Here is a 72,089-nt window from a genome sequence, read left to right as displayed (position 1 = left end):
TGCATGAGCCAGAGGAACTCGTCTCTGTTGGAACCGCCGTACCCAATCCAGCTGCGCCGCCGTCCTTGCGCCATCGCAGAGCAGATTTGAGGCGAAGGAGAGAGCCGCGATGGGGGAAAGGGTCGCGCCGCCTAGTAGCCGGTCTGCTCGTCGCCGGCTGTTGCCGCGAGCTTGCCGCCGCCGTTGTGAAGGATCTGCCATTCCCTTGTTGCCGCTGGAGAGGGAGATCGGAACGAGTAAGGAGGAGGGTTGTGTCCGCCACCATCTGAGCTCGCCGCTGCGGGCGATGGCAAGCTGAACTGCAGCTAGAAGAGTGTTCAAGCCGTCGCAGGTGCCGCTGCCGGACAAGGGAGCTGCGTCTCTGTGATACTGACCGCCGGGAGTGGTTCTGTGACTTCCAGGACCGCCGCCGGAGCCTCTGGCTACTTCTGCTGTCGCCGGAAAACTCTACCGGTAAGGGCTTTGAATTTGGTTTTCATTCGTTTAAGATTCTGGAAGCTTTATCACCTCTGTATGTGGGTTTCAGTTACCAACGCCGGAGTCCGGTCGCTGCTGTCGCTTGAGGTGGCTGCCGGGCTGCCGCCGAACCGGTTCAGAGACCGCCGCTGTTCGGTTCAGCCGTTCCTTCTTCGTTTCGATAAGTATGTTTCGGAAAGCCTCGCGTTAGTATTTCGTTTTGTTTGGTTAATGAATATGAATTTTGGTAACGTGGGATAGAGTCCTGATTATTGTATTCTGCGATTAGTGTTGCTATGGTTATTGTGAACGTGGCTGTGAGCTGAGGTTTTGGTTGCCGTCAGTTCGGGTTGAGGCGGAAAGGACTTGATGAGGCGTTTGGATTATGGAATTGCGTTTTGAGGTAGGGGCGCTTTCCAAAAAATATAGTTTATTATTGGAATTATTACATATGGGTACTGATGTGAGATATTGTGTATTTGGTGATTGTATCTGCCTTATGTATTATTTGATTGACTCGAATGACTATGGATATTGGTTTGGCCGAATTGTTGTGTGGCTTGTGAAATGTAATGTTTGAAGTTGATTCTTTAAAGATTTGAAATGAGTTTAATCCGTTGAGGATTGGTTTGAATTGAGTCAATTATTTTGATGATGTGAAAGATAGAATACTCTTGAAATTCAGCCTGGGTTGCTTTAATTGATTTGGTTTTGATAAATGATTTATTGCTGAACCGATTCTTTAAAGCTTTAGAAATGAGTTAAATCGGTTGATATTGAGTTGATTTTTGAAATGGCTTCCTTGAGATATGCCACTGAGGCGACTGTTGGATTTAGCTTGCTTTTGAATTGATTTCTGGTTTTGAGCTGTTGAAAAGGAATGAGAAACGGTTTAGTTGGGACCCGAACCGGGTGGCAAAAGTCCAAGTTTTAGGGGAGGTGCTGCCGAAATTTCTATAGAATCCGAGTCCTTATTTGAAATGTTAATTGGGGAATTTTGAGTTTAATGCCTTTCCTATCTATTTTGAGGATTGTGAAATTATGGCTTCTTTTATTACCTTTACTTAGAACAATTAAGAAAGCAATGAAGTTATGCTTTGAAAGAATTATTGAAAAGAGAATCATGATTTCTCCTTATTTTCCAAGAAGAACAGTATGTCTTTGGGTACAAGTCATTCGAAAGAGAATTTTGCTTTGAGGCTGTTTTAAAAGGTAAAACGGGTTTATGTTTTTCTCTATTAAACACAAAGATTGTCCCTTGGGAGAGTTTTCGTGATTTTAAAAGGAATTGGATTTCGATTGATGAGCCTCATTATTTTGACGTTTTAAATAAGATTCAAAGTATCTTTTGAACTCTAGTTTAACACAACAAAAATGATTCTCTTATCAGTTTGAAACGCTTCAGATTTAATTATGGAATTGAAGCCGGTTTTGTTTAAGTAAAGGAAATGGTTTTGAAAGAAGTAAAGATTACGTGACTCGGTTTGGCTTAGATCCTATTTTCTTACTCAAATCAGAAAGCCAATGTTTTAATGATTTTAAATGAATTTGGCGAAATGAGATATGTTATTCTCCCCTAAAGACTTGGGACTCTGCCGAGAAACTTTGTTATAAAATCCCATTGTTGAATGGATGATTTTGAATGTTTCAAAATAAATCTTTAACTTGCCATGGTTTTGGAAGTTTGGAAAGAGGATGCCAAGAGTGGCATTGTTTTCAAAAGGGAATTTACCTTGAGTAAAAGTGGCTTATGAGCCTGAGATGATTTGAGAAATGAGATCTTTAAAGCCAAGGCTGAAAAGAGTTAAAACTCGATTTCAAAGTGAAATGAATTGAGAAAATGATTTATGGCTTAAATGCCGATTTTATGAATTTAATGATGTTGAATGGTGGAAGTGCTGTTTTGTTGTGAGCCGGAATGGCTGTGTATGATTATACATATTGGTTGGTTTTGGATTGAACCGTGAGCCGGAATGGCTGTGTATGATATGAATATTCGCTGGTTCTGGACTGAACCGTGAGCCGGATGGCTGAGATGGATGTTGATCCATGGATGAGATTGAATGCATGTCTATGCTGAATCATTGATAAATGTGAATATTGCACTTCCACTATCTGAGATACGAGTTTCCCTGGATAGTAGCAGTGGCTAGCCACCACGTGCTCCAGGTCGAGACTTGATACTCTGTTGACCCTATGTCGTAAGTGTGGCCGGGCACTGTGAAAGGCCCGGATGAGCTCGCCCCCGTAAATATTCACCAGTGAGGGTGATGGATATGGATCATGATTATGATCAAGTTTATGATGAGTATAACTCGAGTTGGGGATGCACGACAGAGGGACAGTCCAATGGTTAGCTACCAGGACTTATCGGGTTGGCTCTATAACCGACAGATGATATCATCAGCCACTAGGGACAGGCATGCATCATATGCATTTGTGCGACATTGGTTGGGTGTGCATATTATACTTGGTTTGCCTATGTGATTAATTGCTAACTGTTCTACTTGTAATAACTGTTTGTTTGTGCTTGAACTTCCTATCTGTGTTTGCATCTGGGACTCTGTTGGATTGTGGTGATTGGTTGTTGGTTGGATTGTTTGGGCCTAGGGCCATGGTTGGAAAGAGATGAACTGATGGTTGATTTCGGTTTTGTGTTTCTGGTTTGGAATAAAATTATGAAAGGCTATTTTGGTTCCGCATAGATAAACCGTTTTGAAAGGCTTTTGAGTTTTTGAGAATTGAACGGTTCTTCTTTCCGAAAAGATTTCCGACTTTACTTTCATTGTAAACTGTTGTTTTTGAAAATAGGCATAAGACGGTTATGAATCACTGGTGCGGTTATCTTCACGTATCCTATTACAGTAATTCCCAAAAACCCTCTACTGAGAACCCTTTCGAGGATGATGTTCTCACCCTCCTACATTTTTCCCCTTTCAGGATATGGGCGCAGAAGTTATGAAGAGCTTATTTAATTGTTGTTGTGATGCTCTGTATTGTTTTAGTTATGATTTACTGCACCCTCGTCTTTATCTTGATATAATCTGTAAGAGGGATAGGAATTGTATTGGATTATGTTTGTAATATTATTTATATATATTTATGTATATATGTGGATGTACTCTTTATGAGTTGTTGTAAGTTGAATGGTATTTATGGATGTACGTTATCGAACGAAAATATCTTGGAAGCGGTATTGCGGTTTAAAGTTTCAAATAGGCTCATATTTTAGTATTAAATAATATAAGTGTCGTCGTAATGTCCGAGCTATCAGCGTCATGCAGCCGAAAGCGTGAGCTTTGGTAGTTAGGGTGTTACATTATGGTATCAGAGCCAGAACCCGGATCGATGTGCCAGCGAGGGCGCTGGACTCCCTTAGGGGGGTGGATTGTAAGGCCCACATCGGTTGGAGAGGGGAACAAAGCATGCCTTATAAGGGTGTTGGAGAGGGGAACAAAGCATGCCTTATAAGGGTATGGATACCTCTCCCTAGCATGACGCGTTTTAACGAGTGAGTGTGGGGGGTTTCGGCTAGCATCCCTATCGTCAAAGGCAAAACCGTGAGGCCTTGTGTGCCAAAGCGGACAATATCGTGCTAGCGGGTGGTCTGGGCTGTTACAGATGGTATCAGAGCCGGAACCCGGATCGATGTGCCAGCGAGGGCGCTGGACTCCCTTAGGGGGGTGGATTGTAAGGCCCACATCGGTTGGGGAGGGGAACGAAGCATGCCTTATAAGGATGTGGATACCTCTCCCTAGCATGACGCGTTTTGACGATTGAGTGTAGGGGGCTTTGGCCATCATCCCTATCGTCAAAGGCAAAACCGTGAGGCCTTGTGTGCCAAAGCGGACAATATCGTGCTAGCGGGTGGTCTGGGCTGTTACAGTTACCATGAAGTTACCTACCTATATATATTATTCATATGCATGCATTATGAAATTAATGGTAGCAATTGATTAATTAAGATGAGTAGTGATACGAATAAAAAAGCAGCAGATTCACCTGAAAGCGGTGATTCCAACAACCAATACTTAGAACAGTTGTTAACCCTTTTCAACTTATTGTAATAAATATCATGAATTGTAAACCATTATTGTTAGTTATACAATAGCTTAATAATACTTATGTATGTACTATTGGACATTGTGCAGACACACTATGAGAATCCTCTTTCTGTTGAACTTGATATTACGTCTCGGGAGGAATTCATTATTATAGAGAGAAAGCTTGCACGACTTTGGAATCGTAAGCCAAACAATAAACTGACATTGTTGCTTAACCATGGCCTATTTTTTTTTACTATTGGTAACACAATTATATTACTTGGCTCTGATGTAACTTTCAGGTTTATCTCAAGAGAATGTTCGAGAGACTCCAGAAGAAACAGGAGAGGTAGTTCAAGACTCGATGGAGGAGGACGACGTTGTGAAAGATGATAGTTCTGAGGAGGTTGTTTCTACTATAAACAGTGCTCCAAAACTTACTTTTGACCTCAATAAAATACCAAAAGAGAAGGGGTCTTTTGAGTCATGTTGTATGGACTTGTTAATTTGAACTTGTTAGATACATCTGATTTTTTACAGTCTCTGAGTTTATCTGGTTATTGAAAAATTGGCATGTAATTGGTATATTCTGACTTGGATGATTTGTCTTTTTAATTGGTGTGAGCTTAGTGAGGTAGCAAAGAACACGTTCGAGTTTAAAATTATGTTGACTTCATATATCATACTTAGTCTTTTGTGACTTAAAATTGTTTTGAGACAAGATTCAATTGACAGCCAAGATTATTCTTTCATTAATTTTTTATTAGATAGTGCAGCTGAATGCATGTTGCTAACTATTAAGCTTATGTCATTTTAGCAAAGTAATGAGCACATATTTATCAAAATTCATATAAGCAAAACGTCATATCATTAGGAGCCAGCAATGGAAATAAAAGTCTCTCTCAATATATTTTTTAATTAGTAACAAAAAATAAATTAAATGAATAATTAATGAAGGAATACACTTTAATGCACACGAAGTCATATATTTTCATTTATGATAAAAGTTAAAAATTAAAGTTAAATGATATTAGTATTTTTTTGTTTAACAAAATTAAAATAAAGCACAAAAATAAAGATAAAAACTAAAAAAATAAATAGTTCTAAAAATGGATAATGTCACATTTTATATCATTATGTATGAGAACAAGGATTTATTTTATTATATTTATTTTTATACCAAATAACAAGAAAGTTAATTTTTATGTTCATTTTGTGTTACTTATTTTACTTATCTCTAGTTGTTTAATATTAGACTTTATACTTGTTGAGTCATGTTTTTCCCTAACAAACAAATAGTTATGAAGTCATTTTTATGTTTTTATAGGAGTACATTCATTATATCATAAATTTAATATTTAATATAAATTTTAAAAAATTGAATAAATTTATATTTATTTTGATTACATTCATCAGGGAATTATATGTATTCCTATAGTTAAGAAATAGACTTAACTTTTTTTATAATAAGTAAATTTTTTAATAATTTAATTTATAAAATAGGTCTCATCATTTTATTTATCCTAAAAATTAAAAATTGAAATTAATATTCATAGTTTTGATTAATAGAATTAAGATAAATTATAAAAATAAACATTGAATAAAAAAATTACCTTATTTAAACTATTTTGCAAATGGAGCCATTTTTATAATCTTACGATTGAGAGTGAATAATTTTATTAAATTTCTTTGAGTACGTGACTGAGTATGTAGTTTTAGATTATAAAAATAGGGGTAAAATAGGAAAAAAAGAATTGGAGATATTTGAGATATTGTTATATCTTGTTATAAATACATAATTAAAATTCAAGTACTATAATAAGTAAATTCAAGTACTATAATAAACGTTAGTGTTTCTTTTTCTTTTTGGTAGTATTCTTAACATACGTAATTTTAATATCATTTCTTTTATATAGGTGTTAAGTTTTGTTTTATCTTAGATAAAATGATTCAATTTTAAATTCTATCACGAGGTAAAGCCAATTTTTTAATTAAAAATAAAAGAAATTTTATTTTAACTATTTTTTTATTATTATTCTTATTACAAAATTATTATTATTATTATTATTATTATTATTATTATTATTTTAACTATTTTTTTATTATTATTCTTATTACAAAATTATTATTATTATTATTATTATTATTATTATTATTATTATTATTATTATTATTATTATTATTCACATTCTTTTAACCCCCAATTAAATTTATGATTTTTTGAATAATTCTATTAATATTGTTAGCAATAAAATATATCATAATTTTTTATTAAGCTGATGCATATAAATATGATAAATTGTTTATTATTATTCTTTGTGGCTTATTTACACTGCTGAGTGAAGCCTGTTATTGTTACCACCATCAGGAGAGAAAGGAACTCGGTCTTTTAATGTTCAAAACACATAAACCCCGCCACTAACCTAATCCTAATTTCGTTCACCACTAAAGCCTCCCACGTGATGCACTTCCGCCTGTTGCTGTTGGACCGAATCTCTACCTCCAAGCAATCTTCGGATTTCATCAAGTTGGAGTAGCCGTCGACGTCGCAGAGCCAGAATCCATCAGCGTCGTCCTGCCGTGTTCACCCATCAAGCAGCTGCGTCGTGAGAAGCATCAGCATCGATAACCTTCCTCCCGCTACCGGTAAGCACTAATAGTTGACTTTGTGTGGTTGCTAATTTGCCCATTGAGAATCGCATGTTACTTAACCCTTATTTATGGAATTATTTTTGTGTCTCCATGATCAAGTTCTTCCCTTTGTTACTGTGATTTTATTTTGAAAACACTAATTAAAAAAATCAACTTCAAGAAAGTATTATTGTTATACTGCACTTATTTAACATATCTGGTATTCCAATATTTTGGTTTAACTTTGCTTTGCCGCACTTAGTGGTGTTTTTTGTTCCTTGCATTTTACTAGCTATTTGATTATCATTAGCAAGAAGGTTATCTTATTATAATATCCACAATTATTGTGTGCTGATGGAAATTGTATTTACTGTAATTTAGCCGTATATTTATGTAATATTTTCTACTGGAAATTGTTGTTTCTCGTTGTCCTGTTTTCCCCTAACTCTTTAGTCAATTCATAGCTTTAACTGTGATGGCTGTAACTGTGCTAGAAAATTTGTCTATGGCTTTCTTTTTTCCAGAATTTTGAATTTACAAATCTTTACCCTCTTTATTTTAGTTGGTTTTGTGATAGCTTTAACTATGAGAAGGGAAAAAAAAGTAAACACCATTTTTTTCTCAAAATATTTACAAAGTCAATCCATGTCTAAATTTCCTCTTTAATGTAGGTAGAAAAAAGAAAATTATAAACTGATATGATATGTGAATATAGGTCAAGGAGAGGAGTTTATTTATAATTCTTATCTCAAGTTATCAAATAACGCACGAGTTTAAGAAATTAATACTGAGTAGTTTAAATAATTGAAAGAATAAGCACGCATTTTTTTAGTTGATTTCAGATTAAGATTTCATGGTGAATTAAAGAATTCAATGTTCATGATTTCTTCAATGTACCTAAATTTGTTTATTTCCATAGCTAGTAATTGACTTGTTGACTAAATATAGATATTATTATATGAAGGGTTAGAGACTTAACATATATTGATCATTCTCAAATGTAAACAAGGTATGTGCTTAATTTGAGGACTGTATTACTCCTACTATGTATAGAGTTATTTACGAGAAAGTGATGAAGTAAGGGGGAGTATATTGATCATAATCGTTATTGTTTGCTTGATTTAGGTTTCAAAAGATAATTAATACTCTGGCAAAACATGAAAGTTTGGATTTATTAACTTGCATATATATTTTTTTTATATCATGTCTTGGGTTTTGATTTGAATTTTGGTAATGCCTGTATAGTGCTTATGAAACAAAGTTGTAACTCATGCCTTTACATGTACTCTCGAATGTGAAAGGAATATATAGTTGCTTATGGTAATTTTATCATGTTCTATATGTTTTATATATGTCCTAGCATATATAGTTGCTTATTTGAACTCCAATTTATTATTAATTTATATTGAACCTATTTGTTCAAAAAATTATACGCATGACAAAGCTATTAAAAAGGCATGTTGCTTCCAATTAAAAATTTTAAGCCTATTGCTATTTCTTTTATGAGCTATAATTTGAGATATTTTTGCTATACGTGTCTAAATATTTGCTTATATTTAATGCTCTTGAATTTGTGTTTATTTTTTACATTTTGATAATAGTATTAAGTAATACTATTGGTGGTACCAAGTTTATTAAGATGCCCAGGATAGGTCGTTTCACAAAGAAATCAAAGTTAGACTCAGTATGTTAGCAAACTCAAACAGGATCTGCTGCAGCTTCATCCGTGTCCCAAGTGGATGGCTGGTGCATGAAATTGTGATCCCTGGGCGAAATTGTCACTCGAACAATCCCCGGCAATGGCTCCAAAAACTTGGTGCTCTAATCTTAATTCATAATTTTTCACAACTTCGATACAACTAACCAGCAAGTGCACTGGGTCGTCCAAGTAATAAAACCTTACGTGAGTAAGGGTCGATCCCACGGAGATTGTTGATATGAAGCAAGCTATGGTCATCTTGTAAATCTCAGTCAGGCGGATATCAAATAGTTATGGAGTTTTCGAAAATAAATAATAAATAAATAGAAAATAAAGATAGAAATACTTATGTAATTCATTGGTGAGAATTTCAGATAAGCGTATAGAGATGCTTTTGTTCTTCTGAACTTCTGCTTTCCTGCTGTCTTCATCTAATCAGTCCTACTCCTTTCCATGGCAAGCTTTATGTAAGGGCATCACCGTTGTCAATGGCTACATCCCATCCTCTTGTGAAAAAGGTCCAAATGCTCTGTCACAGCACCGTGCTAATCATGTGAGGTTCTCGATCATACTGGAATAGGATTCACCCTCCTTTTGCGTCTGTCACTACGCCCAGCACTCGCGAGTTTGAAGTTCGTCACAGTCATTCAAACCTTGAATCCTACTCGGAATACCACAGACAAGGTTTAGACTTTCTGGACTCTCATGAATGCCGCCATCAATCTAGCTTATACTACGAAGATTCTGATTAAGAGATCCAAGAGATATTCATTCAATCTAAGGTGGAACGGAAGTGGTTGTCAGGCACGCGTTCGTAAGGGAATGATGATGATTGTCACGTTCATCACATTCATATTGAAGTGCGAATGAATATCTTAGAAGCGGAATAAGTTGAATTGAATAAAGAAACAGTAGTACTTTGCATTAATTCATGAGGAACAGCAGAGCTCCACACCTTAATCTATGGAGTGTAGAAACTCTACCGTTGAAAATACATAAGAGATGAAGGTTCAGGCATGGCCAAATGGCCAGCCCCCAAACGTGATCAGTATGATCCAAAGTTGAACTAAAAATCATAAGATGTCTAAAAGACTAGTAAAAAGTTCTATTTATACTAAACTAGCTACTAGGGTTTACAGAAGTAAGTAATTGATGCATAAATCCACTTCCGGGGCCCACTTGGTGTGTGCTTGGGCTGAGCTTGAAGCTTACACGTGCAGAGGCTTCTTTTGGAGTTGAACGCCAAGTTGTAACGTGTTTTTGGCATTCAACTCTGGTTCGTGACGTGTTTCCGGCGTTTAACTCCAGACTGCAGCGTAGAACTGGCATTCAACGCCCTTTTACATCGTCTAAACTCGACCAAAGTATGGACTATTATATATTGATGGAAAGCCCTGGATGTCTACTTTCCAAAGAAATTGGAAGCGCGCCAGTTTGAGTTCTGTAGCTCCAGAAAATCTACTTTGAGTGCAGGGAGGTCAGAATCCAACAGCATCAGCAGTCCTTCTTCAACCTCTGAATTTGATTTTTGCTCAAGTCCCTCAATTTCAGCCAGAAAATACCTGAAATCATAGAAAAACACACAAACTCATAGTAAAGTCCAGAAATGTGAATTTAACATAAAAACTAATAAAAACATCCCTAAAAGTAACTAGATCCTACTAAAAACATACTAAAAATAATGCCAAAAAGCGTATAAATTATCCGCTCATCACAACACCAAACTTAAATTGTTGCTTGTCCCCAAGAAACTGAAAATCAAATAGGATAAAAAGAAGAGAATATACTATAAATTCCAAACTATCAATGAAACATAGCTCCAATCAGATGAGCGGGACTTGTAGCTTTTTGCCTCTTGAATAGTTTTGGCATCTCAATTTATCCATTGAAGTTCAGAATGATTGGCATCTATAGGAACTCAGAGTTCAGATAGTGTTAGTGATTCTCCTAGTTCAGTATGTTGATTCTTGAACACAGCTACTTTATGAGTCTTGGCCGTGGCCCTAAGCACTTTGTTTTCCAGTATTACCACCGGATACATAAATGCCACAGACACATAATTGGGTGAACCTTTTCAGATTGTGACTCAGCTTTGCTAAAGTCCCCAATCAGAGGTGTCCAAGGTTCTTAAGCACACTCTGTTTTTGCTTTGGACCTTGACTTTAACCGCTCAGTCTCAAGTTTTCACTTGACACCTTCACGCCACAAGCACATGGTTAGGGACAGCTTGGTTTAGCCGCTTAGGCCAGGATTTTATTCCTTTAGGCCCTCCTATCCACTGATGCTCAAAGCCTTGGGATCCTTTTTATTACCCTTGCCTTTTGGTTTTAAGGGTTACTGGCTTTTTGCTCTTGCCTCTTGGTTTTAAGAGCTTTTGGCTTTTTTTGCTCGCTTTGTCTTTTTCTATATATTTTTTTTTTCTTTTTCATTATTTTTTTTTGCAAGCTTTGTATTCACTGTTTTTTCTTGCTTCAAGAATCATTTTTATGATTTTTCAGATTATCAAATAACATGTCTTCTTGTCATCATTCTTTCAAGAGCCAACATATTTAACATTCTTAAACAACAACTTCAAAAGACATATGCACTGTTCAAGCATTCATTCAGAAAATAAGAAGCATTGTCACCACATCAATATAATTAAACTAAGTTCAAGGATAAATTCGAAACTCATGTACTTCTTGTTCTTTTGAATTAAAACATTTTTCATTTAAGAGAGGTGATGGATTCATAGGACATTCATAACTTTAAGACAAAGTTACTAAATACTAATGATCATGTAATAAGACACAAACATGGATAAGCACTTAACATAAAGAAAACAAAAAACAGAGAATTTAAGAACAAGGAATGAGTCCACCTTAGTGATGGTGGCATTTCCTTCTTGAGGAACCAATGATGTCCTTGAGCTCTTCTATGTCTCTTCCTTGTCTTTGTTGCTCCTCCCTCATTGCTTTTTGATCTTCTCTAATTTCATGAAGGATGATGGAGTGCTCTTGATGTTCCACCCTTAATTGTCCCATGTTGGAACTTAATTCTCCTAGGGAGGTGTTGATTTGCTCCCAAAAATTCTGTGGAGGAAAGTGCATCCCTTGAGGTATCTCAGGGATTTCTTGATGATGAGCTTCCTCACGTGTTTCTTGAGCTCCATGAGTGGGATCTCTTGTTTGCTCCATCCTTTTCTTAGTGATGGGCTTCTCTTCCTCAATGGGAATGTCTCCTTCTATGAAAGCTCCAGCTGAGTAACATAGATGGCAAATAAGATGAGGGAAAGCTAGCCTTGCCAAGGGGGAGGGCTTTTCGGCTATTTTGTAGAGTTCAAGGGAGATGACTTCATGAATTTCTACTTCCTCACCAATCATGATGTTATGAATCATGATGGCCCAATCCACAGTAACTTCAGATCAGTTGCTAGTGGGGATGATGGAGCGTTGGATAAACTCCAACCATCCTCTAGCCACAGGCTTGAGGTCCAGTCTTCTAAGTTGAACCGGTTTGCCTTTTGAGTCAATCTTCCATTGAGCTCCTTCCACACATATGTCCGTGAGGACTTGGTCCAACCTTTGATCAAGATTGACCCTTCTAGTGTAGGGGCGTGCATCTCCTTGCATCATAGGCAAGTCAAACGCCAACCTCACATTTTCCGGACTAAAATCTAAGTATTTCCCCCGAACCATGGTGAGATAATTCTTTGGGTTCGGGTTCTTACTTTGATCATGGTTCTTAGTGATCCATGCATTGGCATAGAACTCTTGAACCATTAGGATGCCGACTTGTTGGATGGGGTTTGTTAGAACTTCCCAACCTCTTCTTTGGATTTCATGTCGGATCTCCGGATACTCATTTCTCTTCAGCTTGAAAGGGACCTCGGGGATCACCTTCTTCTTGGCAACAACATCATAGAAGTGGTCTTGATGAGCTTTGGAGATGAATCTTTCCATCTCCCATGACTCGGAAGTGAAAGCTTTTGTCTTCCTTTTCCCTTTTCTAGAGGATTCTCCGGTCTTAGGTGCCATCAATGGTAATGGAAAAACAAAAAGCTTATGGTTTTACCACACCAAACTTAGAATATTGCTCGCCCTCGAGCAAGAGAAGAAAGAATAGATGAAGAAGAAGAAGAAAATATGGAGGAGAGGAGGGAGAGGTGTATTCGGCCAAGAAGGGGAAAAGAGGGTTGTGTTGTGTGAAAATGAGGAAGAATGGAGGGCTTTATATAGGGAGGGGAGGGGGGTTAGTTTTGGCCATATAGGGTGGGTTTGGGTGGGAAATTGATTTTGAATTTTGAAGGTAGGTGGAGTTTATGAGGTAGGTTTATGGGAAAGAGTGGATGGATGTGAGTGGTGAATTGGTGATAGGGAAGAGAGATTGAGGTAATTGGTGAAGAGTTTTGGGGAAGAGTGTTTATTGAGAAGAAAGGATGAACATTGAGAAGAGAGAAGAGAGTGAGTGGTGGTAGGTGGGGATCCTGTGGGGTCCACAGATGCTGAGTTGATCCTGTGGGGTCCACAGATCCTGAGGTGTCAAGGATTTGCATCCCTGCACCAATTAGGCTTGTAAAATGCCTTTGCATGCAATTCTGGCGTTTAAACGCCGAATTGATGCTTGTTCTGGGCGTTCAGCGCCCAGATGCAGCATATTTCTGGCGTTGAACGCCAGTTCTATGCTTGTTTCTGGCGTTCAACGCCAGCTCTTCCTCAGGGTGCATTTCTGGCGTCTGAACGCCAGGATGCTGCTTGTTTCTGGCATTCAACGCCAGATCCATGCTCTGTTATGGCGTTGAACGCCAACCAGATGCTCCTTACTGGTGTTTAAATGCCAGTAAGATCCTCCTCCAGGGTGTGATTTTTCTTCTGCTATTTTTGATTCTGTTTTTAATTTTTTGATTTATTTTGTGACTCCACATGATCATGAACCTAATAAAACATGAAATAACAATAAAAATAAATTAAAATTAGATAAATAAAAATTGGGTTGCCTCCCAACAAGCGCTTCTTTAATGTCAATAGCTTGACAGTGGGCTCTCATGGAGCCTCACAGATGTTCAGAGCATTGTTGAGACTTCCCAACACCAAACTTAGAGTTTGACTGTGGGGGCTCTGGTTGACTCTGTAGTGGGAGAAGCTTACTGTGCCTCTTTTTCATGGTTACAGAAGGATGTCCTTGAGTTTTAAACTCAAGGGAGTCCTCATTCAATTGAAGGACTAGTTCACCTCTGTTAACATCAATCACAGCTCTTGCTGTGGCTAGGAAGGGTCTTCCAAGGATGATGGATTCATCCTCATCCTTCCCAGTATCTAGGATTATGAAATCAGCAGGGATGTAAAGGCCTTCAACCTTTACTAACATGTCCTCTACTTATCCATAAGCCTGTTTTCTGGAATTGTCTGCCATCTCTAATGAGATTTTAGCAGCTTGCACCTCAAAGATTCCCCGTTTCTCCATTACAGAGAGTGGAATGAGGTTTATTCCTGACCCAAGGTCACATAGAGCCTTCTCAAGGGTCATGGTGCCTATAGTACAAGGTATTAGGAACTTTCCAGGATCCTGTTTCTTCTGAGGCAATCTCAGTTGATCTAATGCATTTAGTTCATTGGTGAACAGGGGAGGTTCATCTCCCCAAGTCTCTTTACCAAATAAATTGGCATTCAGCTTCATGATTGCACCAAGGAACTTGGCAACTTGCTCTTCAGTAACATCCTCATTCTCTTCAGAAGAGGAATACTCATCAGAGCTCATGAATGGCATAAGGAGGGTCAATGGAATCTCTATGGTCTCTAAGTGAGCCTCAGATTCCTTTGGTTCCTCAGAGGGACACTCCTTGTTGAACACTGGATGTCCCAGGAGGTCTTCCTCCTTGGGATTCACGTCCTCCCCTTCCTCTCTAGGTTCGGCCATGTTGACTATGTCAATGGCCTTGCACTCTCCTTTTGGATTTTCTTCTGTATTGCTTGGGAGAGCACTAGGAGGGGTTTCAGTGATTTTCTTACTCAGCTGTCCCACTTGTGCCTCCAAGTTTCTAATGGAGGATCTTGTTTCATTCATGAAACTCACAGTGGCCTTAGATAGATCAGAGACTAAGTTTGCTAAATTAGAGGTACTTTGTTCAGAGTTCTCTGTCTGTTGCTAAGTGGATGATGGAAAAGGTTTGCTATTGCTAAACCTGTTTCTTCCACCATTATTAAAGCCTTGTTGAGGCTTTTGTTGATCCTTCCATAAGAAATTTGGGTGATTTCTCCATCAGGGGTTATAGGTGTTTCCATAAGGTTCACCCATATAATTTACCTCTGCTATTGCAGGGTTCTCAGGATCATAAACTTCTTCTTCAGAAGATGCCTCTTGAGTACTGTTGGTTGCAGCTTGCATTCCATTCAGACTCTGAGAAATCATATTAACTTGCTGAGTCAATATTTTATTCTGAGACAATATGGCATTCAGAGTATCAATTTCAAGAACTCCCTTCTTCTGAGGCGTCCCATTACTTACAGGATTCCTCTCAGAAGTGTACATAAACTGTTTGTTAGCAACCATGTCAATAAGTTCTTGAGCTTCTGCAGGCATTTTCTTTAGGTGAATGGATCCACCTACAGAAGTATCCAATGACATCTTAGCTAATTCAGACAGACCATCATAGAATATATCCAGGATGGTCCATTCTGAAAGCATGTCAGAAGGACACTTTTTGGTCAGTTCCTTGTATCTTTTCCAAGCTTTATAGAGGGATTCACCTTCTTTCTGTCTGAAGGTTTGAACATCCACTCTAAGCTTACTCAGCTTTTGAGGAGGAAAGAACTTGAAAAAGAAAGCCTTGACCAGCTTATCCCAAGAGTTCAGGCTATCTTTAGGTTGAGAATCCAACCATATTCTAGCTCTGTCTCTCACAGCAAAAGGGAAAAGCATGAGCCTGTAGACTTCAGGATCTACTCCATTAGTCTTAACAGTATCACATATCTGCAAGAATTCAGTTAAGAACTGAAAAGGATCTTCAGATGGAAGTCCATGAAACTTGCAGTTTTGTTGCATCAGAGAAACTAATTGAGGTTTCAGCTCAAAATTGTTTGCTCCAATGGTAGGGATGGAGATGCTTCTTCCATGTAAATTGGAATTAGGTGCAGTAAAGTCACCAAGCATCCTCCTTGTATTATTATTATTTTTGGCTGCCATCTCCTTTTCTTGTTCGAAAATTTCTATAAGGTTATCTCTGGATTGTTGTATTTTAGCTTTTCTTAGTTTCCTCTTCAGAGTCCTTTCAGGTTCAGGGTCTGCTTCAACAAGAATATTCTTGTCCTTGCTCCTGCTCATATGAAAAAGAGGGAACAGAAAAATAATAATAGGGATCCTTTTTACCCAGGTATAGAGGTTCCCCTGTGTGAGTAGAAGAAGAAAAGAATGTAATGTAAAGAAGGGAAGAAGAGAAAATTCGAACACAGATGGAAGAGGGGGTTCGAATTTGGGTGAGATGAAGTGTTAGTAGATGAATAAATAAATAGAAGGAGATGAGAGAGAAGGAGGATTTTCAAAAATAAAATTTTGAAAAGGGGTTAGTGATTTTCGAAAATTAGGAATGAAATTAAATTAAAATTAAAAATTGAAACAATTAGTTAATTAAAAAGAACTTTTGAAAAAGAGGGAAGAGATTTTCGAAAATTAGAGAGAGAGAGTTAGTTAGGTAATTTTGAAAAAGATAAGAAACAAACAAAAAGTCAATTAGTTAGTTGAAAAAGATTTGAAAATCAATTTTGAAAAGATAAGAAGATAAGAAGTTAGAAAAGATATTTGAAAATCAAATTTTTGAAAAAGATAAGATTTTTTTAAAAAAAAGGATATGATTAGAATTAGTTTTGAAAAATATTTGATTTTTAAAATCACAATTAATGACTTGATTCACAAGAAATCACAAGATATGATTCTAGAACTTAAAGTTTGAATCTTTCTTAACAAGCAAGTAACAAACTTAAAATTTTTGAATCAAAACATTAATTGTTGATGATATTTTCGAAAATTATGAGATGAAATTAGGAAAAATATTTTGAAAAATATTTTTACAATTTTCGAAAATAAATAAGAAAAATGAAAAAGATTTGATTTTTTGAAAAAGATTTTGAAAAAGATAAGATTTTTAAATTGAAAATTTGATTTGACTCATAAAAACAACTAAGTTTTAAAAAGTTTTGAAAAAGTCAACTCAAATTTTCGAAATTTATGAGTGAAAAAGGGAAAGATATTTTTTTAATTTTTGAATTTTTAATGATGAAGGAGAAAAACATGAAAATGATGCAATGCATGAAAATTTTGGATCAAAACAATGAATGCATGCAAGAATGCTATGAATGTCAAGATGAACACCAAGAACACTTTGAAGATCATGATGAACATCAAGAACTTATTTTTGAAAATTTTATATGCAAAGAAAACATGCAAGACACCAAACTTAGAAATCTTTCATGTTCAGACACTATGAATGCAAAAATGCACATGAAAAATAAGAAAAGACACAAAACAAGAAAACATCAAGATCAAACAAGAAGACTTACCAAGAACAACTTGAAGATCATGAAGAATACTATGAATGCATGAATTTTTCGAAAATTTTATGCAAACTTTAAAACATGCAATTGACACCAAACTTAAAATTGACTCAAGACTCAAACAAGAAATATTTTTTTGATTTTTATGATTTTCTAATTTTTTTGGTATTTTTCGAAAATTAATTTGAAAAAGAAAAATAAGGATTCCAAAATTTTTAATATGAATTCCAGGAATCTTGCATTCTTAGTCTAAAGCTTCAGTCCAGGAATTAGACATGGCTCACTAGCCAGCCAAGCTTTTAATAAAAACTCCGGTCCAAAACACTAGACATGGCCAATGGCCAGCCAAGCTTTAAGTGACAAATCAAGCATACAGCAGCTGATGGATTAGCAACAACTAGCTTGCTCTTGATAATGTTAGGTTGGAAGCCCCAGTCCAAAAGAATTTAGACATGGCTTTGCAGCCAGCCAGGCTTCACATGCTTCATGAAACTCTAGAATTCATTCTTAAAAATTCTGAAGAACATAATATAATTTTTTTTTTTGAAAATATTTTTTTTTTGGGAAAAACGAAAAAGAGGAAAATATTTTTGAAAAATTTTTTTGAAAATTTTTTGAAAATAAAATAAGAAGAAAATTACCCAATCTGAGCAACAAGATGAACCGTCAGTTGTCCAAACTCAAAACAATCCCTGGCAACGGTGCCAAAAACATGGTGCATGAAATTGTGATCCCTGGGCGACATTGTCACTCGAACAATCCCCGACAATGGATCCAAAAACTTGGTGCTCTAATCTTAATTCATAATTTGTCACAACTTTGATACAACTAACCAGCAAGTGCACTGGGTCGTCCAAGTAATAAAACATTACGTGAGTAAGGGTCGATCCCACAGAGATTGTTGGTATGAAGCAAGCTATGATCATCTTGTAAATCTCAGTCAGGCGGATATCAAATAGTTATGGAGTTTTCAAAAATAAATAATAAATAAATAGAAAATAAAGATAGAAATACTTATGTAATTCATTGGTGAGAATTTCAGATAAGCGTATAGAGATGCTTTCGTTCTTCTGAACTTCTGCTTTCATGCTGTCTTCATCCAATCGGTCCTACTCCTTTCCATGGAAAGCTTTATGTAAGGGCATCACCGTTGTCAATGGCTACATCCCATCCTCTTGTGAAAAAGGTCCAAATGCTCTGTCACAGCACGGCTAATCATCTGAGGTTCTCGATCATACTGGAATAGGATTCACCCTCCTTTTGCGTCTATCACTACGCCCAGCACTCGCGAGTTTGAAGTTCGTCACAGTCATTCAATCTTTGAATCCTACTCGGAATACCACAGACAAGGTTTATACTTTCCGGACTCTCATGAATGCCGCCATCAATCTAGCTTATACCACGAAGATTCTGATTAAGAGATCCAAGAGATATTCATTCAATCTAAGGTGGAACGGAAGTGGTTGTCAGGCACGCATTCGTAAGGGAATGATGATGATTGTCACGTTCATCACATTTATATTGAAGTGCGAATGAATATCTTAGAAGCGGAATAAGTTGAATTGAATAAAGAAACAGTAGTACTTTGCATTAATTCATGAGGAACAACAGAGCTCCACACCTTAATCTATGGAGTGTAGAAACTCTACCGTTGAAAATACATAAGAGATGAAGGTTCAGGCATGGCCAAATGGCCAGCCCCCAAACGTGATCAGTATGATCCAAAGTTGAACTAAAAATCATAAAATGTCTAAAAGACTAGTAAAAAGTTCTATTTATACTAAACTAGCTACTAAGGTTTACAGAAGTAAGTAATTGATGCATAAATCCACTTCCGGGGCCCACTTGGTGTGTGCTTGGGCTGAGCTTGAAGTTTACACGTGCAGAGGCTTCTTTTGGAGTTGAACGCCAAGTTGTAACGTGTTTTTGGCGTTCAACTCTGGTTCGTGACGTGTTTCTGGCGTTTAACTCCAGACTACAGCGTAGAACTGGCGTTCAACGCCCTTTTGCATCATCTAAACTCGGCCAAAGTATGAACTATTATATATTGATGGAAAGCCCTGGATGTCTACTTTCCAAAGAAATTGGAAGCGCGCCAGTTTGAGTTCTGTAGCTCCAGAAAATCCACTTTGAGTGTAGGGAGGTTAGAATCCAACAGCATCAGCAGTCCTTCTTCAACCTCTGAATCTGATTTTTGCTCAAGTCCCTCAATTTCAGCCAGAAAATACCTGAAATCACAGAAAAACACACAAACTCATAGTAAAGTCCAGAAATGTGAATTTAAGATAAAAACTAATAAAAACATCCCTAAAAATAACTAGATCCTACTAAAAACATACTAAAAACAATGCCAAAAAGCGTATAAATTATCCACTCATCAATGGCCTAATTCCCTCCCCCCCTGGTGGTACTGGTGCCACTCTGACCTCATCTTTACGCCCTTTTCGACCACCCCGTACCGAACCACCACCTGCTGCACAGACATGCACAAATGGTGCTCAACACTCAGAACCACCCGATGAAGACTTAGACCCAAAGGCAGATGAGGTAGATTCTTTTGAGCAACACGTTGACAACCTTTTTGCTGCAACAGAGGCTCTGAAGCGCAAGAGATGAAAGACCATTGAATTTTGGGATGTTAAAACAATTGGTATACAAGAATTTATCCCATGTATTTTTGTATGAGTAATTTTTTTTATGATTTCATTGCATCTTGGCCACAGTGGTTACTCACACAGACTAACTATAAACAGAGTCTGATGGGACAATCAAGCAACTTCATTTAAGTGTGAGAGAGGCTATGAAGCCACCTAACAGTAGAAAGATCGTACTTAGGTTCAACGATAGACTGCAACCAGTTGGAAATAAAGCTGGTATACTAAGCGGCGTTGTCGGAATGCTAGGATCTGACTACACCAAATTTTCAATCTGTGAGAAGGACTGGAGAAAGGTTCGCTCTAGGTACAAGATATATAATGAATGTGTAAAGGTAAATCGTTATACTTTTGTATAGTCCCGGAATCTTAATTCGACTCCTACCAACAATTTAATTATACTCTTGCAGGAATTGTTCCATTTTGAAGAAGATAGTGGAGGAATTATCTAGCGTACAATATTAAAAATGCTAGGAAAGGCTTGGAAGGACATGAGGAACCATTTGTATCATTACTTTTACAAATCAGGTCTGACTCTTAAACAAAATATTAAAGGCCGTCCATCGGGAATTACTGCGGATCATTGGAAATGGTTCCTTGATTATCGCAATAATGAAGAAACAAAGGTAATTTATTTTTATTTCATACTTTCAAAATTCTATTTATGTCACATTGAGTTAGTAAAAAATAGTGTCTAGTAGCTCTTACTTTTGATGGCATAACAGGAGAAGTGTAGAAAAAATGCTGAGAATCGATCGAAGCAGTTATACACTCATACTGGCGGATCGAAAAGCTTGGCAAGGCTCGGAGAAGAAGAGGTAATTTAGGATTCACTTACGTTTTGAACCTTTTCTACATATACCTATTCACTATTTAAGTTATGTTGTTGTAGTCGGAACGATAGGGGCGTCCAGTTAGTAGGGGGAGTTGTTTGTCTTAACGCACAAACGATCTAATGGATCCTATATCCATGGTGCAGATCGGGCTATTGGTGTAAGTAATGTGTTGACAATCGCTATGTTGTTTCTCATAGGTTTTGTTTGTTAAAATTGTGTTCAAAGTTTGTTCGGTTAACAATTAGCTAATAAATGCTTATGTTTGCTTATCTAACTGTGTAGGAAAGAATTGTGGTGATTGAGCAACATGATGAATCATCTAGACTGTTGTCTCAGAATGATTCACTTGCTCAAGCTCTTGGAAAGGAGCACCCAGGTAGAGTGCGTGGCATGGGAATCGGACCGACTACTAGTCAAGTGTTCGATACGAATTCACCTCAACCGAGCATTGGAACTCAAAGGGAGGAGACCCAAAGGGTGTTGCTTGAACTACAAGCAGAGTTGGTAATGAACGGATTTTTGACGGTTTAGAATTCACAAATGAATTCTCATTGCAAGTATAGTTTCTAAACCAACAATTAACCCTTTCATACAAAAGATTGTTTGTCACTAAAATAAACCCCTAAATTTATAAACCAAAGTATTGGAACCTCGGGTCGTTCTCCCTAGGAATTGTGATAAAGTGTCTTGTTATTGGTTATGAGATATTTTGGGGTTTTTTGGATAAGAGACATGAAATGTAAATGGCAATAAAAATAAACTAACAACTAAAAAGGTCTTGGCAAAGGTTGGTGGTCAAGGATCTCTATACTTATCACTAACCACAACATGAGAATTGGCAAGGATCAATCCCACTAAGTCATCCCCTAACTAATAGTAGAGGGAAGTCAAGTGAGCTATATCAATCCAAGTCCATAAGTCCTAGTTCTCCACCAAATCAATTAGTGAGATCTAGAGTTAATGGCTCCCAATCGTCAATTACTTGGACATTAGTAACTTAAGAGTTCCTAAGTTACCTTCCCAAGCCAAGAGCATAAAATTATACTCTAAAATCCAACCAAGCATTTTATCAAACACTTGGAAGGCACAAAAGAAAAGCATAGTAAAATTGCAAGGAATGTAAATCTACACTACTCAATTGCAAGGAATTAAACAACAACAAATCAAATGAACAATAAAGGAACATGAATTATAAATTGCATTAAAGAGAAATAGAAGAAACAAAAGTGCATCAACATAAAAGTAGAGAATTACAAGAACTAAATGCTAAACTAGAATGAGAAGAGGTAGAAGAAGAAGAAATTGCAAAGGAAAAGTAAATCTAAGCATGAAATTAACCTAGATCTAAGAATTCCTAATCTAGATCTAACCTACTCCTAATTCTAGAGAGAAGATAGAGCTTTTCTCTCTAGAAACTAACTTTCCCTCCAAAACTAATCTAAACTAAACTAATGATGACTAAGTCTTTCATCCCTCTTCAATCCTTGGGTTAAATAGCATCAGAAATGAGTTGGATTGGGCCCGTATGAAAAATTTTATATCATTTTGAAGCCCCAGATGTTAGCTTTCCAACGCAACTGGAACTGCGTCATTTGGATCTCTGTAGCTCAAGTTATGATCGATTAAGTGCAAAGAGGTCGGCTTGACAGCTTTGCGATTCCTTCATTTCTTCATGAGTTCTCCATTTCTACATGCTTTTTCTTCATTCCCTCAATCCAATCCTTGCCTCCTAAATCTGAAATCACTTAACAAACATATCAAGGCATCTAATAGAATCAAGGTGAATTAAATTTAGCTATTTTAAGACCCAAAAAGCATGTTTTCACTCTTAAGCACAATTAAAGGAGAATTTACAAAACCATACTATTTCATTGGATAAATGGGGGAAAAGTTGACAAAACCCTCTAAATTCAACACAAGATAAACCTTAAAAATGGGGTTTATCAACCTCCCCACACATAAACCATAGCATGTCCTCATGCTAAACCAAGAAGGATACGAGAAGGGGTATGGACATTTATTCAATGTAAATAACCTAAATGCATTTATCTATATGAATGCAACTAAATGTAAAATGATTCTACCTACTTGGTTGAAAATAAATCAATCCTCCAAGAGCATGTATAAACGGGTAGGGCTAAGATCATATGACGACTCATGAATCCTACCAATCCAAGTACAGAAAAATGAAGTTCAAGTATACTTGCAAGAAGAACGCTCACGAAAGCCAGGAATCAAGGAATTGAGCATCGAAACCCTCACCAGAAGTGTTTGCACTCTAGTCGCTCAAGTGTGTAGGGTCGATTCTCTCAATTCTCTCCTAATCATGCTTTCCAAGATTTGTTTTTCATCTAACAATCAACATTTATTCATGCATGCATACATTCATCATGAGGACTTTTGATAGGTTGTAATGGGGCTAGGGTCAAGGTAAGGATGCATATTTGGTCAAGTGGACTTGAAATTTGAATCTTTGATTACCTTAAACTTTCCACCTTACCTATATAGCAACCTATACAATTCTAAACAAACCTAACTACCCATTCTTCACTTTTTCACATACTCATGCATTTTTTTCCTTGATCACAACACATATGCATTGATTATTATTGAGCTTCACTTGGGGTATTTTGTCCCATTTTTATTACTTTTCTTTTTCTTTTTCCTTCTTTTCTATTTTTTCTTTTCTTTTCCATATTATATTATTTTTTCTTTTCTTTTCTTTTCCTTTTGTATTTTTTCTTTCTTTTTGTTTTTCTCATTTTTTTTCTTTTTCAATAAGGTATATACAAGAGCATCAATGCATATGATTTTACATTTAATTAACACATGAGCATGTACCCAATTCTCGATATTTACAACAAAAATACAAAAGTACCCTTTCCTCAACCAATGTCTCAAGTTTCCCACACTTGAATGATACATACATACACACACACTAGCCTAAGCCAATCAAAGATCCAAATAAAGAACATTTATTATTTTTCGCTTTACGGCTTGTAATGTGCTAAATTAAAGAACAAGTGAGTTAATCGTAGGCTCAAATTGGCTAACAATGGATGATAAAAGGTAGGCTATTTGGGTAAGTGAGCTACATGAAATGATGGCCTCAATCATATAAATGCATGAATACACAAAATAATGGACATAAAGAATCAAACAAATTAAAGATCACAATCATAGAAAGAGAGCAATGCACACAAGAAGGGAAAATAAGTGGTTATAAGATGTAACCACGTCATTAGGCTCAAATCTCACAAGCTTGTGTTCTTAGCTCAAAAACCATGTTCCAAAATAAATTCTTTCAAGAAAGTTCAACAAAATTATTTTCAAATTGGTAGGATGCCCTAAAATAGTTTCTTGGAAAAGAAATCACCACGCTAACCAAGTAGTCCTAATAAGAAAGAAGCGGTAAGAATATGTACAAATTCTAACTAGCATGCAACCTAATATGCAATGCAACCACTAATCTAACAAAGAAAACTAAGAATTGGTGTTGGACAAGAAAATTGTTACCCATGGAGATCGGTCGGATGACCTCCTCACACTTGAAGATTGCACCGTCTTCGGTGCATGCAAAGAAGAGCAAGGTGGACGGGTTGCTACAACTAATGAATTTCGTCAAAAGGTTGTGTGGATGACTTGTTTGTTACTCCATTTTGAAGCTTTTCCTTTTTTTCTTCTTGGTGGCCAGCCTAAAAAGAGCAAAAAAGAAAGAAGATTAGGCCTAAACAAAGATATCAAAGCAAAGAGAACATAGGCGGGGGCTAATGCCAGATAAGAGTATGGTTCTCTACTACATGGTAGCTACAACATGTGAGTGAGAAAATAATGTAAGCTAAGGCATATCATTAAGCTTGATGCAAGAGTAAAGTCAAAGCATGAAGAGCATATTGAGCATCAAGTTCAAATAAGAAAAATTGGGTCATGAAAGACAATATGAGATCCTATCAATGCACAAAGACACAAGTGTCATAAAAGATTGAAGCATTGATTTAAAAGTTTCATCACCCAATAATATCAAACAAGTCAAAAAGTACTAAAATAATGCAAGAAATTCTCAACAATTGAGTAGGAAGATGCAACACCATTATTAAAATGAGAAACTTAGAAAATAAAATGAAAACAAGCTATAAAAACAAAATTACAATGTAAAGAATAAAAGTATACGAATGCGATAAACAAAAGAAAATGGAAGAGGAGAAAAAAACTCTTTTTTTGCGACGCGGACGCGTCATGCACGCTTACGTGCCGATCCGCAGATTGGCAGAAGGACGCGTACGCGCCAGGTGCGCGCACGCGTGGGTTAGGTTGGGCGCGGGGCACAGTGTCAGCCCAAGGTTAGCCCAACTCTCTGGAAAATGTACCAGGAGGGCAGGTGGCGCTATCGACGCGCGCGCTCACAGCGTGCATACGTGCGCATTGCGCAATTAGAATCAAGGACGCGTATGCGCTAGGTGCGCATACACGCGGGTTGGTTTGTGCCTTAGGCCCAATGTTCGCACAGTGCAGACCTAACTCTCGGGTTTTTGGCTGGGGGTGGAATTTTTTTGCATCCACGCGTACGCACCATGTACGCGTGCGCGTGGATGGTCGAAAATGCTTGGGTCACACGTACGCGCCAGGTGCGCGCACGCGCGGGTTGGTGCTCTGTTTTTCAAAATTTTTCCAAGTTCTTGCACCAAACCAAGCCTTCTAAACCTCCGAACAGCTACCAAAACACCCTAAAACCTTATTTGACATACCAAAATACCAAATAAACTCAACAAACTAAACAAAACATGGGATTAAACCTACTTTACCAATATGTACAAAAGAGAAAAAAAATGAAAAGAATTTACCATGGTGGGGTGTCTCCCACCTAGCACTTTTGTTTATTGTCCTTAAGTTGGACTTATGGGGAGCTCCTCTCAAGGTGGCTTATGCTTGAAGCTATCTTTGAACATACACCAATGCTTGGTCCTCCATTGTGCCCCAAGATTCCTTATTTGTTGCACCAAGTGTTGATGGAGTTCTTCACAAGCTTGGGACTCCCAAAACTGATTCTCCTTGTGTGATCCGAGATCCCACACTTTATTTTCACACCCGTCTTGAAGTTGATCATTATCAGTCCATCCAGGTGGCATGACTTTAGAATTCTCATGTAAGCGACCAAACATCCCCCTAGACCCAAGCAATCTAGTGCTATACCAACCCTTGCTATTACGCTTTGAACATGTCACCATAACCATCTCCCTCTTGCTCTTAAAGCCACAAATATTTCTAAGTTGACTATCCGTCTTAAACAAACCATATTCAAGGGGAATGATAAAGCTTAAGTATAAGGAATTTACCCACTTGAATGAAAGAATGGATGGTGATGGCTTGGGGAGAGGTATCTCTAATGTCCTTGCAAGCTCTACTCCCTTATGTTCTTCCTTGGTTACCTCCACCTCCTCACAAACTTCTTCACTTTCAATCTTTTGTTCATCAATTTCATCTAACTCTTCTCCATCACTCAAATCATATATGGGAGGTTGAGAGAAATCTACCTCCATATCGCTTTCCATCTCATTGGGAGAAGGTTCTTCATTTGCAAAGGATTCACCACCGAGAAGGTTGGATGCTTGATCTTCATCACCAAGGGAACTCACTTCTTGCTTCATTCCCTCCAAGTCTTCATTTAGAAATTATTTTGGAGGTTGTGCACTCTCCTCCTCAACATCAAATTCAATCTCATTGGAGAGGTTCTCTTCAACTCTAGGTTCCCAAGGAGGTTCCGCATCTCCTAAGTCTTCAACCACTTCTTCCTCTTCTTCAATGATCATAGGCTCCTTCAATTGCTCTAATACAAAATAACATCCCTCATTTTCTACCAGAATTTCCAATCTCTCCTTCATGCTATGCTTTTCAATCAATTATCCACATGTGACCATGGGAGTGCTTTGAGTGCTCAAGTATTGGGAGGCTAAAGTGCTTACTACCTTGGTCAAGGTAGCCACAAATTCTAGTGTCTCCCTTTGCATTTCTCCTTGCCCTTGAAGTATAAGGCTAAGGATTTCATCCATTGAGGATTGGGGTGGATAAGAGGGTTCATTCTCTTGGAAAAAGGGTTCATAATAGGAAGGTGGTTCTTCTTGGTAAGGGTATGCTGGTGTATATTGAGGTGGTTCTTGAGAGTGTTGATATTGGCATGGTAGTTCCATGTGTGGCTCATATGTTTCAAAAGGTGGTTGGTATGGTAAATATGGGTCAAGGTCATATGGAGGTGTTTGGTGAAAAGAGGCTTGTGAGTATGGTTGAGGTTCATGTTGAGGATATGGCTCATAGGCATATGGTGGTGGTTCTTGAAAGTCACAAAGGGATTCACCATAGTCATTGGATTAATATGTATCATAGAATGGTTCTTCTTCATAGTGTATTGGTGGGGGTTGTTGCCATGAAGATTGATCATATGCATATGGCTCCTCCCACCTTTGATTATCCCATCCTTGATACACATCTTCATTGTAGCTTCCATTTCCTACAACATAGTTAGGACCAAACTCATAGCCAATGTGAGAATTCATGATGAAAAGAGAAAATAAGAAACACAAGCCAAAACGAAGTAATGAAACAAAGTCCTAAAACTAGCAAAAACTAACAAGCAATCCAAAAATCAAGCTATTCACAATATTCACATATATACAATAACTAAGAACAAAACACCATTGCAATTCCCCGGCAACGGCGCCATTTTGATGAACGGATTTTTGACGATTTAGAATCCACAAATGAATTCTCGTTGCAAGTATAGTTTCTAAACCAACAATTAACCCTTTCATACAAAAGATTGTTTGTCACTAAAACAAACCCCTAAATTTATAAACCGAAGTATTGGAACCTCGGGTCGTTCTCCCTAGGAATTGCAATAAAGTGTCTTGTTATTGGTTATGAGATATTTTGGGGTTTTTTGGATAAGAGACATGAAATGTAAATGGCAATGAAAATAAACTAACAACTAAAAAGGTCTTGGCAAAGGTTGGTGGTCAAGGATCTCTATCCTTATCACTAACCATAACATGAGAATCGGCAAGGATCAATCCCACTAAGTCATCCCCTAACTAACAGTAGAGGGAAGTCAAGTGAGCTATATCAATCCAAGTCCATAAGTCCTAGTTCTCCACCAAATCAATTAGTGAGATCTAGAGTTAATGGCTCCCAATCGTCAATTACTTGAACATTAGTAACTCAAGAGTTCCTAAGTTACCTTCCCAAGCCAAGAGCATAAAATTCTACTCTAAAATCCAACCAAGCATTTTATCAAACACTTGGAAGGCACAAAAGAAAAGCATAGTAAAATTACAAGGAATGTAAATCTACACTACTCAATTGCAAGGAATTAAACAACAACAAATCAAATGAACAATAAAGGAACATGAATTATAAATTGCATTAAAGAGAAATAGAAGAAACAAAAGTGCATTAACATAAAAGTAGAGAATTACAAGAACTAAATGCTAAACTAGAAAAAGAAGAGGTAGAAGAAGAAGAAATTGCAAAGGAAAAGTAAATCTAAGCATGGAATTAACCTAGATCTAAGAATTCCTAATCTAGATCTAACCTACTCCTAATTCTAGAGAGAAGAGAGAGCTTCTCTCTCTAGAAACAAACTTTCCCTCCAAAACTAATCTAAACTAAACTAATGATGACTAAGTCTTTCATCCCTCTTCAATCCTTGGGTTAAATAGCATCATTAATGAGTTGGATTGGGCCCAAAATGCACCAGAAATCGCTGGCCACGAGTTGCACTTAAGTGAGTCACGTGCAACATCAACGCATACGCATACAGTGTGCGTGTGCATCCCTAAACGTGATGTAACTATGGAAAATTTTATATTATTTTGAATCCTCGGATGTTAGCTTTGCAATGCAACTAGGACCGCGTCATTTGGACCTCTGTAACTCAAGTTATGATCAATTAAGTGCAAAGAGGTCGGCTTGACATTATTGCGATTCCTTCATTTCTTCATGAGTTCTCCATTTCTACATGCTTTTTCTTCATTCCCTCAATCCAATCCTTGCCTCCTAAATCTGAAATCACTTAACAAACATATCAAGGCATCTAATGGAATCAAGGTGAATTAAATTTAGCTATTTTAAGACCCAAAAAGCATGTTTTCACTCTTAAGCACAATTAAAGGAGAATTTACAAAACCATGCTATTTCATTGGATAAATGGGGAAAAGGTTGACAAAATCCTCTAAATTCAACATAAGATAAATCCTAAAAATGGGGTTTATCAGCTGGCGGCTGAGAATTTAAAAAGGAAGGCAATGGAGGATGAAGTAGCAGCCGAGAAGACGAAAAGGTAGGCAATGGAGAGTGCTCTGATGTGTCTAGTTCAAGGGCAAGGTGGGGAGCTGTCACCAGACGTGGTTGCATGGATGAATTCATTGGAGGGATAGAGTAGAGAGTAGAACTAAGGATTTGAAATTTATTCTTTAAGTTAAATATACACTTTTTTTATTGTTGATTATGCAACTCTTAGTAAGGAATACACTTTATTGATATTTGGATTAATGAATAATTTTATTAGTTTTGCCAATATTCATTCACACATCAATTTATTCATTCAGTTACAAAATAATTAAGTTTTCTAATATTAGAAAAAATTCAAAAAATAACAAAAAAAATAATACAGTAATTAAAAGAGCGTTGATTGCCGGTGCAAAATATAGTCATTTTGCGGCCATTTAGACGGAACAATAGCGGCGGTTATCAAATGGCCAAAGATAAATTTAAATTTTTGGAAAATCAGATAGCGGTGGTTTGGAACCGCCGCAAAATACATTTGAAAAAACACAACGGTCAAAAGAATAGCAGCGGTTCAAAACCGCCAGAAAATGCGGTCGAATTTCCTGTTGGCCAAATAGCGGCGGTTTGAAACCACCGCTAAATCAAACGATGCCAATCAAGTGGTTTCCTAGCAGTTGTGCCAGCGGTTCAACGAAACCGCCGCAAAATCAAATGTTCACGCCCTATACTGCAACGGTTTTGAACCGCTGGTTAACTCGTTTTGCGATGGTTAAAAACCGTCGCTAATCCTCATATAAACCGCTACTAAGCAGCGGTTCTGCTGTAGTGTATTGAAAAAAAAGAATATTTTTAATAATATTAAATATTTTTAAAATTTATTTTATATAAAATCCTAAATAGAATAGCTTCTCATTATGACTACAAATAATGAAAGGAAACATAATAAAAGAATCATTGAATAGAACGTGTATTAATTGAATTGTTACAATCCGGATAAAATTTTGTAACACATATAAGACATTCAAAATACAATTAATATATTATTATTGTTGTTGTTGTTAATTTTTTATTTTATACCATTGTTTGATATTTATATAAATTACAAAAAATATATAAATTATTTTATATCAGTAAAACATATTCATGATAATTTTTTTTAAAACATATTTTAGACATAAATACAAAGAAATAAATATTTTTCATACACTGCATAAATACATATACTAATTAATTGATATAAATAATTAGAATAATTTATTTTGGTTTAATAAATTAAATGAAATAAATTGAAAAATACTTTTACCAGAATGCCATGTTAATTTTATTATTAAGTGCAATAATCTAATTTTAATATAATATAATATAATATAATAGATAGATAGATATTACCAGTTCAATATGCAACTTTTTTTAAAGCAAGTACCAAGTAAATCCAAAGTGTTTAAGATTGGCTTTATAATATAATTTATAAATCATTATTAAATTGTATAAAAGAGTTGAAAGGATAAAACATATATAATCTTTCATTTTTCGTAGTATTGTAATTTTTGAGGAACTTATTTAATGTCAAAATTTGCGTATATAAAGTTGATAATTAAAAATTTTTAGATAATTAATTATTTTTATGTGATATTAATAGTTGAAAATTAAATTATTAGATGTTAATTTATTTAAATTTATCAAATAATTTAATGATTCTCAACTATTTACTTCAAATCATATAATAATTTTTATCTACAAAATTTATATAAAGATAATTGCATATAAATTTTCTCTTTATTTAATATTTTTTGTTCTCATGGATATCTATAAACTCATCACAATTTTTTTAAAAAAAATAGTTAATACTTTTTTCCTTTAAGTAGGACTTATAAATTCATCAAAAAATGTTTCATAAGTTACTTATTCTATTACTCTATATATAATTACGTACTATATATGTAAAAAACATTAGCAAGAATTTTATTTCATAATTTTTTTTATTACTGTGTGTTTTCATAATTTTTATTTTATCAAAACACACAAAAAGAAAAGAGAGGAAAAAAAAGGCATTAGTCTAAACCATAAATTTAGAGTATAATTTGAATTCCAAGCATGCTAAAATTAAACTTGACTCATTTTATTTTATTTTAAAACAAAACAAATAATAATCAACCGAGCCAAAAACCAATCCATATCACTATTCATACAGGTTTACGAGTATCCCATAGTGTATTTTTATAGAGTATGCATCACATATGCTTCCACATAATTGTCTTCAATTCATAAATTTGTGCACTATTGTTCAAATATAGAGGACTTCTAGTTCTTCAAGCTGAGATACTTGAATCTTTTGGTGGAGTGTTAGAAAACTTCCATGTAGCTTTTCCATGAGTTTCACTAAAGTGACGAGTACCTGCTACATCCTCAATTGGAACTGCATCGGAAATTTCTTTTAAGACCCTTTCTTCAAGTCTCACTGCTAAGGCACCAACGTTTTGATCCAGATTCTTAATCTTGGTTGTTCCTGTAAAGGTGAACACAAATTTCAGTAAATAACTAACAATATTATGTATAATATTTTTCATACATTATATATTAGGGAATGTCTAATTTGAATTTTAAAAATTTTAACGTCTATCAAAATAATCTTTGATTTTTAGAAAAGACCAAATTGGTTCCTAAATTTATAAATTATGAATCACATTTGTCTTTAATTTAAGTATTGTTAACACTGATATGGAGCATTAAAATATCAGTGAGGCATCTCTAACAATAAAAAAACGTGGTTAAGATTTCAGTATAATTAAATAGGTGTCATAAATTAGTTAATTAAACTTATTTTGATCAATTAATTTTATATCAGTGTAGACCTAATTAACGAATTTGAGATACATATTTGTTAAAATCTTAATCATGTTATCTTCGATTGAAAATCCTACACTAGTATTATAATACTCCAAGTCAATTATATGTTAACAGTAGTTAAATTAAAGATGAATACAATTTATAAAATTTAAAGATCAATTTGATATTTTAAAAAATCAAAAACTATTTGAATGAGTGCTTAGAATTTTCAAAAACCAAATTTGATGTTACATCTTTTATATATATATACTTTTAAATGAAGAAAATTAAAAAGAGATGTATAATAATATTTTGTTATGTTACTGACCAGGAATAGGTGCAACATCATTGCCTTGTTGGAGAATCCATGCTAATGCTAATTGGACAGGGCTGCATTGGTGCTTCTTAGCAAGGCTTTCTATTCGTTCATATATCTTTTTGTTCTTCTCCAAATTCTGTGCTTGGTAGCGAGGATGAGTATTCTTGTAAATAAAAAAGTAACCATCTATTAGACATTCAGAATTTACTATCTTATTGATTTTTTTAATAATTATCTCGTGAAAGAATTCACTTTTTTACTAGATATTAATTTTAACATCATTTTTTTAAAAATAAAAAATTTAATGTATATATTTTTATATTTAATTAAGTATTAAATCTTTACAGAAATAAAAATAATTAACTTTTATACTTATTATTTAAAAATAATATTTTTTCTTTATAAGGATCAGATGAAAATTTAATTTATTTCATAAATTTACCTACCAAAAGACTATCAGCTGGAAGGTTTTCCACGACTCCTTTGCCACCAAAAAAGCCACGACCAAGAGGACTGTATGGTACAATTCCAATACCAAGCTCTCTAAAAAAATAAAAGTATTAGAAAAGCTTAATCTCACATCAACACAAATATGAAATTATATACATTCAGAAACAACAAGGCCTATGTGTTCCCCTTCTATCTTCTTAAATTTTAACAAGTCATATAAAACCCACACATATATTATTACTATGAAATTAAGTAACTAAAATTAACCTGCAAAGAGGAATTATCTCTTCTTCAACATCACGAGTCCAAAGTGACCATTCAAGTTGTACAGCAGTAATTGGATGAACTGCATGTGCTCTTCGTATTGTATCCGAGCTAGCTTCGGATAATCCAATGTATTTAACTTTTCCTTCTTCCACCAATTTCTTAAGTTCACCCATCTATAATAATAATCCAAGAAACTACTTGTTAATAATGTACTTAGTAAGATAGGTGACTAATTTCATAAAGATGTCTTCATATAAAAATGATATTGTAAATTATTATATGAATTAACATATTTGACTAAACATATAAATAATATCATCTTCATATAAAAATGTGTTTACGACAGTAACTACTAATAATAGGATAACATAAGTCAAAAAGTTATCGAATGTTATCTTTTTCTATTTCATGCATGATATAAAATTTAACAAAATTTAAAAGAAAAGATATTATACAACACAAGAAAATGATAAAAAAAAAAAAGTGACCACTAGTATAGAATGTGTCCTATGTTCCAATTTAATTAATTTGCAAAGCTATTAATAAAAGAAGTTTTTAACTGTGTCTTCTATAGGAACTGTTGTGTCCACTCTATGCTGATAATAGAGATCGATGTATTCAACTCCAAGACGTTTCAAACTAGCTTCGCAACATGAGCGTACATAGTTTGGTGTACCATTGATCTTCAAGTTTAAAGTATTAATATCTAACTTTTCAATACCAAACTTTGTAGCTATCTGGATCTTTTTTCTAGGGAGTTGCTTTAAAACCTGAAAAAATAATACAAAAATATTATACATAAGAAAAGCTAAAGAAAATGTCAATTTTCAGTTAATAAAGATCTTGCTAATAAGAGCGATAAATAATGAATTAGAGAAAGTATAGAAAACTACGTTTTTTATGAACAACGTAAACAATAAGTAAAAAAAAGAGTTAATTTTAAGTTCTACGATGGTTAAATTCCATTCACATCTCTTTGAAGTCTTACGCATACCATTCCTCTAGTTTGTAGTTCTTTTGATAGAAATGACACTAGATTTTTTTGAAAAATTTGTTAATGAAGACTAGAATTAGGCGAAGAGTAGAGTTTTTTTTCACTAGATTCAGAGAAAATGTGTATTGCACATGATAATTTTTTTTGGTAGATTTTTTATTGAAAAATAATTTTTATTCTTCATAAATATTAGTTAATATATATTAATAGAAACTGTTAGTCCGTTGACTTATCGAATTTTTATGGATGTACCTTCCACATCACATACATGTGTTCTAAATTTTAATGCTTCTCTTTTCCTTTTCCTTTTACTCTTGCTTTGTTCAATTAAAATGGCAAAAATATCCTCTATAACAAAGCCAAAATCCAGAAAGTTTCGTTATTGTATATTGTTCTCTTTTATTGAAGAGTTAAAGATATAACTTTGGATAGCTTATTTTAATTAAAAGAGGCAATAGCAATTCCATTTGCAATCAATACAATAATAATCTCAATGATGCTCAATGTAAGAGACTATAATAATCTCAATGATGCTGAATGCATAATTTTTTATTTTAAACAAATTTAACTTTTATATCCTTAAAAATTGTACTTGGTAAGAGTATCCCAAATAAGAATAGTTTTTATGCAGAAGTAGTAATTCCTTCGTACCTTTCCGACCAAAATTTCATTAGCATTGAGTCCATAAATATCAGAAGTATCAAAGAAGGTGATTCCTTTATTAAAAGCATGCTTAATAATAGAAATGCCTTCCTCTTCAGAAACACCAGCAGCGTAGGCTCCAGTAAGGTTCATACATCCAAATCCCAACTTCGAAACCTTAATAATAGAAAATAATTGAATCATAAATTAATACATACATAAATGTTTCATAATATTCAAGTTAAAATATTTAAAATGACAAAACTACATTGGACGAACGGTTATTATATTTATTTTTTTATTTTTTAAAATTAGAAGTGAGACTCAAATCCACAATTTTTAGGCAATGTTCTGAAAACCGGAAACCGGTCATGTAGTCGGTTCGGTCCATGAACAAACCGTACTACAAAAAACCGGCGAAAAAACTGATCAAACCGGTGGTTAACCGGTAAACCGGGCGAATCGGGCCGGTTTTTATACGTGCCGATTTTTCCCCTACTAGTCAAACGGCGTTGTTTCTTTAAAAAAAAAAAAAAAGAAAAAGGGGATGAAGAACGTGTGACTTGCTGAGGCTGCCACTCCCAAAATTGAAAACCCAAAGCCAAAATCCCTAATCTCTCCAAAATCTTCGAAGAAGTGAAGGCTGAAGAGTGAAGAACTGAAGATTGAAGAACCCTCCACCGCCACTCCCAACCATCAGCTCCACTCCCAATCTATTCTCCACTCTCCAACATTGAAGCAGCTTATGCATACAACGGATCAGAGGACGCCGTGAAGAACACCCGACGTTCGGCCACCTTCGGGCACCGTCGCCGACGTCCGCGCACCGTCGCGCACTGTCGCCCACGCTCACGCACCTGGGTTTCTGGGTTTCTCCGTTTCTGGCTTCTAGGTTTCTCCGCTTCTGGGTTTCTGGATTTCTGGGTTTAGGGCTTCTGGGTTTGTGGCTTCTGTTCGTGGCTTCGTGCTGTGTTGTTTTCTGGCTTTTCTTCGTTCTTCTCTTGAGGTAAGATCGGGTTTCTGGCGTCTGTTTAGTGTATACTGTTTCAATTTTTTTTTCTGGCTTCTGTTCTTTTATTTTTTTTAATATGATTAATCAAATGTGGAATGAATTTGTTGTATACTTGTATGTTGGATTTGAGAATAAAATTGATGCATGTTGAAATTGAAAATTATGTTATGCTCTGTTCTTCAATTTTTCTTTTTTTTGAATCTTTTCAAGTCTGCTCTGTTTAGTTTTTTTATTTTGTCGATTCTGCTCTATTGAATGCATATAAAATTATAAATTGTATGAACTTTGAACTATGAATTGATATATTGGTCTGGATTCTGGGTTGCTGGCATTCTGAATTTAGATGGAACAGTCAGAAAATGATCAACAACAACAACATAATGCTGGACAAGAATCTCAGACAGCTTCCTCTCGAGGAAAATCTGACCCGGCTTGGGAATATTTCACTGTGAAATATGATAAAAATAATAAGGCACAATATATGTGTATTTTTTGTTTGAACACTTATAATGGAAGGGGGATATATAGGATGAAATATCATCTTGCGAAAATTCCAGGACAAATCAAAGTATGTAGCAAAGTAACTGAAGAAGTGGAACTTCAATTCAAAAGGATTCTGATGGAAAACAAGAAAAATAAGATGGAGAAAAGAAAATTTGAGGAGGAGGCTTATGGTGGGGAAGCACATGCACAAGAGGCTGAATCGCCTAACCCTATACAAGCTGCTGTTCCTACAACAACGAGAGACAAAAGAAAGAGAAGAGCTGTAGTAGCTACACAAATTGGAAGTTACTTTAAAGAAAGAGCTGTAGTAGCTGTAGTAGCTGTAGTTCCTATTGTTTGTTGAACATTGTTTCTTTTGGGTGCAAAACATTGTGTTTGTCATTTGTCATTTATGTGCGTTTTGAATATTGTCATTTGAAGTTGTTTATGGCCTTTTAATGATAAATTATGTATTGTTTATTTTGTGAAATTGTTAAATTTTGAATCTTATTAGTTTAAAATTATTGAATTTAACTTTTTTAAATTATGTATTCAATTTTTTATAATTTCACTCTATATTTAATTAAACCGGTTTAACCACGGTTCAACCACGGTTGAACCATTGAACTATTGAACCAGTCACTTGACCGGTTCGATGACCGGTCCGGTTTTCGCAACCTTGTTTTTAGGTGATGAATATATAAAAATATGCCATTTAAACTATAGCTCATTGGCCATTTTACATTTCCTTAACTACAAGCGATCAAGTACTTTGATTGCAAATCCTTATAGTTTATATTAATCTGTCCTTAGATACATAATTCTTGATTCATACAAATATAATTATTATGACTAGTGTATCAATAAGTACTATCGTATCTATTGAATTAAAAATTAGTTGAGAGGATAAAAATTTTATAATTTAACTAAAATACTTTTGTTTTAAATTTTAAAAATAATAATCTTTCATAAATTATATACAATGAAAAATATATTTTAGAATAAAAAAACCAAAAATTTTAATATTCCTATATATATAGCATAAATATAGATTAGAAGTTTTACTTTGAAGATATACTTTGAGTATATAATCATAATAAGTGTATATTAAAATCAAATACTAAAATTAATTATTAGTATAAAATATACATTAAAAATAAGTTTTATATATATATATATATATATATATATATATATATATATATATATAATGACTAATTTTAATGTATGTATAACATTTTTATTTTACGAGTAGCTGCAGTAGATTGATAGGTGATTCTTATCTTTTAAACTAAATATTCGAGTTGAATTAGAAAAGAGAGTTTAATACCTCAAGGCCTTGGTTACCAAGTTTCACACGAGGAATATGGATGCTCTGAACTTCGGCCATTGTTCTGTCTTTACGTTACACAAAATAGAATCCAAATGGAGCCTTGACGATTATGTTTGAAATATGAGTTTGTATGTATATATGTATGTATTAATATGCTTGTTAATTCGGGATATTTGCACTTTGAAAGTATCTATCTATATAAATAGGCGTTTAATTGCTTTAATATATTGTATTTGGTCTTTGTGATGACTTTGTTAACGACACTCGGTGTGTCACGATTGTTGTTGATTTCATCATTGAGTATGTCACCACGAACTAAAAAAAAAGTAACACATTGCTATTGTACGTGGTGGTTGATTAATGATTATTATGTTTGTGCTTTACATCTCTCTCTCCAATGTTTTTATTTTTTTATTTAAGAATAATCAATCAATATATAATATCTAGTGGAGAAAATATAATCATAAAAGGTTAAGAATATATACTAACCAACACAAGATGTTAGCACTAGGGGGCACTAGAAACACACAGTGGGTTTTGATTTTGACGGTCCTAATAAAATATTATTAAATAGTCTTAGTAATTAAATATATTTTTAAAATATTTTAACAATTGTGAAATAATAATTTTTAATTTTATTTATTAATTAATTTTTATATATTATTTAATTTTAAATTTATTTTATATTTTATAAATTATTATTTTATTATTTATTATTTATCTTATTTTTATAACTTTATATGCATTAAAAATTTGATGTTTCATCAATGTCAATCTTTAATCTCTTTTTCAATTTTATTTTGAATTTGAAATTCTAATTTTATATTTTTCAATCTTAATATTAATAATTTCGTAATTTATCAGCAATGTCTTTTTTAATTGTCCAGTTCTATCAATTGTAATTGTTTATGATTCACTTTGATTATCGATTTGTTACAACGATCCTGATCATTGTTTATTAATTGATTAATTTTACTACAAGAAATATTAATTTTAGCGACTAACTTTTAGCGACAATAGCTTAATGGCTGCTGTTTGATTTATTTAAGTTGTGTTTTTATAGTAATTATATATTTACCACTAATACTATATATTATAATGGCAACTAATATTATTGTCACTAAAAAATACATAAAAAAAACTTTTAGTTAAAAATTTTTAGTGGCCATAGTGTTATGGCTACTAGTATTCTTACTAAAACATTTTTTTCATAACAATTAGCCAATTAACAAACAGAAGGAGAGATTGTGTGAAACATAGATAGAAGAGAGAGCTCACCGTCGAAACTCTAAGCTCGTCGTCGTTGGCATTGCCGCCGCAGTTCCAAAGGCTTTTGGAATCGAGCAAAGGCTCTTCTCTTCCGCCTCTGAGATCGAGAGAAAGCACCTTTTTTTGTCAACACATTTCCTCTGCGAACGACTCCTTGGACTTCATTTCCATCCGATCTGCCTCATATCCGCATCGCTGTCATCGTTTGTTCGTCTCAGATCTATGTCGCCAAGGTCTTCCAGCCACCGTTGCTGCTCTTGTCGCAACACCATACTTTCGCCGCTTGCACCGCCTCCGTTCTTGTGTGTAAACACACAAGATCGTCACCGCGGTAGGTCTTCTCCATTTATTTTTTTTAATTCTGGTTTGAATACTCATAAGCATGTGATTCTCTCTGTTATTATTTTTGCTCTATTTGCTTGCTTGATCTTATTCAATTTGGCAGATCAAAGCTAAAATCGAAGTGTTTAAGTGTTTCAGATCCTAATTTTTTTGTTTGCTCCATCTTCTCTGTTCTTACTTGCTTGCGCCATTCTTGCTTGCTTGCTCCGTTTATACTTGAATTTTGGTTTAAATGTTTGAAATGTTTTCATTTTGATGAACCAAATTTCTTTGATTCATTACACATAGATAATTGACACTCTAAGTGGCTTCAGGTATGACCATAGGCTAATTGATGAGATGGTGGCATATGCACTCAAAAGTGAAAGTGGATATGTTTGGATTGGAAGAATTTTGACAGTGACATCCAAAGTGATTTACTTGCCCAAGGTGTAGAACACTTATCCGGACAATTCTGATTAGATTCATTGTTGATCTAAACTGTCAAAAGTGGTTGTAGATTTACTAGTTTTAGTTTGAAAAACCATACTGGAGCAATGTATCAATGAACATAGCCAAAATTTCCTGCAATAACACAGATTTGTATGATTTATTACTTTTCAAGAGAAATTTATATATTAATATTTTAAATTTAATAAAATATTTTATTTTGTAGTAATTAATTTCAATATATTTATATTATGCACAATCATAATAGTTGTTGACAAAAATAATTTTAAAATTCTAGAAAGAAGATAATTCATTGCTTTAAAAAGATGAGTATAATATAACTAACAAAATATGAAGGTTTTAGTGAAAATATTAATGACAACTAAAAGTAAATAATATTACAATAATTTTAGTGGTCATATAAATTACTGCTAAAATGGATTTTAGTGGCAACAGTAATGGCAACTAAAAGTGAATAATATTGCAATCTTAGAATTACTTTTAGTGGCTATATAAATTGCTAAGAAAATAGCCGCTAAAAGTTATAACTTTTAGCGGCCATTAAAAAGGTATTCATCGGCAATTGTATAATTGCCGCTAAAACCTTTTAGCGACAAAGCATAAGACAGCTAATATCTAATTGCCGGTAAATGTATTAGCGGCTATTTTTATTACCGCTAAAAGTAAAATAAATGGCCGCTAAAAGTGTTTTTTCTAGTAGTGTATGCTAGGTATGCGTTTTTCATAGCAAAGGAAATTGCAAGGGAAATTAGGAAGGAGACATAAAACTATGCATTTTATATGGGTTTTTTAGTGGGTTAGTGGGTTTTTTAGAGCTCGACGTGGTGGTCGCGTGGCCGCAAACTGTGTGGCGATTGGAGCTTCGAATTGAAAGATATGGCAAATTGAATATTTGAGTGAGGGTTTGGTGTTCTTCCCCCTTTCCCTTGAGTGTTCAGCGTGTTTGCCTTGTGTTTGGGGGAAGAAGAGTTGATGCTCTTAGTTAATGGGTAAGTGGGTTGGGCCTTAGGCCTGGTTTGGGCTTAGTTCAACCAGTTTGGTCTGTTTTGCCCAATTTTGGGCCAAAATCTTTAAAATTAGTGTTAAAATTTATATTTTAATTATTTCTACTTCTTTAAACTATAAAAATTTAATTTTCTAATTTTTTTAAATAATAATTAATTTGTTGGTTAATTATTCACTAATTTTCGCGGGTTTTATATCGAGCAAAACTTGAGACAAAACATTTAGAGTTACGGCTAGGCTCAAGGTGCAAAATACCTTCATAAAAGAAATTGGGAAAGAAAAGAAAGAGTTAAGCTTGCTTCAAGGTAGAAATTGATAAGACAGGATTCTATAATATGATTAGGATGGAAGTCTTGCAAGAATCAAGATTTTTTATGCTAGATTGTGTACAAGTGAAAAGGATAAACGAAACCATTGGGAATACTACAAGTCACCCGTGATTTGTGAGGTTTAGTCTTCAATTATGAATGGATGATTCTTTGTTTGCTTGAGGACAAGCAAAATCTCAAGTTTGGTATTGTGATGCATTCGCAACTTTAGTTATTTTTCCTTGAGAATTTCATTCAATAAGCTAATGATTCTTGTTAGATAAAAATTGATTTCACAATTTAGTGAGCATTACTTTGAGTTAGTTTGAATTCACTTGTTACAGGAGAATTTGGAGGAAATTTATAAAAGATCAAGGACGAAAAAGAGGTTATGAATCATCACAAAGAAGAGACAGAAGAAGGAGGAATCAAATAGAAAGCTCTCTGAACCAAACAAAGAGCTTTCTGGACATGAAAGCACCAAATAAAGCCATGCTTATAACATGGAGATCCATGCATTATACTTTTAAGCAAACAAAGGCTAAAGACACCAATTGAAGCCATACATATAACGTAGGGTGTCCCGCGTTATACGTGAGAAGCAAACAGAGGCCAAATATTATTAGTAGAAGCCATGCGTTATACATGGGGTGTCCTGCATATAACGCACCAAACAAAACCCTCCAGCCTTCAATTCACTCATCAAATCCTCTATTCTTCAAGAACTTAAGTGGGTAACTCAAGGCGTAGCATAAGCCCATGAAATCAAGCATTAATTGCTAATTGTGGAGAAGATCATGGGAGCTTATCTCGAAGGAGAAACTCTTTGAGAAGAATTATTGAATGAGATTTGATTTTATTTAGTTTTTTTTTTAAATTATTTTGAATTTTGAATTAGTTTTTAGGGTTAGTATGAAAAGGAGAGGAACCACACATGTGAGTTTCTTTTTCCGGCCATTTTGACAATTGAGAATTTTTTGTTTTTCTTTGATCATGAACAACTAATCTCCTCTGTTAAGGTTATGAGCTCTATTTATTACCATAGATTAATGTTCTTACTTTTCTATTCTTGATTTATGCATTGATGTTTTCTTAAGAATTTGATTTTCGTTCTTCATCAGAAGGATTTGAGTTTATTGGAAAATAACTTGCATCTGAATTGAATTATATATGCATCCTGGAAAAGATTGTTTGATAAAATTAAGCTTGAAAACCTCTTCTCTCAATTCTAAAAGTTTTGAACTTGGCTTGATAAGTGACATTCAATCAATTAGGGTTAAATCTTAAGAATTATGTGGCTTATGACTTAGTATGTGTGCTTTATCTCTTATCATAATTGATTGATCAAGGAACTAATAATTTGTTAAGTTAAGGAAAACCAGATTACCAAGGGATTAGAGTTTAGTTAATTAGGGTTCGCTGTAAGTTACATCTTTGTATGATCAAGGTAGATAGTGAAACCCATTTTTCTTGAAGTTTTAAACACCTCTAAAACCTTAGCATTCCATTTATACTATTTTCTCAACAGTTTATAAATTGCTTTCATTTAATCTTCTATTTTTGCTATTTGATATTGCTGAAACCCTAGTTTGAATTGTCTAGTTAGAATAATCGATTAACTCTTGTGTGCTCAGTCCGTTAATCTTCGTGGGAACAATAATCCACTCCTGTGGTATTACTTGATACGATTTATTACACTTATCGAGTTGTGGTTTTGCAAAAATTCTACATCAGGATACAATTGCACATAATCAATCTTGTTTTGTATCCGAAGGAATCATTCATGACAATATTATTATTACAAAGCAGATAATGTAACTAGAAGATTGAAAGGAAAAAAGAGCTTCATGGAAGTGAAAATAGACTTCGAAAAAGCATACAATAGACTAAGTTTGGGGTTTATCAAAGATAGTTTGGAGGATTTTTGTATTCCTAATCATTTTCTCTCTAACATAATAGAGTGCATCAGCTCAGTATCTTACAAAGTTTTGTGGGATGGGGATAAATCTAAACCTTTCAGGTTCTTCATGCTTCTTCTTTTTGAGTCATTTATTATTGGAAATTAGACTTCTAAAATAATATTTTAGCTACTTTAAATATAAATAAAATTTTGTAGACAAATAAATTAAAAAAATATTAAAACGAGTTTACTACGAATCGTGCTAGGCATTGTCCTTAAGGATTTATCACCGCCCTATCCGTAGGTGGAATGACTTCGATGGAAATTTTCTAGGATTAGATGTGGATCATCAAGAATACAGTCCACACCAATATTCTTGGAACACTTGGAGCAGCACAACCTCGTTCTTCTTCTTAATTGAAAAATATGTTGTAAGTAACTCTTGCTAATATTTGAAAAAACTTAATGTTATTGAGAGAGAGAGAAAAAAAGCACAAGTTACAGAGTAAACAAAATTGAGAGTGTTTTGGGGTAGGTATATATATATATATATATATATATTATTGTATATGATACTTCTCCTTTTATATAATTCAATTCATGCAAAAGTCATAAAACAATTCAACAATTTTCTTCTTAATTAGCAATAATTCAGTTTAATGCTTTTCTTCTTAATTAGTAACGGTCATATTTTCAAGAAGAATAGCAATGATCATAAATCAATTCAAAACTTTTATTTTTACTAGAATGTCTCATGTGATACTAAATTTGAAATACAATCTTAAAAACACAACATTTGTATCACTTTTATCACTTCTTCTTGAATGGTTCCTTTCCTCCTCTCTCTAATTTTTCTGTGCTTCCCTTCTTCAATTCGTTGTCTAGTGATTTTTCTTTGTTTCTTGGTTACTTCATGATGTGTTCCTTCACCTCTTTAGGTATGGGAGTAGTAAAGTTGCTGAAATCCCACCTTCTATTCACCCGGATATCATCAATAACTAAATCAAAATCGTACCATAAATGTAAGGCAAAAGATCATAGATTCTTCCCCGCAGTGACCAAACATCATGCCAAAAAAATTAAAGCAAAGGCTCAGTATCCCAACAAAACCATCTTTTAGGCAAGAAAGAACAGTTCCAATTTTTCAATAAGGAGAGGCAGTACTTAGAATAGGAAAATTCAAATACTTACATTTCTTCAATTATTTGCTCTTAAAAATTTGAATCCAGAGTAAAAGCTTATAGATATTATTGTTCCATCTCATTAAATTCTAAAATCAAAATTTTGAGTATTTAATATTGTTAATACTAGCTCATTGGACGTAGAAAGTACTGCCTAGTTTATTAGTGATAGTTTAATTCATAAAACATACATAATCTGAAAAAGAAAATAGAGAAGCTTTCGATTCATCGTTGAAGAACGTCTTAATGGAACAAAGTTTAACTCAGTACATACTATTCAAAGTAGTTTAGTATTAATTTTAGATATAATAGAAACTAGAGAGTGGATATTACTACTCTTTCTTAATTTTTGATAATGTCATTCTTTATTATTTGATAAGATACTGTTGTAAATAAAATCTCCTAATTGAGAATAATATCATCAAATTGAAAGGAATAATTAATATCCACTTCCTAGAAATTATTAATATGAAATAAAAAGATTCAAGTAGAAGTTTATTTTCTTTCACAACTTTGTGGACATAATTTCATTTTAGTTCTCGAAAATCGAAAATAACTATATTGATCTTTGAAATTGTCCTTTGTCTCTCATTTAATATTGTGATTAAAATTTTGCGATTATGACAAGTAACACTTGACATAACCGATGTAAAATAATAGATAAATTGCAATTTCATAGATCAAAATAGTTATTAAAAAAAATCGAGAATTTAAATGAATCATATTTATAAACTTATGTTCATTTTGCAAACTCAAGGGACTTCTTTCCATGATGAGCATTGGCAAAGAAGTTGTTCATGTAATCTTGGAACATAACTTCCCTATAACGAGCCACCCCTTCTTTCTTCACAAGCTCTTCCAATGGCCCAATCTTCTCGGTAGGTTTGGGAAAAATAAACACTGGAATTGATACCCTTGATTCAGTGCTTGTTGTCCTTACTCTGTGTTCAGCACTCTTATACTTTCCATTGCTCAGAATCTTATACCAATGACACCACTGTTAGAAATAGTTACTAGCTACTATATGGTATATTAGGATGCAATACTTTAGAGACATGCTACTCTAAGATTCTAATTAAGAAAAATTAGAATTTTTTATATTTGTTTTAAGATCAGAGTAAATTAGTTGTGTACAAAATTAGTTCAACATTTGTACAAAAACAACACATTTCTCATTTTAAATACTAAAATATCAAACGAATTTATTCTCTATCTTTTTTTCTCAAAAGAAAAAACCAAAAGTTAATTCTTGTTTCAAATATAATCATATATAGTTACGATTTAAGTGAAAAAAAGACACAATAAATTAAAAAGGTAAAAGAGATTAACTAACATTATTAAGAGATTAACTAACATTATTCGTCTATTTTTCTCTCATATCATGAAATAAGATAAAACAATTGTGTTCAAAATAATCATGAAAGAATCCTAATCAGACCAAAAAGACAGGATCCAGCTCCACTTACCATCTCTAAAATTTTAGTTAGTAGTTAATTAATCTCAGATAAATTGTAAGATATCCTAATATTTCATATATATATACCTGAATAGTATCTCCAATGTTGATGACTAGAGCACCAGGTATTGGTGGAACTTCAAGCCACTCTCCATCATTATGATTATTATTATTATGTTCAAGTTTGACATATAAACCACCAATGCCATCTTGGAGAAGTACAGTGATGGTTCCCATGTCTGAGTGGCGCCCTACTCCAACAGTGAGATCTGGATTTGGGCATAATGGGTAATAGTTCATGTTAACCATCTTCATTCCAATAATACCCTCAATTCTTGACTCTTCTACTCTCACTCCAAGGTTCTCTATCAAGATTTCAACTATGTCCCTTACCATCGTGCTTGATAACTTCAAATAATCAAGTGCAACTTCCCTGAAGACATAGCAACAAAAAAAAAAAGGGGAAAATGAAAAAAAAAAAATGTTGTTCCATGAGATTATATAACTATTTATTTTAGAAAATACTATCTTCATACAGAAAATCAATCATTATATATTTGGATATAAATATATATATAGGATAAAATATATTTTTTATCCTTAATTTTTGCAATCTTTTTTAAAAATACCCCCTAATTATTAATTTGACTCAATTTTATCTTTAATATTTTCGATTGATTCAATTTTGTCTCTAACATTTTCAGTTTATTTCAAAGTTACTCCTAGATATTTTTAATTTTGTACCTAATGATTTCGATGGAATTAACGTTTAAGAATAATTTTGACATAAATCGAAAGTGTCAAAAACAAAATTATTAAATTACATTAAATGTTAGGAATATTTAAAAAAAATTACAAATATTAAAGACAAAAAATATAATTTACCTATATATATATATATATATATATATATATATATATAATATGTATTTATATTTGATCATATATTTTAATATTAATAACGAATTTGATGACCGAATTTTTTTATACACGTAGCATGATTAATTTACTTTAACTTTAAATATAGTTAAACATAACAATAGATTTTAGACTATGTTATGTTCTATTTTATTATAGGTAAGTTCTTGGTTATATTAATATTAAAAATAAAACAGAAATTCAAGCATACTAATTTGATGTCTGCATATGCAAAGTACTAAAACATTTCAATTATAATGAAAAAATGTAACAATAAAGTAAAGAGAAGTTCATACTTGCATTCATTAGGCCAATATTGGAGAGCATCATGATCATCAGTATATCCCATACTAATATAATCTTTCCATTCTAATGCTTTTTCTTTCTCAGGTGCAAAACTTGTTCCATATTTCACTTTTGTACTTGGACTCACCCCAGGGTAAAATAGAGATTTCTCCTCCGGTGACAAGTTGAAGAACTTGTGAGCTGAATCTTTGAGAGATTCCAGCAACTCCAAAGGGACACCATGATTCACCACTTGAAAAAATCCAAGTGTCTCAGCTGCTCTAACAATTTCATCCAACACTTTCTTGTGATCTGGACCCTTAAGTTTTGATAGGTCAATTGGTGAAACATCATGTCTTTTTGTTTTTACTTTCTTGATTCTTTCTTCTTCCGGTTGTATGTACCTATGAAATATCAGCACAATTAGTAATACGTGATTATTAATTTAGAGATATGACAATTTTAAAAAATTGTGAATTCTTTTTTGTTCTTCAAAATATTTTCCAATTTGAAAGTTATTTTAAGCTTACGGCAAAGTTTGAATTATCAACTATGCTACTATACACAAAAATATTCTTAAAATATTATAAAATATGATAAATAATAAAAAAATATTATATTTTTATAAGTGATAAACCACTTTTGTATTTAGTAAATTGTTTATCCATTTTATTTAAAATTTTGAACGTATATTTGGATAACTATTTAGAAATTATATACAAAAATTCGAATAGAAAATTGAATCTCTAGAATTTTTCAATTTTTAAAAATATTCCTGGTCATTGACAAAAAAATCTACTAATTACAAAATTATAATATTAAAAATGTCTCACTTTTTTAATCTGTAAAAAATCAAATACAAATCAAATTTCTAAAATAATTTGTGAGAATATATAATTTTAATGTTGGATATTTTTGTTGTAATTAAAAATATTTTTGTTGTTATAAAAAGGAGAGACAATTTTATCGTTTTCAAAAATGGTGAAGATTTTTATAGTTTACCACTATTTTTACTTTAGTAGGTACAAATTATAAAACCATCCTGTTACTTAATGAGCTTGAGGAATACATTGTTACTAATTTTATGTTAATGAATGTTATGATATCTATGACATTGTGCCTAATTTACTAAAAAAATGTAAATATATAATATTTAACAAATTTTAAATATTTTATTTTTATTTTAAATATTTTATTTTTTACTAATAAAAATAAGTTAGATAATTTAAGCACTATAATAAAAAATATCATAAAATTCACCTCTTATGTTTCAATTATTTGATCCCTTGGCTTACTAAGTTTCATATTAGTCACATTTAGTAAATATTTTTATTCAGTCAAAATAGTTGATGAAAAATGAAGAAAAAATAATAGTAAAACAATGTCTATTGAACTTTTAGATAGATTTTGTTCATTTTGCCACGTCTGACACAACTATGAAAAGCGTTTTAAGTATACCAAATTTGCTGATATTGAGATTAATGACTAAATTTTATTAGAGTACGCACTAATATTCTTAAAAATACCTGGAAATTTTTAGATATATAAACTACTTTGAAATACGGAATATAATGCATAACTGTGTACCTTTCTGGCACCTCTGATAAACCTGAGTCTATTAGGCCTTTTACACCATTGCCATTTTTGACAACAAAATCATACAGTGAATCCGAAGTGTTGAAATTTGGAGCCATAATGGGTATAAGTGAAATTTGTGTATTATATGGAGTGTGAATTGCTATGCTCTAATGCAAAAAGGCCTGGTCCCTATTTATATTGCGGGTTGTGTTAGTAGCTATTTCTAATTATGAGATAAAATAAAAAATCTTATACTATTGTTTGCATAAAAGGCAAGATTCAGGGCTTCGAAAAAGTAAGCGAATTTAAAGAAGGGTGTAGACTTCCTATTATTTTTATTTTTTATTATGTTGACTACTTAGATATGTTATAATTATTCTAAAAAACCATTAAATTATTGAGATCAACGTAATGAGATATATATGAATGAGTTGGAAGTGGGATTCTACAAATTAGAGGGAAGCATGGAAAAGGACAATGTGGTTGGCGATGAAGTAAATTAATTAATTAAACAGAAACTGAAATAGTATCTACATTTTTTTAAGATAATAAATATCATAAAATCATCTTTTTTAAGAAATAAGTTGATAAGAAAAGACAATATAAATTATTATATTTATAATACTTCTCTTCAAATAAAATTTTTTTTATTTTTTTATTTTATTGCTTTATATAATGTTTTTTCTTTTAGAGTTTACTAAGGACTGTGCAAAAGAAGAGTTTTTGCATGATATGTAGTAATTGAAATTCAATTCAAAGAAATTAAACCAAAATGGAATGATACCATTACATACACACCAAAAATTCAATTAATACAAAAGTTAGTGTCTCAAGCAATCCACTATCATAAACTATACTTAATGAATTATGCCAAACAAAGTTAAAAATTTTAAATCACATGGTAGCTATAAAATGCAAAGTTAAAAATTTTAAATTATATGGTAGCTATAAAATGCAATTCAAAATCCAAAATAATCATAAAGGCATATTCACAAACAACGGTGTATGAACTAAACAAGAATAATGTTTAAGCAAAGTAAGAGGAACAAGCTCAAACACTAATGTGATTCATTTAACTAATAACACAAGATTAAATTCAAGAATTGAGTTTCATTCCTAATATAACCCAAAACCAATGAAACACACAAAGTTGATATAATTGGGTTAAATAGGACCAGTTTACTTAATATTGTATTATTAGATAAATGCCTCAACCATTCAAAAATTCAACAATTTGATCAATTACAAGCATATCACATTTACATCAATACAAATAGTCATAACAAGAGGAAAACAATCATTGATTTTCAAGGATTTGACCAAAATTTTATTAAAAGATTTTTGAGGCAATTTGACAACCACTTGACATATGAATTATCAAAAGTGCAAAGAAAATGCAACCAAGTGTCAGTTTATAGACCAATTCAAATGAATGTCATTCAACCAAATTTCCAGCAACTTTTCAACAACACAAGCATTAACACCTTAAAGTCCTGAACCTAATCAAACATAATTCAAACAATCATAATCCAAAGAAGCATAATCTAAATAATTCCAGCAGCAACTATTTTAGCAAAACAAGCCTTCTTTTAACATCAATCCATACAAATTCACTCAGAATGACACAAAATCAGCAGCATTATCCATCAAAAGTAGCATGATGCAAATAATTCAGCAGCAACTTTTCAGCGAAACTAGCAGTAAAATAGCGAATCAACAATATACTCAAGCATTTTCCAACAATACTAGCAGCTTTCTCAACCAAATCAGTTTTAACGCACTGAATTAATATAATCAGATAATTTCCAAACACTTCCAGCAACATATCACAAACTAATAAACCTGAATCTACCCTACCTTATGCTCTGATGACTTGCATCATCTATCCTTCTTTCTTGCATAAAGAGGACCATAAAAGAGCATAAATCTCATTTGATCATTGCAGTTCATGCATTATTTGATGAATATTATGGTACATTACTTTGAAATGAGTTGTGATGAATTTCAGGTGAAAAAGGCATCAAAATGGGAAGAAAGCAACAAAGAAGCTGGGCGTGTGAAACTGGCATGCCACTTGGAGCAAACGCCACAAAAAATGCACTGGCGTGGCACGCTAGGAGCTAGGCGTGGCACGCCAGTACTGAAATCCAGAAGGGACTCTCAAGCATTCACATGGGCGTGGCACGCCAGGGACTGGGCGTGACACGCCAGTACAAAGTTCCAGAGAGCAACAATGGAGGACACAAAAGGGGCGTGGCACGCCAGGTTGGGCGTGGCACGCCTAACCCATCACCCACTATGGGCGTGCCACTTGAGCCAAGGGGCGTGGCACGCCAGCTCATCACTCCAGGAGGAACCATCACTATGGCGTGCCACTTGGTATCGAAGGCGTGGCACGCCAGCTCCAAAAAGTCACTTGGGCGTGCCACTTGAGGAACCAGGCGTGGCACGCCAAGCTTGAGAAGTCCACAAATGTATGGGCGTGCCACTTGAGCAGCATGGCGTGGCACGCTGGTACAAAATCCCAGAGAAGGGGCTGAAGGCCAAAGAGGTATGGGCGTGCCACTTGAGGTTGAAGGCGTGGCACGCCAGGCTCTCAATCTCACTTAGGCGTGCCACTTGAGCGACCAGGCGTGGCACGCCAATGCACAAAGAGGCCAAAGCAACGCCTGGGCGTGCCACTTGGTATCGAAGGTGTGGCACGCCAGTCCAAGAATCTCACTATGGCGTGCCACTTGAATGTTGGGCGTGGCACGCCAGCTGCTAGACCCAAGGCAAGATCATGGGCGTGGCACGCCAGCCTCTAGGCATGGCACGCTAGTACAAGTTTCCAGAGAGGAAGAAGGAGGCCAAACACATGGGCGTGCCACTTGGTGTCGAGGGCGTGGCACGCCATTCACTATTCCTCACTTGGGCGTGCCACTTGAAACCCAGGCGTGGCACGCCAATGTCATTCTGGAAGCAAAAGCCATTGGGGCGTGCCACTTGAGTTCGTGGCGTGGCACGCCAAACAAGAAGAATCACTTGCTTACAAAGGGCGTGACACGCCAGACCTTGGGCGTGCCACGCTAGTTCAACTTTCCAGAGAGCTTGATCAAGCGTGCAACAAGGGTGTGGCACGCCAGACCCTGGGCGTGCCACGCTAGTTCAAGTCTCCAGAGGCAAGAAGAAGAGGAAAAAATCTAGGGCGTGCCACTTAAGCTCGAAGGCGTGGCACGCCAGGCTACATGGGTATTAAAAGACCCTGGGCATGCCACTTGAGCTCGAAGGCGTGGCACGCCAGGGATGTTACTGAAGAAGAGCGTGCCACTTGAGGGACTGAGCGTGGCACGCCAAGCCAGAATTGGAGGAGCACGTGACACGCCACTGAAGCGCCAGCCACACGCCAGCTGGGAAGTCACGCTTATTGAGTTTCTTTTCCCTCCAAATTGTAATTTTTCTTTTTCACTTTTGTAATTCTTTTATTTTGACAGCTAGGAGTAGTATAAATACCCCCCAAGAAGTACTGAAAAGGGAGTTAAACAGTTAGGAAGATTAGTTTTAGATTCACTTTTACACTTCATCATCTTCTTTACTTTTGAGTACTTTTCTTTGAGCTATGAGTAGCTAATTTCCCTCTCATTGAGAGAGGGAGCTCTGTTGTACTTGATGGATTGATGATAGTGAAATTCTTCTTCTCTTCATCTTCTCTTTGATTTTCTAGAAGGAATTTCATTTTTAATGCTTAGTGTTCAATTATCTTGGAAAAGAGATTGAATGCAAAATGGGTTTCATGGGAACCTTGGGAAAGGAAACATGAAACCAAACTTGAAATCCCTTCTCACACTTGAGTAGGATCTGGGTTTTGGTGTTTGGATATGGTGACATATAATCCTCCCTCTACTTGGACCTATGATGATGTGTGGTATAATCAGGGACCAAGCATATCTCTCTTCATGAACAATTAGACCAAGGAATTGGCTATTGATCAAGATCTGAGAGATTGAGTCACCAAGGGATTAGGGCTCAATCAATCATGATTTCCAAGAGGTCAATGAGTTGCATGATTAAAGAGGATATAAGCTGAAATTGATCCAAAGAGACAACATCTCCTGATCTTAATGAAATTCCCCATTCTTATCTATCACTTTCTTTATAGCTTGCTTTTACATTCTGCAATTCCCCATTCCCATTTACAATTAAGTCATTTATGATTTTGCACTTTACATTCTGCCATTTCCATTTCTGCACTTTATTGCTTTCCTTTACATTTTAGCCATAAGTGATTTTCAATCTTCACTAGGTACTTGGATCATGCTAAAATGAAAGTGTCACACTAAGTTTGGTGTTTCCACTTATCCTTCATACTATGTACCATGTACACCACGTATTAATGCAATCATATTGCCTCTGTTTCTTTCTTGTGCCTTTATTGTGATTTTTACTTTTGCTTGAAACACATGTACTACTAACACTCTATTGTTTAAGACATTCATGACCCATCATAAACCCATCACCACTGTTTTATTTGTTGCTTGAGGACAAGCAATCATTCTAAGTTTGGTATGGGAAGGGGAAGAATAAGAGAAAAAGGACAACAACAATGAAGATGAACTACAAGGTGGTAACATTTCTTTTTCCTCTTATTTGTTTCCAGTACATTTAAATTGCATGATTGTCTCTTATTTTCCTTGTATGCATGTGTGTTGTGAATAAGCATAGCTTGATTGCTGAATTGTAACATGTGCTATGATATCATAACTACCATCTTGAGTTTTGTGAGTTCAAAGTAATTAGGAATCATGATCATAAACAAACAAGGTAATTAAAGAAGAAGTTAGCATGAGCTTATAAGTATTGGGAAGCTAGCATGACTATTGTTGCTCAATTGCATTTGAATTTGTTTAATTGAAGTTTTCATCTAGGACATTTTATGAAATTTTTTAAATCATGAAAACCTTGAAGAAGCAAAATGCAAATAAGGCAAGAAAAAGAAAAAAGGAAATAATGAGAAAGCTGAAGGCTCTGAATACCAATGACAATTCAATTGTTAAGTACTTGTGGTGTTTATGTATCAAGCAAAAAGCTTGAAACCAAAACACTTAGAGTCAAGGCTAGGCTCAAAGTGCAAAAGCACTCCCTCAAAGCTCAAGGCTCTGAGCATCAATGATTAGAGAGTAAAGAAAAGAAAGAAATGAGCTTAAAGAATCCTCTAATTAAATGTTTATGGTGCTTATGTATCAAGTGGTAATACTTGAAAACAAAGCATTTAGAGTCGTAGCTTTCAACACATGGTGCAAAGCACCCAAGAAGTTAAGCTAAGAAAAGAATGAAAAGCTTGCTTCAAGGAAGGAACATAAAGAAAAAGATTTCATAAAATGAGCTAGATAGAAGCATCAATCACTTGAATCTCTTTTGTGATTATAGCATGCATAAGAAACTAGCCAACCATGAACATAAAAATTGCTACTCTTCTCACCTTGGTTTGTCAAACTTTATTGCATGATTCTTTATTTGCTTGAGGACAAGTAAAGTTTAAGTTTGGTGTTGTGATGACTGCGCATCATGTACCCTTTTTCTTATCTAAAAGGACCATAAAAAGAGCATAATCTCATTTATCAATGCAATTTCATGAACCAAATGATATATATTATGGTACATTGCTTTGAAATGGGTTTGTGCTGAATTTTAGGTGAAAAGAGCAACAAAAGGGGAAGAAAATAACATATAAAGTTGGGTGTGTGAAGCTGGGCGTGCCACTTGAAGGACTGGGCATGGCACGCTAAGCCAGAATTGGAAGAGCACGTGACACGCCACTGAAGCGCCAGCCACACGCCAGCTGGGAAGTCACGCTTATTGAGTTTCTTTTCCCTCCAAATTGTAATTTTACTTTTTCACTTTTGTAATTCTTTTATTTTGAGAGCTAGGAGTAGTATAAATACCCCCAAGAAGTACTGAAAAGGGGGTTAAGCAATTAGGAAGATTAGTTTTAGATTCACTTTTACACTTCATCATCTTCTTTACTTTTGAGTACTTTTCTTTGAGCTATGAGTAGCTAATTTCCCTCTCATTAAGAGAGGAAGGTCTGTTGTACTTGATGGATTGATGATAGTGAAATTCTTCTTCTCTTCATATTCTCTTTTATTTGCTAGAAGGAATTTTGTTTTTAATGCTTAGTGTTCAAATATCTTGGAAAAGAGATTGAATGCAAAATGGGTTTCATGGGAACTTTGGGAAAGGAAACATGAAACCATGCTTGAAATCCCTTCTCACACTTGAGTAGGATCTGGGTTTTGGTGTTTGGATATGGTGACATATAATCCTCCCTCTACTTGGACCTATGATGATGTGTGGTATAATTAGGGACCAAGCATATCTCTCTTCATGAACAATCAAACCAAGGAATTGGCTATTGATCAAGATTTGAGAGATTGAGTCACCAAGAGATTAGGGCTCAATCAATCATGATTGCCAAGAGATCAATGAGTTGCATGATTGAAGAGGATATAAGCTGAAATTGATCCAAAAAGACAACATCTCCTGATCTCAATGAAATTCCCCATTCTTATCTATCTCTTCCTTTATAGCTTGCTTTTACATTCTGCAATTCCCCATTCCCATTTACAATTAAGTCATTTATGATTTTGCACTTTACATTCTGCCACTTTCATTTCTGCACTTTATTGCTTTTCTTTACATTTTAGCCATTTACATTTCTGCCAGTTACAATTCTTCAATCACAATCTATCTGTTCCGCTTGACTAATTCAACAATTGATTAAAACTGCTCAAATTTGCCAATCTCTGTGGATACGATCCCACTTCACTGTGGGTTATTACTTGACGATAATTTTGATGCGCTTGCCAAAAGAACTGATTCACCATTTTTGAATAGGGGTGTGAATGGGGGTGTGAATTGGACTCACCTAAAATTCACTAACAGAAAATCAAAATTTCACACATCCATCCACCGAATTACTTTGGTTGTGGCATGAATGTGGTGAGTCTAAGCGGGTTAAGACTTTAGCCAATGTAGCCATAATAGCGTCATGATGCTTGATCGATTCTTGTTGCTCATTATCCTCCAAGGGAGGTTGAGGTGGAATAGAATGTTCATCATATGGGAGAAAGTCTTCTTATATGGGAGTGGTTCATAAGGGTGAGGATATTGAGGTGGTGTATATAGAGGAAGTTGGTCAAGGTGATTATGGGAGTAGTGATGTTAGAGTGATGGTGGTTCATAAGGTGAGTTGTGAGATGGATATGGATATGGATCCCATGGAGGTATTTGGTGATGAAGTGAGGTTTGAGGGTGTTGTGGTTGAAGATAATATTGAGGATAGGGTTCATAGAAATATGGTAGTTGAGGGAATGGGGGAATGGGGGTGAGATAACAATGTAAATGACAAGAAAATAAAGATGCATGCAAGGCATTAAACTCAAAACAAGTAAAGCAATGAAAATGGTATTCAAGTGGTAAAAAGGAACTCTTGGCAAGGGTTGAGATTTAAGGATTTCTATCCTAGTCATTGACCACAAATATGATAATTGTGAAGAATTAATCCCATTTAGTCAACCCTAACATCGAGGATAAGTCAAATAGGCATAATTGATCTCAATCCATAAATCCTAGCCAACTCACTAATTAGCTTAGTGAAAGACTAGCATTAGTGAAAACTAAACCAACTAACAATCCTAGTCACAATAAAAAATGGACATCAATGACTCAAGGTCACCTAAGTCCTCAATTCCAAGCCAAGAGTGTGAAAAAATACACTAAAACTAAGAGAGACATTTTATCAAATACTTGGCATGCATAATAGAAAAAACATAGTAAATTGTAATAACAATAGAATCTAAACTACCAATTGCAAGAAAATAGTAACAATAACTCAAACAAGCATCAAGGAAACATAAAACATCAAATTGCATTAAATGTAATCAAAATTAACAAGGGTTCATAAACATGAAATTGACAAAATAAAGGAAATTAACAAGTAAATTAAGAGAGTCAAGATGCTAGAACAATAAAAAGTAAAGAAAACTAACTTAAAACAAGATCAAAACCTAAAACTAGAGAGAAAACTAAGCTAAACCCTAGAATTCTAGAGAGAAAAAGTTGGAGCTTCTCTCTCTAGAATCACCTAAAATATAATAAAAACCTTAACTATGACTACTTGGTTCATTCTCCTTCAATCCTTGGTTCAATAGCATCAGAAATAAGTTGGATTGGGCCCAAAATAGGCTAGAAATCGCTGATCATGTGCTGCATTAAATGAAGCATACGCTCAAATGCGTGCGTACGCACACTCAACTTCATATCCATTATAGATAATTACATATCATTTTGAAGCCCACGGATGTTAGCTTTCTAATACCACTAAAACCACCTCATTTGGACCTATGTAACTCAAGTTATGATCAATTTAGTGTGAAGAGGTCAGGATTGATAACTTTGCAAATCCTTCATTTCTTGAATTCTTCCACTTTGCATGCTTTTCTTCTACTTATTCAAGTCATTTTTTACTTCAAAATCTTAAATCATTCAAACAAACATATCAAGGCAACAAATGGGAGAAAAGTGAATTAAAATTGGCAATTTTAAGCATAAAAAACACGTTTTTCACAATTAAGCACAATTAGGAAAGAATTCACAAGAACATGCTATTTTAATGAATAAGTGCAAGTTTATGTGATAAAAATCCACTCATTTCAAGCTAAAAATTACCATCAAATATGGATTCATCAAGGTCTCCAACAGAAAACTCAAGAGGATCCTGCAAAAGACTGTGAGTACTTCAGGAAAAGACTAGGCTAGGAAGCTTGATGATGCTCTCTAGGCATACCGGATGGCATTCAAGACTCCTATTGGTATGTCTCCGTACCAGTTAGTTTATGGTAAAGCCTATCACTTGCCAGTAGAGTTGGAACACAGAGCATATTGGGCAACAAAGCTTCTGAATTTTGATGCCAAGACTGCAGGAGAAAAGAGGCTCCTTTAACTGAATGAGCTTGATGAGTTTAAGAATTCAGCTAATGAGAATGCCAAGCTCTACAAGAAAAGACCAAGGTGTGACATGACAAGAAGATATCCACAAAGCTTTTGACCAGGTCAGAAAGTCTTACTATTTAATTCAAGGCTCAAACTCTTTTCCAGGAAGTTGAAGTCCCGGTGGTCAGGACCTTTTATGATAACCAGAGTGTCGTCGTATGGTCATGTGGAACGTCAGGAAAAAAATTTGGATAGACGGTTCACGGTCAATGGCCAGAGGCTGAAGCACTATCTTGGAGGCGAGATTGATCGCCAGAGGTCCGCTCATTTGCTAACTTAGCAGAGTTGAAGGCCAAGCTAATGACGTTAAAGAAGTACTTGTTGGGAGGCAACCCAACTACTAGTATCCTTAATTTTAGTTATTTTTATTTTAGTAGTTTAATTATTTTATTCTGATCTTCTAACATTTTCCATCTTTTCATATGTGTTTTAGTCATGCAAAGTATTGAAAAACATGAACAGGATGAATCAGAAGAAAAAATAGACCACCATGGGAAGACTTTGGCTTTGGGTGCTTTGGCACTAAACGCCAGGCTGAGCGTTTAGCACCAAGAAGCATGAAAAATGAGAAGAAGTTACTGGAAGTGTGGCGCTAAATGCCCTGACCTGGTGTTTAGCACCAGAGGGTACGTAATCCAAGGCAAGCACTGCGAAGCTGGCGCTAAACGCGAACTCATGGTGTTTAGCGCTAGAAGAGAAGCCAACACCTCAACCTTCTTTGCCTGGTGTGTACGCACACCCCTATGTGTACACACAACTCACACTTTGGAGGTGGTGCCAAACACCACGCTCGGCGTTTAGCGCCAGGAGGAAGCTCACAACTCCAACCTTCTCTGCCGAGTGCATACGCACACTCCTGTGTGTACGCATAACTCACACTTTGGAGGTGGCGCCAAATGCCAAGCTCGGTGTTCAGTTCCAAGAGGAGGTTCACAACTTCAACCCTCTCTTCCGGGTATGTGCGCACACTACTGTGCGTATACAAAAACAATGCTCTTTCCCAAGGTGTGCGTACACACGGACCTGTGTGCATACGCACAAGCAGCTATTTTCAAGGAAGGCCATTCAGTTTGATTCTGCTCCAAAAAAAATTCGTAGTCACGGCGCTAAACACCGAAGCTGGTGTTTAGTGCTAGTAGCGCCTGCACGGTTACTTCGAAGGGGATTTGAATTTTGAAAAAGTAAATCCCGTGGGCCCCACCCACGATTCCCCTCCCCAATCAATTTCCCTTTTCCCCACTCCTCCATTCCCCCCCCCCCCAATTTTACCATTACCTAACCTCTCTCTCCCCATTAATTCCCTCTCTATTTCCCGTTATCCACCTACCACCAACCCCTTCTCAACTAATTCCATTCAAATCTTTTACCCCTCATTCCCTTACTAACTCAACCTTTCTCCCCCCTCTATAAATACCACTTTTCACCCCTCCCCTTTCACCCATTAACCACATTCACTACCCTCCCACTTTTCTTTCTATTACCCTTCCAATTCTTTACTCCCTCCTTTTTTTTCTTTTCCTATTCGTATTATTTTCTTTTATTCTTCTATATTATTTTATTTACTTTTCCTCTCCACCCATTACCACCATATTCTACCCTTTTTACTCTTATTCTCTTTTTCTTTGCTCAGGGACGAGCACCTTTCTAAGTTTGGTGTGGCTGCGTTGCATCTTCTTCTTTTCACTTACTATCATCCATGGCACCCAAGACTAGAGAGTCTCTCTCTAGAAAGAGAAAGGAGAAGGCACCAGTGACCGGTCCCTATGACTCACATCGGTTTAGTTCCAAGGTCCATGAGGACCACTTCCATGAGATCACTAGGCAAAAGAGGGTGATTCCGGAGATTCGATTTGATCTTAAACCGAACAAATACCCATAGATACAGGCTGAGATTCAGAGGAGGGACTAGGGCAGATTGTGCAACCCAGTCACTGAGGTAGGCCAACTCATGGTCCAAGAGTTTTACACCAATGCTTGGGTAACATACAAGCATGTGAAGGGCGTAAACCCCAGCCACAAGAACTGTTGCACCATGGTCTGAGGGTGAATTCTTGATTTTATTTCATAGAGTGTCAGAGAGACACTCCGCCTACCACACATCGGGGATGATAACGAGTCTTATCGTAAAACCCGGTTAATTAACGGCTAATTAACCCATAAATGAGAATTTATTCTAGAAAGTCAAAAATGTGATTTTTATGGCTAAAGATGATAGAGGAGATTGAGACGAGAATTTTGGTACCAATTTTATAGAAATCGGACCAAGATTGGACCAAACGGGCCAAACCGGGCCAACCGGACCCAAAGTGGGCCCTTGGCCCAACTAAACTAAGCCAAAACCCTAGTTTTTAGCACTCTCTCTCCTCATTTGTTACACACACACGCTGAAATGGAGTAAGGGAGGGGAAGAATACTCTCTCAAACTTCTATCTCTCACTTGATCTTCAAACCACCATAACTTTTAATCTAGAGCTCTGATCGCCGCACCGTTTACGGCCACGCGTTCATCACGGAGAGTTCTACAAAAACCCATACAATCAATCTTGAGGTAAGCCACGTTTTGCTTTTCGAATTTTCAGCCTTGATTTCGAGTTTTATGAGCAAAAATATTGAGATTTTGGGCTCTTTGATGTTATATGACCCAACTCTCTTGAACGAGAAGATTAATCTTGTCTCCTTGGGCCTTGGGTGTGGTAAGATTCTCAACTCTAATATAATTTGTTATTCTATGATATTTGGGTATTGAGATGTTGTGTATGGGTATAATGATTGTGGCTTAGGTTGTGTATATGTGAATATTGGGGCTTGATTGAGACCTTGAAAAGCTTGAAAAGGGATTTTTGGTGGTAAAAATCTGTTCTTGGAGGTGTTGAGACCTAAAGGACTTGTGGACAAGTGGTTTGGAAGTGCTCCGGTTGAGCTTGGGAAATCGGCTAAGGTATGGTCTCGATTTCTCGTATCTAATATGTAATGTGGTAGGAAATACTTAGGCTAGAGGCCCTAAGATAGGCATTGAATTGATGATGTTGTTGAATGGTTGAGATATATGATGTGATCATATATGTGATTATGAATATTGATGCCTTGATTGTGTGATATATGAGAAACTACATGTTGTGATATATGCTTGATGAATGATTGAGGTTGAATTGGTGGGTGGTACCATGTTGATGGTGAGTATGATGATGATAATGTATAATGATGTTTGATTTGGAAATGGTATTATCAAAAATTGGGATGAGGAAGGATGTGTGATATGATATTGTGTTTGCCTTGTAGCCATTTGATTGAGAAGTGTTAAAATGGTTGGATGGTGATTTTGGGAATTTTGGTAAAGTGTCAATGTGTGAGTTGAGGATGGCTTGATGTTAATTTTGGTACATTTTGATTGATTTCAAAAAAGGCGAAATTGGCATGTTTTGGTTGATTTTGAAAAGAGTTGAAAATGGTTTGTTTTCAAAATGGCACCTTGTGGTTTTGTATGAAAACATAATTTTCAGGCATATTTTGATGGGATATAACTTGGACTACGGAACCCCGTTTTGTACCAAACTTGTTTAGAGATTAAATTGGATCCGGGATGCCCATGTCGTTGAAAGAACGGGCGGAAAACGATTTAAAATGAGAAAGTTATGTTCGTTGGAAGATTGGGGGTTGAATTTGTAAATTCTGCAATCATTCATCAAGCATATATCACACGCGTAGGCAGAATGACCCTCCGCGCGTAGGCGCACTTGGCGCGTACGCGCCGTTCTTCAAGAAAGCACCATCCACGCGTGCACGTGGTGTGCGCGGGCGCGTCGATGCGCTGCACCAAATGCCCAGCTATTTTACCGAGAGTTGTGCCAGAGTTGTGCCAGTTTTGTGCCTGGGGCGCAAGAGCACCCACGTGTACGCGTGGCTGACGCTTGCGCGTCGTTTGGCTATTTTTCAATCCGCGCGTCCGCACGTATGACGCTTGCGCGTCGATTAGTTTTGTGGCCATCCACGTGTGCGCGTGGAGTGCGCGTACGCGTGGCCCTGTTTTCATCCCAAAGTTAATTTTTGAGTTTTAAAGGCCAAATTTCATACTTCTAAGCCTCCGATCTCACCACTTATGTCTTAAATCATTATGATATGCCTAGCAATGAGACAAGGAGCTAGTGAATCTGGTAACTTGCGAGTGAAGCCAGGGAAAAATGAATGATCAATGAGGATCAAAGATGATTATGTGAGATTCGGAGGATGGCGGTGGAGGTGCTTGTTATGCCATGGGCCGAAGGGCCGTAATTGTTAATGAATTAGCTGGTTATGGATTTAACCATGAGCCGGATGGCTGGATCATGATTATGGCTAAGTATAAATGCATATATGCTGTTGAATGAATTGTGAATGTTTGCACTTCCACTATTGGAGATGAGGGTTTCCCTGGGAGGAAGCAGTGGCTAGCCACCACGTGCTCCAGATTGAGACTCGAAGCTCTTTTGACCCTATGTCGTCAGGGTGGCCGGGCACTGTGAAAGCCCCGGATGAGCTTACCCCCATAAATATTCACCAGTGAGGGTGATGTATATGGATCATGATTATGATCACGATTTGTTGAGTATAACTCGAGTTGGGGAGACACGACAGAGGGACAGTCCAATGGTTAGCTACCAGGACTTGTTGGGTTAGCTCTATAACTGACAGATGATATCATTAGCCATTAGGGACAGGCATTCATCATATGCATACTATATGAATTGTTTGAGATTGCCTATTTGACTGCATATTACTTGCTAATTGTCTAAATGCCTTATCTATTCCTATTTATATATCTCTTGTTTGATTTAGCTGTGTTTGCTACATTATACTTCTGCCGGTGGTTGGGAGGTCTGAAGGAATTGGAAAGGGAAGTATTAGTTAGACTGAAGGATCTTTAATCTGTTGCCACTTATGGTTTAGCTTGTTTATAAGCTTTGATATTATCTGGAGGAAGTCCTAGGATTGCCTTCGGCATTCCTCTATTATTACATGTTATATATGGGGAACTGTTACCATGCTGGGGACCTCTGGTTCTCACCCATGCGGATTTTGTGGTTTTCAAATGCAGGACGCGAGGCTTCTCGCTGAGGCATGCTGGAGACTTCTGGATTAGCGAAGATCCTTGTTCTCGGGACTCTGTTTTGATTTTATGATTTCTCTTAGATACTTTTATCTCCATTGAATAATACAAACTGTGATGACTCCTCTTAGAGGGGATTTGGGAGACTAGGTTCTCTGTTTTTGTGTCCCTTTGGGTTTTCTTTGAGGTTTTCTTATTTTATTATATGTATATATTGCTATGCTCAGACCGGTTATCTTCGCATCCGAATTTGAGTTTTGATATTCTCGTTTTGACACTCTCTTGTATATATATAATCTCGCGTTAGCTTATCCCTGTTCGTTACGTTATCGATCGGAGTGTTGCGCTTTCGAGTTACGGTTTTTGTTTACCCCTTTTTCTACAAAGGCTCCTAGTTATAATCAATCATTCATACTACTATATGTACTAAATTTTAATTCTAGAGGTCGTAATACCTTGTCATCTCGGAATTATGACTTAAGCATAAGACTCTGTATGGTAGGGTGTTACATTATGGTATCAGAGCAGTTCGTTCCTGTAGAGCCTGAGGGACGGACTGACTATGCTTCTGTGCATTCTTTGTATGTGTGTTATGTGCTGTTAGTATATCTACTTGATATAGTTGGCATAAACGTTCATGAGCATGCATTTGGGACTTTGAAGCACTAAACTTCCGATATTGAGACTGATCAACTTAATATCGATTGTTTGGTGTGTATAGGAATCAGATGGCACCTCGTGGACGCGGTAGAGGCCGTGGGAGAGGTCATACGAACGCTCGTGCACCAGAGATTAACCCTAATAACCCGGTGAACTTTATGACTGCGTTGGAGAACATGGCTGCTGCTATGCAAGCCACTGCTGAGGCTCTTGGTCAACAGATGAACAACCATGGTAATGACGGAGGTGGAGTTCAGGACCCGATGACACTGGCAAACTTTTTGAAGGTTAATCCACCTAAGTTCAAGGGAACCACTAGCCCGACTGAGGCCGATACATGGTTTCAGGCCATGGAACGAGCACTGCAAGCGCAGGTGGTACCGGAAGGACAGCGTGTGGAGTTTGCTACCTATTTGCTCACTCGGGAAGCGTCGCATTGGTGGCAAGGAATCTGACGCCTCCTACAGCAGGGTGACGATTATATCACCTGAGATGTCTTCCAAGAGGAGTTCTATAAGAAGTACTTTCCGACTTTTGCTAGGACGGCCAAGGAGCTTGAATTATTGCAGCTGAAGCAGGGTACTATGTCCGTATCTGAGTATACTGACAAGTTTGAGGAGCTGTTCAGATTTTCTCGTATGTGTCAAGGGACTCCGGTGGAATATGAGGAATGGAAGTGCGTTAAGTATGAAGAAAGACTCCGGAGTGATATTTTCAGCTCAGTGGGACCAATGGAGATCAGAACTTTCTTCGAGTTGGTGAACAAGTGTAGAGTTGCTGAAGCGTACGTGAAGAAGGCGGCTGCTGAGAGAGGGAGTCACAAAGGATCATTCCCACAGAACCGAGGGAAGAGCTTTGCACCTAGAGGTCCACCTTTCAAGAGGGGAGGTTCTTTTAGGAGGCCCAACAACAACAACTCCCAAGGGAAAAGGTTTGGAAAGCAGCCTCAGAATGATCAAGCTTGTACTAGGTGTGGAAGTCACCATCCAGGAGCACCATGCAAGGTCGGATGGGGTTTGTGCTACAATTGTGGAAAGGCGGGGCATAAAGCCGCAAATTGTCCGGAGAAGAAGAAATAAGGTGCTGGGAAAGCACAGCAGACTAGTCGGGTGTTCACCACTTCAGCTATAGGTGCTGAGGGATCTGAGGCACTTATCCGAGGTAACTGTGAAATAGCTGGTCAAACTTTAAATGCTTTATTTGATTTGGGAGCATCGCATTCATTCATTGCATTTGAGAAAGCCCATGAGTTAGGATTGAAGATCGTAACCTTAGGTTATGACCTAAAAGTGTATAATGCTACCCATGAGGCCTTGGTAACTAGGCTAGGATGCCTGAAAGTTTCGTTTAGATTCAAGAAGCGTGATTTTGTCCATAATTTAATCTGCTTACCGATGATCGGTCTTGACCTTATCTTGGGATTGGACTGGTTATCTGAGAACCATATCCTGCTTGATTGTTCTACAAAGTCGGTGTACTTTATGTCGGAAGATACAGGAGGACCGATCGTGGTGAATAATTATTACTTGAATTCGATGATGGTGAACTGTTCCGGGATCGAATGTCAGGGTATCCTGTTGTTAACCGCAGGTGTTTCGGGTGATGATCAAAGGTTGGAAAAGATTCCGGTGGTGTGTGAGTTTTCGGAAGTGTTTCCCGATGACATTGATGAATTTTCACCTAACCGAGAGGTCGAGTTTGCTATTGAATTGGTGCTTGGGGCGGGACCAATCTCAAGTGCTCCTTATAGAATGTCACCGTTAGAGATGGCCGAGCTAAAGTCTCAGTTAGAGGACTTGTTGGGTAAGAACTTTATCAGACCAAGTGTTTCCCCGTGGGGTGCTCCAGTGTTACTGGTAAAGAAGAAGGACGGGAGTATGTGACTCTGTGTGGATTACAAGCAGCTGAACAAGGTCACGATAAAGAATAAGTACCCGTTGCCGAGGATTGATGATCTCATGGATCAGTTACAAGGAGCTGGGGTTTTCTCCAAGATCGATTTGCGATCCGGTTATCACCAGATAAGGGTGAAAGGTGAGGATATCCCTAAGACCGCTTTCAGGACTCGTTATGGTCATTACGAGTACACTGTAATGTCTTTTGGGTTGACGAACGCTCCTGCAGTATTCATGGATTATATGAATAGAGTGTTCCGTCCGTTTCTGGATAAATTCGTTGTTGTCTTCATTGACGACATACTAATTTATTCCAAGACTGAAGAAGAGCATGCGGAACACTTGAGGATCGTGTTGCAAATCCTAAAGGAGAAGAAACTCTATGCGAAACTGTCTAAGTGTGAGTTTTGGAAGAGTGAGGTGAAGTTTTTGGGTCACGTGGTGAGTAAGAAGGGGATAGCTGTAGATCCAGCTAAGGTGGAGGCTGTGATAGATTGGAAGTAACCAACCACAGTAACTGAGATAAGGAGTTTTCTGGGCTTAGCTGGCTATTATCGAAGGTTCATCAAAGGTTTTTCACAATTAGCCTTGCCGTTGACAAAGTTAACTCGCAAAGACACTCCGTTTGTTTGGACTCCTGAGTGCGAGGAGAGTTTTCAGGCATTGAAGAAAAAGTTGACCACTGCACCTGTGTTAGTGTTACCTGAGCCGAACAAGCCTTTTGAGGTGTACTGTGATGCCTCATTAAAGGGTCTAGGCTGCGTGCTGATGCAGCATCATAATGTGATAGCGTATGCCTCACGACAGTTGAGACCTCATGAAGTTAGTTACCCTACGCATGATTTGGAACTCACTGCAGTCGTGTTTGCCTTGAAGGTGTGGAGACATTATCTCTATGGGGTTAAGTTCCAAATCTTCTCCGATCACAAGAGCTTGAAATATCTCTTTGATCAGAAAGAGCTTAATATGAGGCAGAGAAGGTGGATGGAATTATTGGAGGACTACGATTTTGAGTTGAATTACCATCCGGGAAAGGCGAATGTAGTGGCGGATGCGTTAAGTCGGAAGTCGTTATATGCGGCTTGGATGATGCTTCAAGAGGAGAAGTTGCTCAAGGGATTCGAGAGTCTAAAAATTGGTGCTCAAGAAGTATCTAGAACTTTGTGTTTGAGTCGATTAGAAATCTCAAGTGACTTTAAGTCCGAACTCCTAAAGGCCCATGAGAATGATGGAGCGTTATGGAAGGTGTTCCCGGCTATTGAGCAAGGGAAACAGTGGAGAGTGTCGGAAGAAAAAGATGGGTTATGGAGATTCAATGGTAAGATCATTGTGCCGGATATTGGCACTTTGAGGCAAGATATCTTAAAGGAGGCACACAAAAGCGGATTCTCCATTCATCCAGGAAGTACTAAGATGTACCATGATTTAAAGGCGATGTTTTGGTGGCCGGGTATGAAGAATGATGTGGCGGAATATGTTTCAAAGTGCTTAACCTGTCAAAAGGTAAAGATTGAACATCAAAGACCTTCCGGAATGTTGCAACCTTTAGAGGTTCCGCAATGGAAGTGGGAAAGTATTGCAATGGACTTTGTGTCAGGATTGCCAACGACTAGGACTGGTGTGATGCTATCTGGGTGATTGTGGACCGACTGACGAAATCAGCTCACTTTTTACCCATTTGGATGACTTACACCCTTGAGGAACTAGCACGGTTGTACATAAAGAAGATTGTGAGACTTCATGGCGTACCGGCTACTATAATCTCTGATAGAGATCCTCGCTTCACTTCGAGGTTTTGGGGTGCATTTCAGAAAGCTTTCGGAACCCGACTAAGCTTGAGTATGGCTTACCATCCTCAAACAGATGGTCAATCTGAGAGGACAATCCAAACACTAGAGGATATGTTGAGAGCTTGTGTTTTGGACCAACCGGTGAGTTGGGATTGGTATATGCCGTTAGTGGAGTTTGCATACAATAATAGTTACCATGCGAGTATCGGAATGGCTCCGTATGAGGCATTGTATGGGAGGAAATGTCAATCTCCGTTATGTTGGTATGAAGCTGGAGAGAAAGGCTTGTTGGGGCCGGAGATGATAGCTAAGACCACTGAACAAGTCAAGAAAATCTGAGATAGGATGCTTACGGCGCAGAGTCGCCAGAAGAGTTACGCCAATCAGAGGCGGAAGCCCATGGAATTTGAGGAAGGAAATCATGTTTTCCTTAAGGTTACTCCAACTACGGGAGTAGGTAGGGCGATTAAAGCAAAGAAGTTGAATCCTCGGTACATCGGTCCATTTCAGATCCTGGAAAGGGTTGGACCGGTGGCATATCGGATGGCTCTACTACCTCATCTTTCGAACCTGCACGACGTGTTTCACGTGTCGCAGCTTCGGAAGTACACTCCTGATGCTAGCCATGTGTTAGAACCTGAATCGGTTCAGTTAAGAGAAGATTTGACGCTTCCAGTGGCTCCAGTCAGAATTGATGATACTAGTATCAAACGGTTGCGTGGAAAAGAGGTTTCATTAGTCAAAGTGGCATGGAGTCGAGGCGGTGTTGAGGAACACACTTGGGAACTTGAGTCGGAGATGCGATCGGATTATCCGCACTTATTCTCAGGTAATTGAATTTGAATTTTGTGGGCAAAATTTTCAATTAAGTGGGTAGAATGTAAAACCCAGTTAAATAACGGCTAATTAACCCATAAATGAGAATTTATTCTGGAAAGCCAAAAATGTGATTTTTATGGCTAAAGATGATAGAGGAGATTGAGAAAAGAATTTCGGTACCAATTTTATAGAAATCGGACCAAGATTGGACCGAACGGGCCAAACCGGGCCAACCAGAACCAAAGTGGGCCCTTGGCCCAACTAAACTAAGCCAAAATCCTAGTTTTCAGCACTCTCTCTCCTCATTTGTTACACACACACACGCTGAAATGGAGTAAGGGAGGGGAAGAACACTCTCTCAAACTTCTATCTCTCATTTGATCTTCAAACCACCATAACTTTTGATCTAGAGCTCCGATTGCCACGTGGTTTGCGGCCACACGTTCATCATGGAGAACTCTACAAAACCCATACAATCAATCTTGAGGTAAGCCACGTTTTGCTCTTCGAATTTCCAGCCTTGATTTCAAGTTTCATGAGCAAAAATGTTGAGATTTTGGGCTTTTTGATGTTATAGGACCCAACTCCCTTGAAGGAGAAGATTAATCTTGTCTCCTTGGGCCTTGGGTGTGGTAAGATTCTCAACCCTAGTATAATTTGTTGTTCTATGATGTTTGGGTATTGAGATATTGTGTATGGGTATGATGATTGTGGCTTAGGTTGTGTATATGTGAATATTGGGGCTTGATTGAGACCTTGAAAAGCTTGAAAAGGGATTTTTGGTGGTAAAAATATGTTCTTGGAGGTGTTCAGACCTAGAGGACTTGTGGACAAGTGGTTTGGAAGTGCTCCGGTTGAGCTTGGAAAATCGGCTAAGGTATGGTCTCGGTTTCTCGTATCTAATATGTAATGTGGTAGGAAATACTTAGGCTAGATGCCCTAAGATAGGCATTGAATTGATGATGTTGTTGAATGGTTGAGATATATGATGTGATCATATATGTGATTATGAATATTGATGCCTTGATTGTGTGATATATGAGAAACTGCATGTTGTGATATATGCTTGATGAATGATTGAGGTTGAATTGGTGGGTGGTACCATGTTGATGGTGAGTATGATGATGATTATGTATAATGATGTTTGATTTGGAAATGGTATTATCGGAAATTGGGATGAGGAAGGATGTGTGATATGATATTGTGTTTGCCCTGTAGCCATTTGATTGAGAAGTGTTAAAATGGTTGGACGGTGGTTTTGGAAATTTTGGTAAAGTGTCAATGTGTGAGTTGAGGATGGCTTGATGTTGATTTTGGTACATTTTGATTGATTTCGAAAAAGGCGAAATTGGCATGTTTTGGTTGATTTTGAAAAGAGTTGAAAATGGTTTGTTTTGAAAATGGCACCTTGTGGTTTTGTATGAAAACATGGTTTTCGGGCATGTTTTGACGGGACATAACTTGGACTACGAATCCCCGTTTTGTACCAAACTTGTTTAGAAATTAAATTGGATCCGGGATGTCCATGCCGTTGAAAGAACGGGCGGAAAACGATTTAAAATGAGAAAGTTATGTCCGTAGGTGCACTTGGTGCGTACGTGCCGTTCTTCAAGAAAGCACCATCCATGCGTGCGTGTGGTGTGCGCAGGCGCGTCGATGCGCTGCACCAAATGCCCAGCTATTTTTCCGAGAGTTGTGCCAGTTTTGTGCCTGGGGCGCAAGAGCACCCACGCGTACGCGTGGCTGACGCTTGTGCGTCGTTTGGCTATTTTTCAATCCGCACATCTGCACGTACGATGCTTGCGCATCGATGAGTTTTGTGGCCATTCACGCGTGCGCGTACGCGTGGCCCTGTTTTCATTCCAAAGTTTATTTTTGAGTTTTAAAGGCCAAATTTCATACTTCTAAGCCTCCGATCTCACCACTTATGTCTTAAATCATTATGATATGCCTAGCAATGAGACAAGGAGCTAGTGAATGTGGTAACTTACGAGTGAAGCAAGGGAAAAATGAATGATCAATGAGGATCAAAGATGATTATGTGAGATGCGGAGGATGGCGGTGGAAGTGCTTGTTATGCCATGGGCCGAAGGGCCGTAATTGTTAATGAATTGGCTGCTTATAGATTTAACCGTGAGCCGGATGGCTGGATCATTGCCGTGTTACGGCGGAGCCATGATTATGGCTAAGTATAAATGCATATATGCTGTTGAATGAATTGTGAATATTTGCACTTCCACTATCGGAGATGAGGGTTTCCCTGGGAGGAAGCAATGGCTAGCCACCACGTGCTCCAGGTTGAGACTCGAAGCTCTTTTGACCCTCTGTCGTCAGGGTGGCTGGGCACTGTGAAAGCCCTGGATGAGCTCACCCCCATAAATATTCACCAGTGAGGGTGATGGATATGGATCATGATTATGATCACGATTTTTTGAGTATAACTCGAGTTGGGGAGACACGACAGAGGGACAATCCAATGGTTAGCTACCAGGACTTGTCGGGTTAGCTCTATAACCGACAGATGATATCATCAGCCATTAGAGACAGGCATTCATCATATGTATACTATATGAATTGTTTGAGATTGCCTATTTGACTGCATATTACTTGCTAATTGTCTAAATGCCTTATCTGTTCCTATTTATATATCTCTTGTTTGATTTAGCTGTGTTTGCTACATTATACTCCTGCTGGTGGTTGGGAGGTCTGAAGGAATTGGAAAGGGAAGTATTAGTTAGACTGAAGGATCTTTAGTCAGTTGCCACTTATGGTTTTGCTTGTTTATAAGCTTTGATATTATCTGGAGGAAGTCCTAGGATTGCCTTCGGCTTTCCTCTATTATTACATGTTATATATGAGGAACTGTTACCATGCTGGGGACCTCTGGTTCTCACCCATGCAGATTTTGTGGTTTTCAGATGCAGGACGCGAGGCTTCTCATTGAGGCATGCTGGAGAATTCTGGATTAGTGAAGATCCTTGTTCTCGGGACTCTGTTTTGATTTTATGATTTCTCTTAGATACTTTTATCTCCATTGAATAATACAAATTGTGATGACTCTTCTTAGAGGGGATTTTGGAGACTAGGTTCTCTGTTTTTGTGTCCCTTTGGGTTTCCTTTGGGGTTTCCTTATTTTATTATATGTATATATTGCTATGCTCGGACCGGTTATCTTTGCATTTGGATTTGAGTTTTGATATTCCCGTTTTTGACACTCTCTTGTATATATATAATCTCGCGTTAGCTTATCCCTATTCGTTACGTTATCGATCGGAGTGTTGCGCTTTCGAGTTACGGTTTTTGTTTACCCCTTTTTCTACAAAGGCTCCTAGTTATAATAAATCATTCATACTACTGTACGTACTAAATTTTAATTCTAGAGGTCGTAATACCTTGCCATCTCGAAATTATGACTTAAGCATAAGACTCTGTATGGTAGGGTGTTACACTTATACTAAGAGGGTCAACCATGATAAGAGACTGGAGCAGATTCTTGTGGACATATGCCTTCCAGGACCCCTGTGGAGGCTCAATTTGGAGGGGCAGCCTATCCAGTTAGGCCGGCACGACCTGAAGCTAGTTGTTAAGGGATGGTTGGAGTTTATTCAGCGCTCCATCATCCCGATAAGTAACCGTTCTGAGGTTATCATAGATCGAGCAGTGATGATTCACTGTATCATGCTCGGTCATGAGGTAGAGGTGGAGCGAGTGATTCCACAGGAGATCTACAACATTGCTTCCAATGCCTCCACCAATGCCAGGCTGGCATTCCCGCACCTTATTTTCTGCCTATGTGATGCTGCTAGGGTGCAAAATGATCATGATACCTTCATCCCCATTGAGAGGCCCATCTCTAAGAAGACAATAGAGTATGCTCGGGAGTATGCTAGAGCCCCGAGAGAGGAGCCGGCTCCCCCATCTCAGCCACAGCATCCTCAGATACCTCAAGGACATTATTTTTCTCCATGAAAGTATTGGGATCAGCTGACATCATCCATTGGGCATCTGGCATCATCTGTTGATTAGCTGAAGATGGATCATGAGGGCCACTCTACTCTCCTTTAGCAACTTGTGGAGGAGCAACACAGCTAGAGACGGGAGATGGAGCAGTTGAGGCATGACTATAGAGCTCATAGAAGATTCCCGGGAGGAAGCAGCCACCAGGATGATTGAAGTGGTTGAGTTCTTTTTATGATATTTCCTTATTTCTGTTTTTAGTTATTATTTCCTATTTCCTATTGTTTGTTTTTAATCCTTTGCATGAGTAGTAGTAATTTGAGTCTTTTTATTTCTGGTTATTTGTTTCAGTATTTTAATGTTAGTTGAAAAAAAAGTTGTCACATGTATCAGCCATTAAGTTTGAATCTGAAAAAAAAAAAAAAAGAAAGAAAATGGTATAATGCATGAGAACATGAGTTTATATATTATGAATTGTCTTATTTTATCTTGATGTGGTGATATTTATCTGTGATTTTGAATGTATGAGAAAAACAGTGCATATTTGATATTGGAGTTAAGGTTGTTAATTTCTAAAGTGTAGGAATTTAGAGAAATATTATGAATTCTCTGAATTAAACAAGAAATTAATCCTTGAAGTAAAAAAAAATAGCAAAAAGAAAAAGAAAATAAAAAACAAGGTCCAAGACTCTGAGCATCAATGGCTAGGAAGGTTA

The 72,089-nt window shown here is 36.2% G+C and overlaps 2 protein-coding genes and 1 non-coding gene across 4 annotated transcripts; 1 reads left to right on the top strand and 2 right to left on the bottom strand.

Annotated features, from left to right (window-relative positions):
- The first annotated feature begins 15,486 nt into the window (after positions 1–15,486).
- On the top strand, positions 15,487–15,594 carry LOC148546092 (small nucleolar RNA R71). Its single transcript, XR_015901726.1, has one exon. It is a non-coding gene; the product is annotated as a small nucleolar RNA R71 (small nucleolar RNA).
- Positions 15,595–31,161: 15,567 nt separating this feature from the next.
- LOC107619510 (putative aldo-keto reductase 1) lies at positions 31,162–37,618 on the bottom strand. 2 transcript variants are annotated; one of them, XM_016321803.3, is made up of 7 exons: positions 37,445–37,618; positions 34,629–34,796; positions 33,544–33,753; positions 32,984–33,156; positions 32,713–32,809; positions 32,276–32,429; positions 31,162–31,627 (listed from the first exon to the last, which is right to left on the bottom strand). In XM_016321803.3, exons 1-7 carry the CDS (start codon positions 37,502–37,504, stop codon positions 31,431–31,433), a joined length of 1,059 nt encoding a protein of 352 aa, XP_016177289.1. In that variant the 5' UTR covers positions 37,505–37,618; the 3' UTR covers positions 31,162–31,430. The 2 variants fall into 2 exon arrangements, with proteins under 2 accessions (XP_016177289.1, XP_088356705.1); XM_088500579.1 differs by lacking the exon at positions 34,629–34,796.
- Positions 37,619–44,345: 6,727 nt separating this feature from the next.
- LOC107619811 (scopoletin 8-hydroxylase) lies at positions 44,346–48,272 on the bottom strand. The gene is made up of 4 exons (XM_016322090.3): positions 48,149–48,272; positions 46,573–46,965; positions 45,446–45,791; positions 44,346–44,881 (listed from the first exon to the last, which is right to left on the bottom strand). The coding sequence occupies exons 1-4, from the start codon at positions 48,253–48,255 to the stop codon at positions 44,642–44,644; spliced, it is 1,086 nt and encodes a 361-aa protein (XP_016177576.1). The 5' UTR covers positions 48,256–48,272; the 3' UTR covers positions 44,346–44,641.
- Between the last annotated feature and the right edge of the window lie 23,817 nt (positions 48,273–72,089).

Source organism: Arachis ipaensis, chromosome B9, assembly GCF_059453495.1.
Source record: "Arachis ipaensis isolate K30076 ecotype BB chromosome B9, ASM5945349v1, whole genome shotgun sequence".
Lineage (NCBI taxonomy): Eukaryota > Viridiplantae > Streptophyta > Magnoliopsida > Fabales > Fabaceae > Arachis > Arachis ipaensis.
This window is presented reverse-complemented; position numbering and strand designations above follow the sequence as displayed.

What these genes read in the sequence shown, in the direction of transcription:
- LOC107619510 (XM_016321803.3), bottom strand. Translation starts at nt 37,504, where the DNA reads ATGGCCGAAGTTCAGAGCATCCATATTCCTCGTGTGAAACTTGGTAAC. An exon ending in ATGAAATTTTGGTCGGAAAG is followed by an intron (nt 33,754 to 34,628) that starts GTACGAAGGAAT and finishes TTATTTTTTCAG; the next exon opens with GTTTTAAAGCAACTCCCTAG. An exon ending in GAGATAATTCCTCTTTGCAG is followed by an intron (nt 32,810 to 32,983) that starts GTTAATTTTAGT and finishes TTATTTTTTTAG; the next exon opens with AGAGCTTGGTATTGGAATTG.
- LOC107619811 (XM_016322090.3), bottom strand. Translation starts at nt 48,255, where the DNA reads ATGGCTCCAAATTTCAACACTTCGGATTCACTGTATGATTTTGTTGTC. An exon ending in TATTGGCCTAATGAATGCAA is followed by an intron (nt 45,792 to 46,572) that starts GTATGAACTTCT and finishes CTATGTCTTCAG; the next exon opens with GGAAGTTGCACTTGATTATT. An exon ending in ACATTGGAGATACTATTCAG is followed by an intron (nt 44,882 to 45,445) that starts GTATATATATAT and finishes CATTGGTATAAG; the next exon opens with ATTCTGAGCAATGGAAAGTA.